The sequence below is a fragment of the Panicum virgatum genome, chromosome 3N, assembly GCF_016808335.1.
Source record: "Panicum virgatum strain AP13 chromosome 3N, P.virgatum_v5, whole genome shotgun sequence".
Taxonomy (NCBI): domain Eukaryota; kingdom Viridiplantae; phylum Streptophyta; class Magnoliopsida; order Poales; family Poaceae; genus Panicum; species Panicum virgatum.
In genome coordinates this window covers 23,828,563-23,898,463 of record NC_053147.1, presented here as the reverse complement: position 1 = coordinate 23,898,463, position 69,901 = coordinate 23,828,563, and the positions used below count along the sequence as shown (strand labels likewise).

Sequence of the window (69,901 nt, the reverse complement as noted above, 5' to 3'; positions counted from 1 at the left end):
CCTACCGAAAGGCTGCCCGAAAAGCCCTGCGACGTCTGCGTGTCGTTTACAAACATCATCTTCAGAGGACTCCTATGAGATTTTTCCCGCCTACTGAAGGAAGAGGACGCTCATGGATTGCCCGAATGAGAGGACTTGGAAGGGAAAAAGAAGAACTAGAAGATACGGTCTCCCACCTATCCATCTACCTCACCGGCTTGGACCAACTCTACCGCGAACAGGCGGCACAACTAAAATACCAAATCTGCCGGGCAGAAAAGGCAATCCAAGAGATGGAGTCACAACAGATAAGAGCCATACGAGCAGAAAACTCCCTAGCCGCTCTCCAAACCCAATGGCAAAACTATGAGGCGCTCAGGACAGAAGCTGGGTTGTTAGAAGAAGAACCCGAAGAAACCCACTGGGATAAAGGTACTTAGACCGAAGATGAGGTGTTGGAGCAGTGTCTTCCACCTAAGAAGCGCCCTATCCAGATCGAGGAAGAGTCCCCATGATAGAAGAGTAGCACACCTAGACTAGAGCCTCTATCCTAATAATCATGTATCCATGGAAAATGTACCCCCTCCTTGTTGTATTAATAAGGACCATCTATTTTCTTTGTACCCAAGTATCTGTGCAAAGCTTGTTCACCCTATTTTTGTTTTCAGATGGCTGAGAAAGGATGGACCCAGGGCATTTGCCAAGCTGCACCTGGCTTCCCCAGTCTTTTGATCAATGCCCTGGAGAGTCTAGGTGTTTCGGAATGTCCAAGGTACTACAGCAGGGAGTACGAGCACCATGGTACCCTCCGCTGTAGGGTGATCCTGGTCATCACCAAAAGTGACCGCTACCCCGACATCCAGCCATGGCGAGTGACCGCCACGGGGTTTAGGTACCAAGACACCTATCCCTTGGTCGTCAGGAAGGCGCTCCGTTATCTGTGCCGGATTATTGAGGGACACCTCGCCCCCCACACCGATGAGGTTCTTTCCTCCGGCCGTCAGAACCCCAGTTTGGGAGGCTCGCATGAGAAGCCTAGAACGGTGCCGCCATGAAGAGGACCCCATGTACCAAGTGGCTACTTACCTAGCCTCCTTGGATCAACTCTTTGATGAGCAAGCCAGCATCCTGAGGGAGCAGACCCATCGGGCCGAGCAAGCAGAGCTCGCGGTAAGAATGCATCAGATCCGGGTGGTCCAAGCCGAGGCAAGAGCCGCAGCCGCGGTTAGTAGTGAAGCAGTTATCCAGGAGAGCCTCAGGCAGGCCCGGGACCGGCGTATGCAAGAATGGACCAGAAGTGGAACGCCAGTCCCGGCAATTGGGGAAACCCATGTCCTACTCGGGACACCCATCATAGGATGGGGACTACTTTTGGGGACCCCACAAGCCCCAACTGAGAACCCTAAAGGGCCTAATGCCGCCGTTGATGGAGAAGCTGTTGAGCAACCCCTAGAAAACGGAGACCTAGTGAACGGCGAGCAATAATTGCTCATTCTCCTGGAGGCACACTCCGTCCTAGAAGAAGGCCTGCCCCACGAGTAGCAGGTCCCGAAGCCATCCTAGAAAAAGCCCTCCCTACCCCTTTGGCTTAAGTTGTACCCTTAATTGTGGCCTTTGTACCCGGGTGTGTAGTACGCATTTTGGCCTTGCCCCAGTGTTGTACCCCCTTGTAGTAATGAAGTTGTTTGTGCTTGTTGTGTGTTTGTTGTTAGTCGGTGTGCTTTTCGGTAGGAGGTGGATTCTACCTTTTCAAAAATATGAACTAAATAACTTAAACATCACTTAATCCTAATCCCAACCTCACAAAGACTCTACCCAATCTACAGATGTCTTCCCGACGTGGTTCAAGAGCCTCCCATAGTCGGACCTCTGCAGCCCCTAGCGCAGGAGGACCGCAAAATGAACACGGACAGGACCCTGTTCAGAGAGAGCAGGAGGTAAACCAGCAAGGAGGAGGAAACCAAGGAGAAGCGCCACTGCCACCACCTCCACCTTTCGGGGACCTGGCAAAGGCGATATGTAATCAAACCCTCATACTGGAAGCCCTGGCCAATGCCCTCGTCAATAAGCGGCCACGAGAGCAGACCATAAATGACAAGCTGTCAGCTTTCCTAAGAACCAAGCCACCCACCTTTGCCAGATCCAGCAACTCTTTGGAGGCAGATGACTGGCTGCATGTGATTCAGAGGAAGCTCGAGCCATTCGAGTGCCAAGACCGAGACAAGGTTCTTCTGGCAGCTCACCGGAACTGCCTTAGCTTGGTGGGATAATTACTATGCCGCTACCGAAGATGCCTCCACCATCACTTGAAATGAATTTGTGAAGGAGTTCCGCCGCTACCATATCCCCACAGCCACCATGAAGCGCAAGGCGGATGAGTTCCGCGAACTGCAGCAAGGGACCATGTCAGTGGAAGGGTACACCTACCAGTTCATGGAGCTTGCCCGCTTTGCACCAGAGGAAGTGGATAAGGATGAAAAGAAGTAAGACATGTTCAAGAAGGGATTGAGCCCAGAACTCCGGACCTTGCTTACCCCTTAGATATACCCGAACTTCAATACTCTGATGAACATGGACATTCCCACAGAAAGGGCCAAAGCTGAAGAAAGGAAAGAAAACAAGCGTAAGTTCCTGTAAAGCAAGGCCCGCCAGTAGGACCATTTCCAGAAACCAAGAAGCTCCAGCTATACTGCACCAAGATCTCAGTCCCTAATGCAGTATAGGACCCAGTCCCAAGTGACAGGACCCCAAGCCCCTAACACACAGTTCAGGAGCCAGAACGCCATGAAGGCCCCGCAGAGCAATGCCAGCCAAGTCACCACCAACAACAACAATGCTAGGGCCTGTTTCAACTGCCGTGAGACAGGGCATTACATTGCCAACTGCCCATATGCCAAAAACAAGCGTGCTGCATCAACCTTCTCCAACTCGGTGAATAGGCCTAGGCCACCAATGTTCGGAGCCAACCGTGTCCCCGTCAGTAGCAACAATAAGGGCAACAACAGTAGCCAACAGCCTTATGGACGAGCCCGCGTGTTATCGCCAGAATTTGACCAGGATTGGTAGGCCAAATGTCAGAAGAAGCCCACGGTAAAGGAGTCCACTTAGCCAGGCTTATATCATAAGTTTGGCCAAATGCAATGATAATTGGGCACTCGAAGGTCAAGCTGAGATGGGGTCACGGGCCTAATCCATGTTGAAGCCTAGTCTATTCGCGAGGCTGGTTCGGACTGCAGGAAGAGGCTGCACAAAAATGAACGCCCAGGCCACATATAGACTCCGTTTTAGATGTTCAAGATATGCATGGAAAGCTAAGGAGATAAGCTTTCCAATACAACTGGAATCACGTCCAGATTCACTAGGAGTCGACGGGAATTGCCGAAACAATAGGACGACCAGAATCTGCCACAACTATACGGCGTGTTTCGGCTGATATTTGGAAGCTTCATGAAGATCTGGGCCGGTGGAGGAAAGAGTCCAGATCATATTATCTAATCTTAGAGTCCTTATTGAGTTGTAATTTATCTCTAGTCTTCGGTTAGGAAAGAGTTTAGGGGTTGCCTTGCACGGCAAGAAGTCTTCGGACTATAAATATGTACCCATATGCTATTGAATAAAGATGACGGCATTCGTTTACACATGGCGGGTGTCTCCACCACAACAAACCTCGGCGCACCGCCACCCCTAATCCTAGGGTTTCAACCAAGTAAGCGCCATGCTGCCCTGATCGCTTCTTGCAATCAGGGCAGCATTGTTCTTGTTTTTACCTTGGTATTACTCGTACTGAAGCGTTTTTGATGGCGAGTAGTACTAGTTATCTTGATGTTCGTAGCATGTCTTTTAGTAGATTCATCATGCTTTCGTTGCTTATTGTCTACGAATATCATGTTATCTTTACGCGATCATGTCTTAATCTCAAGCTAGCTCTCGTTGCATAGAGTTAGTCGCGTAGAGATAACACCCTGCTTCTTTTCTATCTAGTAGATCCGATCTGTTATGGTTGTTCTCATACTCGAGAATTAGCTTAATATCTGCTAGGTTAGGCCTTGCAAACGGGTTGGATGATCCGGTGGCATAGTAGGTGCTTTATCTTGGCCTTGATAGGGATTGTTCCGGGAATCGGCTCTTGCTAGTTCTTAGTCCTCTGTTTTGGGTTTGGGTTTAGTTATCTGTTACGTTCATTAGGCCTAGTCACGTGTAGGATGTTCCGATCTAGCAGTGAAGCTTTACCATCGTAGATTGGATTAGTTAGATTTAATTGAAGCAGTTTCCATAATCACGTGCTTTAATCACTAAAATCAGATACACAGATCTGATCTGACACCGGGACTCGATCGGCTCTTTAAAAACCGAGGCAAGAGTCGTCCCGGGGAGCCGATCCCACGGCTCAGACTAATGTTTACATGAGTTTATGCATGCAAGAAACTGTTCGGAGCACGTCTACACCCTCCTGATCGGGTATAGGTTAGGTGGCACGCCCGGATTTCACACATCCTCCGGGCGCGTGACGGAAATTGCGGGCCGTCGACGAGGGAGCAGTGCCTCTAGCGCCCTAGCAACCTCCCGGCTCTTCGTGTTGCCCGTCGTTACTCGCCGGTGGGTTTCGGTCGACAACACATTCTGGCACGCCCAGTGGGACACTCGGCAACAACATCCACCACAATGATGACTGGAGCTCTAGATCAAGAACCCGCTCCCAAGCCCGTCACATATGAAGAGCTTCCTCCTGAACACAAGAAGAAGTATGATGAGATTAAAGCTCTGCTGGAAGCCGATCACATCGGCTCTTTTGAGAGGACTCGCAACCATGGCATCAAGTGGAAGGGGTTCTCACCAGAAGGCGCTCTGGACAATGTAGATCTATCTGTACCATCTGAAGAACGCACCAGAGCCCTGCGTCAGGAGATGAACTACATGGTGGCCCATGCGCTTCATCGGCACTCTCAGAGCTTGATGAACGAACTCGAGCGCATGGCGCATCGCGTCATCCAGGAGATAATCAAGAACCAGTACTCTCCATCGGGGCCAATCCTGGGGAGTCACACAGAGGAAGCTGCACTGCATTCTAGGCCGCAACTGCCATTTTCATTTGCAGCTCCCAGACCACACAGCTCGCCGATCTACGTCGTCCACAAGATCGGCGGTGATCCTGGAGAAGGCCAGTTCCTCACCGAGCCACCTAAGGAGATTCCGCACGGCTACACGTGCGCCTACATCCCTGACAGCGTCAGTCCAGCACGCTCGGTGCAGATGGTGAGCCCAGGAGCTCCTGGAGCAGACGCAGAAAAACAAGCGTGGCTGGCAAAGTACGCTACTGGGCCGAGTGCTGAGCCATCGGCCCCAGGAGTTCTTAGTGTGGAGCAGGTCAGTGCAATACTCAGAGACCAGTTCGGCATCCTGCCCAAGAGGAAAGCGATCGGCTATTCCAAGCCGTATCCAAGCGACTATGACTTGATCCCACTGCCACCCAAGTATCGGCTTCCTGAGTTCACCAAGTTCAACGGATCAGAGGGAGCCAGCTCCATCGAGCATGTGAGCTGATACTTAACGCAGCTTGGGATGATCTCAGTGTCAGATCCATTGAGGGTCCGGTTCTTCGGCCAATCCCTTACAGGCCCAGCCTTTGGATGGTATGCGTCGCTAGCTCCGGATTCGATTCGGACTTGGAGGCAGCTTGAAGATCAATTCCATACCCAGTACCACTCGGAAGCTGCAGAAGCTGGAATTGCCGACCTTGCCCAAGTCAGGCAGAAGCGAGGAGAGATTGTGTCAGAGTACATACAGCGCTTCAGGGAGGTCAAGAACCGATGCTACTCGTCGCGCATCACAGAGAAGGAGGCAGTCGATCTGGCTGTCCTGGGACTCGCTAAGCCGATCAAGGATGCGGCTTTTCAGTTGGAGTTCACATCTCTGGCGCACCTGTTGCAGAAGCTTACAGCATACGAGCATTACCATCCTGAGCTGTACCAGGACAAGTTCAAGCACCATGTAAACATGGCACAAGCTGAAGAATCTGACGACTCTAGTGAGGAGCAAGAAGTAGCCGTGGCAGAGTGGACCCGGGGGGCAAATCCTGTCCCATGCAAGTGGATCAAGCAGCAGGGGCTTGTGAAGGGCTTCGACTTCGACGTGACCAAAACAGAGCAGATATTCGACCTGCTCCTCAAAGAAAAACAGTTGAAGCTCCCAGAAAATCACAAGCTGCCGACGGCACAAGAGTTGCAGGGAAGGCTATACTGCAAATGGCACCACTCGTTTACTCATGCCACTAGTGAATGCAAGCAGCTGTGTCACCAGATCCAATCGGCTATCGAGCAAGGCCGATTAATCCTGGCTCAGCACACTATGAAGGTGGACACGAAGCCCTTCCCACAAGCTAACGTGGTGGAACTGTCAGACTTCAGGTCCAAGGGCCAGGACTTGGCATTCCAGATCAACATGGTGGGACCTATGCGCCGCCATGACAAGCAGAGGAGAAAGGCCGCTTCTGGCAAGCGGCCACAGAATGAACACAAGTTGGAACAGCAGCATGTGACTGAAGAGCAAGTACGTCACATCCGCAATCAGCTTCCAGCTTCTAATCGGCTTCTGGAGAAATACCAGTACCAGTACCAGCTACGCCGCCGATACGAATCGGAGGAAGACGAGTACGAGCACCGCTCAGGAAGGACATTGGGGAGGCGCCAGGCTATACGCAACCACTGGCATTGCCCGTTCTTCAGGTACTGTTGGAATTCCGGCATGAGCCGATTACCTACTATAGATGATTGCTTGGAGTGCAGGCCTCGAGGACACCAACAGGACAAGACATCGGTGTTCCGGCGTTTGGGGCCCAGAACACGTCTGGATGACCACGTGAGGTGCCCATCCGGGGGTGATTTAGAGCTAGAGAAAGAAGACAGGTACCATCGCCCACGGTGGTGTCCTGACGGGCTCAATCGGTCGCAGAAGCGCAGAGTTCAGCGCTTGCGCAATCTGGAAGAGGCAGAAGCAAAGTATCTTGACGTGCTGAGGAAAGCGCGTCCGGATCTCGCGGAGCAAGTCAGGCGACCGCAGAGGGAAGAGAGGCACCCCCCAAGGAAGGAGTGGCGCCCCAAGCAGACAAAAGCCGATGAGAAGCCATCGGCTGATGTGAACATGGTGTTCGTGCTCCCATCGGAGTTTCGGGCACCCCAACCGGAAGAATCAGCCATTGCGCAGCTGGATCTCGGCCCACAGCCGATCATCTTCGAGAAGCCCAAGGAGAAAAGCTTCAAGCACCTGAAGGGATTGTATCTCAAGGGCTTCATCGATGGTAAGCCTGTGAACAGGAGGTTGGTCGACACTGGCGCTGCAGTCAATCTGATGCCATACTCTGTGCTGCGCCGATTGGGTCGTTCTTCTGCTGATCTGATCAAGACCAATGTGATGCTTAATGACTTCAATGGACAGCCGTCGGAGGCTCAGGGTGTCCTCAATGTGGAGTTGACAGTTGGCCGCAAGACCGTCCCAACCTCGTTCTTCATCGTCAACAGTAAGAGTACGTACACAGTGCTGCTTGGGAGGGATTGGATTCACGCCAATTGGTGTGTTCCTTCCACAATGCACCGGTGTTTGGTTCAATGGGATGGCGACGAAGTGGAGGTGGTCCGTGCAGATGACTCCAGCAAGGTTTCGCTCGCAGACATGAACGCCTGGGACGCGGAAGGACAAGAGCCGATCTCAGGGATTGTGCTGGAAGACTGTGATCGGATCGAAGCGACAAAAAATGGATTGAGGCTGGTCTTATCCACTGGCCTCATAGAATAAACACATTCTAGCACCACTTCATGAATTCTACGGGATCATGCCCTGTAGTGGCCGATCTAAGCGATTGGCCCCAGCTGATGCGATGCCAGAAAAAGAAAGTCAAAAGAAATAGTAGCAGAATAAATTTGCTGCATGGCTAACATCTGAGTCCGGGCCGATAGGCAGATCAGTCCCAAACACAGCCGATTCCAGCAATCGGCGGCAAAACGTCTGAATTCTCTGGTTTATAGTGAATTGGACACGGCCGATTGGAGAGCCGATCTCCTCCAATACATGAAGGATCCAGCTCGAGGGGCATAAGCGGAGATTTGGTGATGAAATATGGAGACCCATATAAAAATTTTCATCCGGATGAAGAACTACCGCCGGTGCTCCTACAGCTTCTTCGCCATCGGCTACCTCCGCTCCTTCGCAGTTCCGGCCATGGACATCGGCTACTTCTGCTCCCATGTGGGCGTGGGAGTGTCTGATACATTAGCCGATCGATCCGGCCAACAGTACTTCTGCATCGTCATCGTCATCGGCTATTCCCGTTCCTGCGACACCATCGACATCGGCGAATTCGGCTCCTACGGGGTCAGGCCATTCGTCACAACAGCCGATAATTGTGATGAGAATGCATTATGGCAAGTACGGACCAGGCGGGATTTTAACCATCGGCTCGTCAACAGCCAATTTGATTGGTAATATTCAAACTCACCATTGCATCATCATACAGTATATGCATTTATCACTTGCACTAGCTTCCTTGTATGTTTAGTAGCTTCTACTTGTGTTTCGTGTATATATTTTGAGGTGTGGATGCTGGTGACCATGTGTGGTTAGGCTCATTTGAATATGTTGAATATCTGATACCGAGCATGACTTTTGTTCTTTTGAAAATCTGAAATATGGTCACCGCTTTACTTGGCTACTAGTATGTATAGGCTGACTTTGCTTTTACTATCTTGTACATGCCTGGTAGCTATATCCTTTTCTTGGAATCATTTATGCAGCTCGAGTCTCAATGCTTATATGATAATCTTATGCTAAATTACATTAAAATCTGAATAATGTCCATGTTGTGCTATAATGAAAAGATCCAGGTGGGTTTGTTTTGTCTCACTGATCTAGTTCGGGACTGCTTGCTATTGCACTTTAGCATGAACTTGGACTAGGCTGTGAATGACCAAAACCTTGCTTTAAACTCCTGATGGTTCAACGGACCTAGGCTTATCATTGGTTGGTAAGAAGTGGCCTGATAAGCAAATAACCCCTGGCACAGAACAAAAGGCTTGTTTGAGTTTCAAATGCAATATGTTTTAACCTGCAAGACCTGAGGGCATGAATAATCAAGCTTATTAAAAGATCCTTGTATCAGAAAGAGCTCACTGGTGTAGGTGCTTGCTGGTTTTTGCTTGTCATGCTTTAATGTACTAGTTGGTTGGGCTAAGTGATGATGCTTTTATTTTGAAAATCCTAAAAATTGATTGCTTATGTTCTAATATAGATATATTCTTTTGAGCTTTTCTATGCGGTGTCTTTATGCTATACCCTCACTGTATATACATGCTAGCACTTGTAAATGCTTTGAGACATACCTGGAAGCTCACACTCACCCTTTGCATGACATAGCATATTTTTGTGGGGGAAGAGATTTTTTGATGTTAGGTCGACTTGCATGACTTTTGCCTAACTAAATATGATCTATCGGCTTTTAACTGATTCACAATGATTTTTGTAGCATCGGTTCGGCAAGTGATTGTTTTGCAGGAGAGGCCGTGTGTGTTGTTGCTGAGCTGATGAAGCATGAGGATGATCCCATATGTCAGCGTCATCCATGGAATATGAAAATTAGGACTGGTCTGCAACAACATTGAGATTGGTCGAGGAAGGCGTGAGGCCGGTTCAAACAATCGGTCACAAAGTCAGTTGGCTAATAGCCGATCAATCGGCTCAGGGGGCAAGACCATCAGTGGCATGAGAAGACAATTTGAGGAGATGATGTTTTTATTTGGTTTACGGTTGGCGCTTAGAAGATTCTATCATATTTGGCCAAACTTGGGGGGCATGTGTTATCGCCAGAATTTGACCAGGATTGGTAGGCCAAATGTCAGAAGAAGCCCACGGTAAAGGAGTCCACTTAGCCAGGCTTATATCATAAGTTTGGCCAAATGCAATGATAATTGGGCACTCGAAGGTCAAGCTGAGATGGGGTCACGGGCCTAATCCATGTTGAAGCCCAGTCTATTCGCGAGGCTAGTTCGGACTGCAGGAAGAGGCTGCACAAAAATGAACGCCCAGGCCACATATGGACTCCGTTTTGGATGTTCTAGATATGCATGGAAAGCTAAGGAGATAAGCTTTCCAATACAACTGGAATCACGTCCAGATTCACTCGGAGTCGACGGGAATTGCCGAAACAATAGGATGACCAGAATCTGCCACAACTATACGGCGTGTTTCGGCTGATATTTGGAAGCTTCATGAAGATCTGGGCCGGTGGAGGAAAGAGTCCAGATCATATTATCTAATCTTAGAGTCCTTATTGAGTTGTAATTTATCTCTAGTCTTCGGTTAGGAAAGAGTTTAGGGGTTGCCTTGCACGGCAAGAAGTCTTCGGACTATAAATATGTACCCATATGCTATTGAATAAAGATGACGGCATTCGTTTACACATGGCGGGTGTCTCCACCACAACAAACCTTGGCGCACCGCCACCCCTAATCCTAGGGTTTCAACCAAGTAAGCGCCATGCTGCCCTGATCGCTTCTTGCGATCAGGGCAGCATTGTTCTTGCTTTTACCTTGGTATTACTCGTACTGAAGTGTTTTTGATGGCGAGTAGTACTAGTTATCTTGATGTTCGTAGCATGTCTTTTAGTAAATTCATCATGCTTTCGTTGCTTATTGTCTACGAATATCATATTATCTTTGCAAGATCATGTCTTAATCTCAAGCTAGCTCTCGTTGCATAGAGTTAGTCGCGTAGAGATAACACCATGCTTCTTTTCTATCTAGTAGATCCGATCTGTTATGGTTGTTCTCATACTCGAGAATTGGCTTAATATCTGCTAGGTTAGGCCTTGCAAACGGGTTGGATGATCCGGTGGCGTAGTAGGTGCTTTATCTTGGCCTTGATAGGGATTGTTCCGGGAATCGGCTCTTGCTAGTTCTTAGGCCTCTGTTTTGGGTTTGGGTTTAGTTATCTGTTACGTTCATTAGGCCTAGTCACGTGTAGGATGTTCCGATCTAGCAGTGAAGCTTTACCATCGTAGATTGGATTAGTTAGATTTAATTGAAGCAGTTTCCATAATCACGTGCTTTAATCACTAAAATCAGATACACAGATCTGATCTGACACCGGGACTCGATCGGCTCTTTAAAAACCGAGGCAAGAGTCGTCCCGGGGAGCCGATCCCACGGCTCGGACTAATGTTTACACGAGTTTATGCATGCAGGTAACTGTTCGGAGCACGTCTACACCCTCCTGATCGGGTATAGGTCAGGTGGCACGCCCGGTTTTCACACATCCTCCGGGCGCGTGACAGAAATTGCGGGCCGTCGACGAGGGAGCAGTGCCTCTAGCGCCCTAGCAACCTCCCGGCTCTTCGTGTTGCCCGTCGCTGCTTGCCGGTGGGTTTCAACCGACAACACTGCGTCAACCACATCAACACGCAGGAGGCTCAGGGTGCACAAGGAGTGGTACTTGGTGAGTTCCTAGTCAGCTCAACTCTGGCAACAGTACTATTTTATTTTGGAGCATCACACTCTTTCATATCGTTAAGCTTCGTGGATAAGCATCAAATGCCTACGGTACTACTAAAAACACCCCTATTAACCCGGACGCCTGGAGGTGACATCAAGTGTCAACTAGGTTGTCTACGGGTAAGGATCAATTTAAGTGGGGTAGAATTCCTAGCAGACTTAGTAGTACTTAAGTCTAAGGGAATAGATGTAATTCTTGGAATGGACTGGTTAAGCCTACACAATGGCCTCATAGGTTGTGTTGACAAGGTAGTACACCTAACCAACTCAGATGGGATGCAAGTGACCTGCCATACTCGGGGAAGTGGAACAGACCCAATGGTTTTCAGTATGGATGTGAAATCCTTAGAAAGAGTTCCAGTTGTGAATGAATACCCTGATGTTTTCCCCGACGAACTCCCTGGAATGCCACCAGACCGGGACATAGAATTCTCCATTGACCTTGTCCCAGGGACCTCTCCCATAGCCAAGAGACCCTATAGGATGCCAGCCCCAGAACTAGCGGAGCTGAAGAAGTAACTAGAGGAATTACAACAAAGTGGTTTTATCAAGCCCAGCTCATCCCCGTGGGGAGCCCCAGTTCTATTTGTCAAGAAGAAGGATGGGAGTATGAGGATGTGTGTAGATTACCGTGCACTGAATGAGGTCACCATCAAGAATAAGTATCCTCTCCCCAGAATTGATGATCTCTTCGATCAGCTAAAAGAAGCCAAGTACTTCTCCAATATTGATCTGAGATCAGGATATCACCAGCTCAAGATTAAGGAAAGTGACATCTCAAAGACAGCTTTTGTCACCCGTTATGGGCAGTTTGAGTTTACTGTGATGTCTTTTGGACTCACTAATGCACCTGCTTATTTCATGAACCTCATGAACAAGGTATTTATGGACGAGTTAGATAAGTTTGTCGTAGTCTTTATTGATGACATACTCATCTACTCCAAAAGTGCTCAAGAGCATGAACAACATTTAAGAGTGGTTTTGGAAAAGATAAGAGCGCATAAGCTATATGCCAAATTCAACAAGTGTGAATTCTGGCTTGAGAAAGTAGATTTCCTTGGTCATATTTTGACCGCAGAGGGAGTAGTAGTTGACCCCGATAAAGTTGAGGCAGTTTCCAATTGGCAGCAGCCAACCAACGTTAGTGAAATCAGAAGCTTTCTTGGATTAGCTGGGTATTATCGAAGATTCATTGAAGAATTTTCCAAGATAGCCCGGCCCATGACAGAATTACTCAGAAAGGATAAGAAATTCATCTGGACAGAGTCATGTGAAAGGAGCTTCCAAGAATTGAAGAAAAGGTTGACGACCGCCCCAGTGCGAACCCTACCGGATATTCATCAGGACTTTGTCGTCTATTGTGATGCATCGCGACAAGAATTAGGATGTGTCCTTATGCAAGATGGGAAAGTAGTTGCATATGCTTCCCATCAGCTCAAGCCTCATGAGCAGAATTATCCAACCCATGACTTGGAATTTGCAGCCGTAGTGCATGCCCTCAAGATTTGGAGGCACTACATGATTGGAAACAAGTGTGAGATATACACGGATCATAAGAGCCTGAAGTATATCTTCACCCAATCAGATCTAAACCTCAGGCAAAGAAGATGGTTAGAGCTGGTCAAGGATTATAATGTGGAAATTCATTACCACCCTGGTAAAGCTAACGTGGTAGCAGATGCATTAAGCTGAAAACCTTGTGGACTGGAGAGAACAAAGCACCGGATTTTCGGATGGACGATAAGGGAACCTTGTGGTATAAAGATAGGATTTGTGTGCCCAAAGAAGGGGACTTCCAGCAAATGATCATGGACGAGGCTCACCAAAATGTATTTGGATTTAAAACAAAAGTATTGGTGGAATGGAATGAAGTCAGACATTGCCCAGTTCGTTGCCCATTGCGACACGTGTCAAAGGATCAAAGCTGAGTATCAGAAGCCAGCAGGATTACTACAACCCCTACCTATTCTAGTTTGGAAATGGGACGAGATAGAAATAGATTTTGTGGTAGAATTGTCCAAGACCCAGAAAGGTTATGATTCCATTTGGGTAATAGTGGACCGGCTCACAAAAGTCGCTCACTTCCTACCCGTATGGACCAACTATGGAGGAGAAAAGCTAGCCCAGCTCTATGTGAATAATATAGTAAAGCTGCATGGTGTGCCTAGTAGAATCATTTCAGATCGAAGGACCCAGTTCACCTCCAAGTTTAGGAAAAGTCTGCATAAGGCCATGGGGACCAAATTGGATTTTAGTTCGGCCTATCACCCGCAGACTGATGGAGAGACTGAGAGGGTGAACCAAATTATGGAGGATATGTTAAGGACATGTGTCCTTACCTATGGTAAAGATTGGGAACAGAGTTTGCCCTATGCAGAGTTCTCATACAACAACAGTTATCAGGCAAGCTTAGGCATGTTGCCATTTGAAGCTCTCTATGGGAGAAAGTGTAGAACCCCTCTAATGTGGTCAGAAGTAGGAGAGCGTTCATTAGTTGGACCAGCCCTCATAAAGGAAGCAGAAGAAAGAGTAGCAGAAATTCGCGAAAAGTTGAAAGTAGCCCAGTCCAGACAGAAGAGCTACGCGGACAAGAAAAGACGAGAAATAAGTTTCAATCCAGGAGACTTCGTCTATCTCAAGGTTTCACCTATTCGAGGGACCCAGAGGTTTCAAGTACACAGAAAGTTAGCCCCTCGGTACATTGGACTGTACCAAGTGCTAAAGAAAGTCGGAAGAGTAGCCTACCGGCTCCAACTACCAGAAGGAATGTTAGACATACACCCGGTGTTCCATGTCTCACAATTAAGAAGGTGTTTGAGGGTATCCGAGACGGAACACATGCCAGTGGAGGCAATAGATTTGCAGCCAGACCTGCGATACCAGGAAATACCGGTCAAAATTCTGGACACTATCACAAAAAGAACAAGAAACTCAGAAGTACGGATTTGCAGAGTGCAATGGAGCAGACACAGAGTAGAAGAAGCTACGTGGGAATGCGAAGATGCTCTGGAGAAGGAGTTTCCCCATCTCTTTAGGAACCAGCCAAATCTCGAGGACTAGATTCATTTTAAGTGGGGTAGGTTTGTAACATCCGTAAAAATTCACCCAATTAAACTACTCGCTAAAAATTATTTCAAAATCTTTTCGACGCTGAGCTCAATTCATTCCAAATCCTTTTCTATCCGAGATCCTGATTCCCCGAAATCTTTGCCGGCGATGCGTTGTCCTGACACCGGAATCAATCGCCGTCCCCTCCTTGTTTCACCTTTCTTCGTTCCGCGTGCGCGTCGCTTCCCACCAAAGCCGCTCGCAACCGTCGCTGACCGGCCGAACGCCGCAGCTCACGCACGTGGCCGACCGCCGCCATGAATTGCGCCGACGCCTCCCCCTTTTTCTTTTCCCTCTCCCCTTTTCTTTTTCTCCTTCTCCTTTCTTCCTTCTCCTTCCCTCTCTCCTTTCTCCCACGCGCTGCACGAGAAAAGCATCTCGGCGCCGCCCCCCATCAGGGCCACCACTGGCCACCGCCCCCACTTGCACCACTTGCGCGTCCTTCCTCTGCGCCGCCATCACCTCACCGCCGCTACGCGCCACCGCCCTCCCGGCTCACCTCAACACTCACGCCCGCTCCGGTGAGCCACGGTGGAACCGAGCCCGCGCTGCACGCGCAGCACGAGCAGCTCGATGTCGAGCCCCTCCCTGGTACCGCGCCTCCCCCGGACACCACTTGCGCCTGCCACCTGCACGCTGTCACCTCGCCATCGCCTCCACGCCGCTCCGCAATGCCACACTGGCACCCACGCCATTAAAGCCGCCGCAGAGCTTGCCGGCCAGAGAGCTCGCGCGCGCCCCCCTTCTCCCTCGCCCGCTCGGCCTATAAATAGGCCCTCACGCAGCCCCTCGCCACTGCAACCCCCTCCACCACCGCACGCCTCCTCCCCTGCACAGCAGCGCCTCCGCCCGCCGCCCGACGGCCCTCGTGGCCAGGCCGCCTCTCTCCACCTCCGCCCAAGCCGCGGTAGGGAATCGAATCCTCTCACTCTCCACTCTGTTTTCCCCTCCCCCATGCCCGCCGCCGTGGCCCAAGGGCCGCCGGCCAGGCGCCGCCGTACGTCCCCCTCCTCTGTTTCGGTCATGAGGAAGAAGAAGGGCAATTTGCCCTGAGCCCCCTCCTCCTTTTCCTTTTTATTTAAGAACCCCCCCCCCCTTTTCTCTAATCATTTGCAAAGAAGCCCCCCTCTTTTATTTCGTTAGAGAATTAGTCCCTCCACCCTATAAAAATAACTCCAGATAGGCCCCTGCCCCTTTCCAGAGTACTCCAGATATTTCCAGAAATTATAATCAAGTCCTTCCACCCTCAAAACTATTTATAAAGAGGCCCCTAAACCCCGGTCTAGCCCCTAAAGGCCCCTTCGACCCGTCATTTCATGCGCCAAAAATCCTCCGATTACTCCGAAACTTTACCACGCCATTTCTAACATAATTTTGGCCGTGCCATTAGAAAACCACCCAAAAATATTATTCCTACCTCCATATCATAATTTCTTCTGATTCCTACCTTCATTTCTTTTTCTTTATTGTGTGCTTGTTTGTGTGCGCCGTAGATCACGGTGTGAATGAGGGAGAACCCATCGAGGAGTTTGCCAAGCAGCATCGTGAGCCGGAGTATGCAGGAGAGTACCGCGACCCGGAGCTCGAGTACCCGTACCGCTAGCAGGAGCTCCCGGAAGGTTTCGAAGACGGCAAGTTCAATCTGATCCTTTGATGCATATTTTGTCCCAGTTTTATAAACACAACCTATTGGCCTGTTTTACAAAACTGCATATGCTTTAACTGCTAAAAACATAGTTGGATAGCCACCCCTTGATTTGTTATGATCATTCCTTGACCACCTAGATTAATGTCTAAATATGATTTGTTCTATTTGGATGTTAATCGCTGCTAGAATGCTTAGGACCTTGAAATTACAACACATCAAATATGGTACAACTTGTTTTATAAAAGGAAAATGTGTGAGTGTGTGGAAAGGGAGAATGTAAAATTTTTGGAAACTAAAAGAAAGATGAGTTTAGATGAGATGGATGGCACTTCTGTGTGAATTGCCAAAAGGTGTGCTCGTACCTATGTGGTTGAGCAAGGTTGGGAGATATCCATCTTGTCACAATTAAGGACCGAGTTGATGTGTCATCTTGCCTAACTCAACTATCGTGCAAACCACTCGACCGTTGTATGTGGCAACGGCTCAGCATAAACCCCACTAGTTAGTCTGATAGCCATCAGGAGAGCTGAGAGCAACGGGTGATCAAGGAGAAGGGATAAGATCGCGATGACTTATGCCCCGGTTAAACCTCGGTGAAAGGTCAATGACCCCTTGGTGGATCCTGTGTTGGCTAGTCAGGTCTAGCTAAGGTGGGTAATGGCTTTGTTGGGATCTGCACCGACACTAAGGTGACCGTGCTGTGGTACCCCACTTGTGGGTAAAGTTGTACACCTCTGCAGAGTCAAAACCTATTCGAATAGCTGTGCCCATAGTACTGGGCGAGTTATGGTTTAGTCACACAACTAGTACTCTTCTGGAAATGAATGGGTTGGCGTGAGTTGTTTTGGAAAAGTATCCGACAGCTGTGCCGTGTGCTACGGCGGATGAGGAGTCCGGTAGCAATTTAAAACTTGGATTCTTTGTATAGGATCAACTCCACTCAGTTGCTAAAGATTTGCTTTAAGAAAAACACGGTTTCAAAATAAACCCCTGCATAAAAGTTAGCTTTCCGCAAATTAAACCTTAGCCTTATCCTTGATTTACCCTGTGCATATATTCTGTTTATACCCCTCCTCCGTGGGTGCGGTTGGACTTGCTGAGTACGTTTGTACTCACCCTTGCTTCATTTTTACAGAGGAAGATTCAGACTTTATTCCCGAGGATGTTGAGTAGGGATTCCGTTCTGCACCCAACATTGCCTGTGGTTAGGGTCACCCGCAGAAAGCTTTGTATGGCGCAAGACTCTGATGACCTCGTCGTGATTCACGTCCTTGTTTGGGTTTTAGTTGTTGTCCTCGCGATAGTGGCGCTTCATTGCCCATTACCACGTAGAATTGTATGGTGATGTACCATCTGATATAATAAATGTGTTATCAGCCTCCTAGGACTGATATTTGTATCACATTTGAGTCACTTTTTATGAGGGGACACTTCATATGTTTAGTTTTTCGATGCTGAAAATGTTGTGGAGGATGAGGAAGAAATGCAGAGCGTCAAGGTCGAGCAAGCTCCATATGCTGGTGGCATGAACGCTGGTGGCATGAACAAAGATGTAGAATCAAGAATGGAGAATTTGACCAAGGTTGTGAGGCTATTGGTAGTGTTGGTTGTTGCTTTATGTGGTCTGGTTGTTGGTTATGTGCTCAAGTAGATGAAGGTGATGGTTGTAGCTTTTGATTGTGCTAGGTAGATGACAGCTCATACATGAGCTCCTGAAATGAACTATCTTTTGGTGAATGTTGAATGCATGAGCTCCTGATAGGTCTTAGATGAGCTTATGTTTCTGGCAATGTAAATGGTGTGGTTAATGATCAATGCAGAACTATCTTGAGCATGAAATCATGAGTTAAAATAAAGGTGCAGTGACAATCAATGAATTTGAACCATTATGGTCGAGCTAAACTTGGGCAAATGTTTTAGGCCCTTACAATACAATACATTGTTTCTTAGCATCATGGCAGAATAAAACATGGGCAGTTGTCCATGGCCCCTTTACATCAGTCTTAACTGGTACTCTAGAACGTATTGTTCCAATACAACTGGACAAAATAAACTTCCCAAAATGGATCTGGCCATTACATCAATGCAAAATAAGATTGGCCATCACAGTTGACATCTTCATGGGTTCTTGGAATTCTTGATTGGTGATACCTTTTTAATCTTGGAGGCTAGCTGCTTCCTTTTTGGTGTCATCTTCTTTGGAACCTGGATCTCCAAAGGTTCTGGAACATCTATCTCCACCATCTGGATATCGGCTTCTGTAATTGTGTCATCTTCTAATGCAAGTTTTCTGCACAGTTGGACATCATCAATAATGGTGTCATGTAATGTTTAAAGGAAAGGTATGAGATAAGTAATACTACCTCTTAGTTGTTGTTGATGCTTCTTCTCTTACTGCTTCTGCTGCTTCTATTGTTGCTGCTGCTTCTCTTCCTACTGCTAGTGCTTCCCTTGCTACTGCTGCTCTAGTTCATGGAGTCCAGGGACTTGCACATACAAACTAAACTTCAGCATCATTGACTTTTTTTCTTTTTCCTAGTATGTTGTTTATGTACAGCCGGTGCTGCTTTTACTTCAGCAGGGGTAGGTGGTTCAGCTGGTACAATAGGTGCTTCATCTACAGCAGGTGCTGCTGCTTCTGCTTGTACAGGTGCAGCTAGTTCAGATGTTGCAATTTTCTTGGTCCTTTTTCTGGCAGGTTCAGCTCCATCCTTGGCCTTCTTTTTTCCAGGCTTTGCTGCATTCTTCTTGGTCCTCTTTCTTTTTTTGGTGCCAGTCAGGGCACATCTCCAGCTTCCTTTTATGTGCTCTTTCTCTCCACAATTATCACATTTGACCTGCCTTTTAACCTTGCCAGTCATCTCAAGAGATGAAGTTATTCTGTTTTCCCTCTATCCACCAACTCCTCTCTTTTTGACAATTGGTGGATAAAGCTTGAAATCCTTCGGGACTTGGGGCCATTGGCTCCTGTCAGTAATGTTTGGCCATCCAAGTTCATATGCTTGTCTCAGTCTTTGCACAGAATGAGCTATATCCACATATTTCTCATAGTCAGGCTGCCTTTCAGTAGTGATAACAGCCAAAACATGAGGGCAAGGTTTACTAGTAACCTGACATTGCCTACAGGTGCAACTCTGTTCATTGAGATAAACAACATGCCTTCTGACTTCCACATCTTTGTATATCTCAGTCACCTCAGCTTGATCTGGCATGCCCTTGGTGACCTTCAAATGACCTATGCCTTTCGAAGAAGCATTCAACTTATGGATGACAGCAGGGAGGATGACTTCAGGAAGAGCTCTAGAAATCATTCTTCTCTTCTCAAACATTATCACACCCCTCTCTCTGATTGCATCCACCGTACAGTACAGTGGCAGGTCCTTGAATTCCTTTATCCATGAATTCCACGACTTAGCCAAATTGTTGTTAATGTAATCACATTTGATGTCAATTGAGAATTTTGACCTGGCCCATAGCATTTTGTGATGCTCTTGTATCCATGGGCCAACTCTAGGGTTGCATGCAAGTACCTTATCCATAAAATACTTGTGCTTCCCAGGGGCATAGGCCCTAGTTGCTGGCCACATTTTTGCAGCATAAACATCTCCAGAGAACTGTTTCTTCATGTTCTCCATCAAGATGGCAATGGGGCGGGGCGGGGTGGGTACAGGCTTCCCATCCCTGCCCCAATCCCCGAGCCATAATCCCCGCCCCGGCCCCGAAAGCTTAATCGGGGAAAATATGTGCCCCGTCCCCGGCCCCGTGGATTCCCCGAATCCCATCGGGGCCCCGTGGGGATTTCACATAACAGTAAAATATAGCTTTTTACAACCATTTCAAACCATCAGTACACACATGTTACATTTTAGTACAAGGATATATAGATCAGAAGTTCACCTACAATCTCAGTACACATGCGTTAATTTTCATCACTTAACTACCTGTATATGAGTCACCAACCAGCAGCCTAAAATGACATGCGGACACCACAATTCTGGTTGGCTGGTCGCAAAAATGAATGGTGGAGGGTGCTTGATGCAGGCTCCTTCCCATGGATGAAAATGAAGCAGCTTCTTGCCCTTCGCCCAAACAGCCCTCGCCATTGTACTTGACTACTTGCCTCCAGCACTCCCACTAACGCACGCCAGGAACATGAGGATGCATGGTGAAAGGGAGCCATAAACCATCAAGAGCAAATCGAGAGAAGAGAGAAAGAGTGGGTGTGGCGGCGGCTGTTCTCATGCGAGAGTGAGGGGAAAATAGAATTAGGGTTACAATTGTTGTTGTGCGAGTTTATATATGCCTGCGGGGGCTAGTAGGCTCTATTGGGCTGTGTTGCTGCTACTGGGCCGAATATGATGAACTTCATTTCAGATCCCCATGGAGCCTCATGGGGAAAAATCAATCCCCTTCCCCGCCCCGTTAAGAACTCGGGTCCCCGCCACGTTATCCCCACGTGGCCAAATTGGTCCCCATCATCCCTGCCCCGTTCGGGTCGGGTCTCCGCGGGGATCCGCCCCCACGGGAAAAATTGCCACCCTGGGTTCTCCATCAGATGTCTGAAACACTCCCTAAGTTCTGCCAAGGAAAAACTTGCTTGTGCACCTTCCAAGCCCTTGCAAGCATCAGTACATATGGCCAATTGTGGAAGAACTCCTATGGCCTTTCTTAACTGTTCCATGAACCAAATCTAATTCTTCTTTGACTCAAAAAATTTAAAAGCCAGAGGGAACATCCAGTTGTGGCCATCAAGTGCTACTGCTGCAGGCATGTGACCATTCCACTAACCATTGAGAGCAATGGAATCTATACTAATGTATGGCATGCAGCCTCCTAAAAAAACCATCTATACTACCACTGAAAGCATAAAAGAATCTTGAAAAATGAACCTGATCACCATTTCTCACTGTGTCAATCTCAACAACACTGCCAGGAGACCTTAATTCAATCTCTAGCTTCAACCTATACAACCAATCAAATGAATCATTCCCGTTCCCAAATAATTTGTTAGCTACCATCTATCTATCATACCACAGTCATATAATTAATCTTTATTTTGTACTTGTCCTCCAGTATCTCCTTGATATCCTTAGCTCCCAGACCAGGTTTTTTCTTCAACAGAGGAATAGCCCTTTGAGCTACCCAGGCTTGACTTGCCATTGTACCCAACACTCTGCTCCTTGAGGCACAGTTGTGAGTGTTATTTTTTATTTGGACCTGCAAAGGATAACAATATTAGGTTAGATATTGCAACAACCACAAGTTAGGAAATGCAAAATCTGCTTGGTAAATATACCCTGACACAACCATCATCTTGAGTCCTAGCTCTAATAATCCATGGGCAACCAGCTGCCATGCAGAAGCCCCTGAACCTTTTCTTATCAGATTTCTCAGTCCCAAGATCAAACTCATATAATATAGCATGTTGTTTCACTACCAATCTGAACTCAGGCACAATAGGATAAATTGTCCCAACACTCATGGCTGGATTGTTCTTGTCCCAATGAAGCATTGGCTCTGAAGGATCATTGTCATTGATATGGATGCCTGCCTCATTCATATCTTGCTGCACTCCTGGAGGGATATCTGGAATGGATGAAGTAGACCTAGCTGCTTCTTCTGCTCTGTCATCTGCAGCTTTGAAACCCATAGCCTCAAACACTACATCCTCAGCAACTAGAGCATGAATTTCACCATCTTGGTCACCCTTAGGGATGATTGTCAGAGTACTCCAGTCCACAACAAACTCTGCCTGATGAGAATCATCTTGGGATGTGAATGTGTCATCTGCACCTTCTACATAATAAGGACCATCTACAGCACTTGTCACACCAGATGTGCCTACTGACCTAGTACTAGTGTTCATCTTCCGGTAGCCTAGCTTATCAACTACTTCAACCACTATGTTAGCCTGTCTCTCACCCAATCTAGACTTAATCATCTTCTCAAAGTGCTCATCTTTCCTTGGCCTCCATTCAGCAGCATTGTCAGTATCAACAGACCAGACTGCCAAAGTTTGACCGGGACCCCAAATTATCTTACTGCTCATATCATGCATAAAATCCTCAAATTTGTAGCCATTGTTAACATCAATTCGCAAGTCATGCCATTGCTCATTCATGTCTAACAACCCATAATCTAGATTGGCCTTAAATTTTTTGCACTTAACAACTAGTCTAAAGCACTGCCAGGATCAATCCCGGCACAATGATGGACAACAAAAAAAATTGTACAGTTAGAATTTTACACAAGTCGACTACACTAGCCGTGAGCACCAAAAACAGTCAGGGATGAGCAAAAGACTTACCAAGCGGGGGCACTCACTGGGCTCCATCGCGAATCCTGTGAACTCCACCAAACCTTCATTCAAACACAAAGCAAATCTAGTTTATTCTAAAACCCGATCTACCCGAGCATACCTCCCCAAACTCCGACCATGAAATGAGTGAGGGAATCAACAGATCCTACCTTTGCTCTTAGCTGCTCTGATGCGGTGATGAACTGTCGCGCATCCGCCACCAACGCAGCCGCCGACAGCTAGGGTTCCATGGAGCTCGAGGGAGGGAGGGGTCAATGGGGAGGAAGACTGTAACTGGGAGCGGGTCGTGGCGTCGGCGCGGGATAAAGGAAGGACTAGGGCACAAGGGTCATTTCACGTGTGCGCTACAAGCTGGCAAGGTGACATGGCTCGATCTGGCCAGCCATGTCGGACAAATTGGAAAAAAAATTGTCAAATGAGCAGGTGTAAAAAAATTAACTTCATTTGGAAGGATGGCAAATGAGCAGGTGCAAACCGTAAGGATGGCAAATAGTTAAATACCCCGCCACATGCGTGAAGGTCCATGTTTCACCAAACAATTTTGAAATCAGTTTCAGGTTCATTAGAGAAGCTGCTTCTGGAGCCGTTATAGGAGAAGCTCAAGCTATACCAAATGGGACCTATATATTCTGGCTAGTTTATGAAATTGTGAAATGAAACTTTGCATCAAGGGCTTTCATTTGCAAAGTCAAATATACTTATATAACATGAGATTCTATAAAATCGTGCAATGAAATCCTGCGTTGGGAAAGAGCATCTTCAATAGGCTCTCTAAAAAGACCTGACTCTGTAAATTTTTTTAGAAAAAAACCCAAAAAGTAGAATCCAACAGAATCTACAGATGGATCGCCTCGCCATCCGGCTCAAGATAACCCGCCGCCGCATCTCGCTGGCTCCGCCCCTTCGCCTCACCACCGTGCCTTGCTGGCGTCGCCCCTTCGCCAGAGAGGAATGGAGGCTGTGAAGGATAAAGAAGTGGAAAGGAAGGGAATGACGCGTGGGACCCATGTGTCAGTGTGTGTTGGAGGCGGAGAATTGAAGGAGTTGTTGTGACTTGAAGAGTGAGAAATATAGTCTGTTGGAGTAAGAGCACCTCCAACAGTCACGCTATCCTAGATGAGATCACTAAAAAAAGCAAAAGTCTGCTAACATCCCCTTCCAATAGCCTCGATATCTACCTCCGCCCGCCATCGTACTCGGTATCCAAAGCCGCTCACTCGTCAAAAAACCTGAGCGACTCCACTCGCCATCTTGCTTGGCACGTCAGTCCCCACCCTCCTGCGGCCTCGTGCCATCAATTTCGCGCGCTATCGCACTGCTGCCACCCTTGCGCTCCGGTCAGACCTGATCACGGGCCACCCGATCCGATAAACCAAACCCAACCCGCCCGAAAAAAACCCAACCCGACCCAACCCGACCAAGTAATGGGTCGGGTACGGGCCGAAATATTTGTTCCGAAACTCAAAAAAAACCGATCCAACCCGAAAATTACACACAAAATTCGAGCCAACTCGACCCGACCCGAACTCGACCCGACCCGACCATGTTATGGGTTGGGCATGGGCCAACAATTTTTGACCCGAAACCCGAAGTGACCCGACCCGAACCGGTAGATGATCAGGTCTAGCTCTGGCCATCCCACCGTGAAGTGACCGCGCCGCCTCCGTCGGGCCGCCATCCCACCCTCGAGCCCTTGCCCCATCCCATGACGCCTGCATCCTCCCATCGTCTTGCGCTGGAGAGAAAGACAGGGAGGGTAGGTCGGGGCGGGAGCGTCGGAGGCCGGCACGTCGGAGGGTGGTGCGAGGACGGCTAGGGTGGTGAGGTGTGGGCGCAGGAGGTGGGGCGGCGGGAAGCAGAGGTAGAGAGGAAGAAATAGGTGGGGAGGAAGAAGATAAGGAGTATGACACGTGGGGTCCACCAGCATTGTAACAAATGGAGAGTTCAGTTTTAAAGAATCTTTGGTTTATCTGTGAGTTCAGGAAGCTTCTTCTTTTAGCTAGCCTCTTAATTTCTAAATTTAGCTAGCATTATTGCTACTCTTTTGAAGATGCTCTACCAATGCATTATGAAGAGGATTTTTTTAGAGAGTCAAATAGAGAGTTTAAAATAACTACTCTTCAGGAGATGCTCATTTGGCAGAGTACCAAAGAAACAACAATTAATTGCTGATAATGGCAACCTTTTTAAGAGTGAATCAGTAATTACAACCTAAAATACGTGGTGACTAGCCGCGGAAATTAATCCGATTGTCATTATTAACCAAACCAACCTGGAACTCTCTCAAGCTTCTTATAAATCGTCCAGCCTGTTCCGTTCTCTCCTCTTCTTCCCGATTCCAAAGCCGCTCTCGCCCCCAGAAATAAAGCAGCTCCTCCCGGGGGCGGCGAACAACTCCCCATCGCCAAAACCCTAGCCCCGATCCGATCGAGGAGCGCTGCTTCCTTCCCATGGCGGGCACCGCTAGCCAGGCGAGCCTCCTGCTCCAGAAGCAGCTCAAAGGTACGGATCCGAACGGCTCGCTGTTCTCTCCTCCTTTATCGCCCCGATTCGCCGCGATCGGCTCCTGATCTCTTGCGTCTTGTTTGTTAATTGTTGCAGATCTCGCGAAGAACCCCGTGGATGGGTTCTCTGCCGGGCTGGTGGATGATAGCAACGTCTTCGAGTGGCAGGTCACCATCATCGGCCCGCCTGACACCCTATAGTGAGTTCGAATGTTGCCAGCCCTCTAATCACTGCACGATTGCCCTTGCGGATATAGATTGCATGCTTGATGGGTGTGCATAGTTGACACCGGTTCCGATTGTCTGGTTTGCCCTCTAATCTGTATAGGAATTTCGTGTTACTCATCTGCAGCCTGTATCGATGAATTGTGGTGTAGTCAAGCTGATTCGGTGTTCTGATGCCAATTGTTTGGTTTCCATGGTGTATGCTGTGGGAATTCTATGTTGTCGTGTTGAACCACAGCCTGTATTGATGAATTGTGGTTTAACTGAGCAGATTCTGTGCTTTGATGCTGATGTAGGCTTATTGCCTCACTATGTAATTTACTTGAATGGAGCAGATAATCTTGTTGTCAAAAAAAAGAACAGATTTAGTTAGCTTATGATATGCAGTAAGAAATTGATTTGTTTAGAGTTCAGGTGCAGACATGGATGGAATGTAGGATTAGTAAGGCTCATAAGTGATGCACATTTGAGTTAATTGTAAAGGAATACCAATTGCTTCTATCTTAACTACTCTGCTAGACCATATCAAAAGGGACATATCATATTAATCAGAAATTTTGTGACCTCCCTTTATTGTTCATTAGATCTTGGGAGGTACGAGGCTGTTTGCTTTGCAGCCTATGTTTGCTAATGGTGTTGACCAAATTTGGCTGAGCAGGCTCCTATGTTTTGGCAAGATTCTCCACCCACTTGCTTACCATAGTTACTTTCTTGCAAATGTTTGGGCAACCTGTGGCTATCAAATTTTTGGCAAGGTTTTGTGGGGTCAAATTTAGGACCACACCAAGCATACCTTTTATGGTTTCGTCATCAGATATAATGGTGCCTGGAAAAGTTTAGGAACTATGTATATGTTTTGAAAAATAATGTTTGCTAAAATATTGTACCTCCTTTTCTGTAGAGAAGAAAAAGGTTCTTTCAGATTTTGAAATCATTATTTGTCAACCAAACATAGGGTTCAACCCATGAGGCCCAAATAGAATTTTTGCAGACATTCTTCCTTTCTCCCAGTTTACGCAACAATGATGAAACAAAATTCTTGCTACTGCTAGCTTGTGTGAATTTCAAAAATAAAGGTATGCGTGTGTGTGTCACACATGTGCGTGTATGTGCAAGCGCACATGTGTCTTTTTATGCGTGCGCGTGCTTGTGTGGTTTTCTCTCTTATCTGATGGTTTATGCATGCTGTGAATTTTTGCATGTTCGTGAAAAAAAGTTCCTGTGTTTTCATCTAAGGGTAAGCTTTTATTTTTTGCAGTGACGGAGGCTACTTCAATGCAATAATGACCTTCCCTCAGAATTATCCCAACAGCCCGCCATCTGTGAGATTTACTTCTGAGATGTGGCATCCAAATGGTGAGCTCATTGCTAGTTGACTGATATTCATGTCTATGATTTGATCATGTCTTCTGACAATGCATTATTTTGAATTGTCAGTTTATCCTGATGGGCGTGTGTGCATTTCTATTCTTCATCCACCTGGTGAAGATCCCAATGGCTATGAACTTGCAAGTGAACGGTGGACACCAGTGCACACGGTAGGCTTCTTATAAGGCAACATAATGTTTCTCCTGCTATTTACTTTTACAGGGCAGGGTTTTTTCTGTGTGATCCTTTTATATAATGTTAAACTCAATCAATTAACCCTGCATTGTGTGGTGCGTGCCTGAGTGTCTGGGTGTGTTGCGCGCGCGCGTGTGTGTGGAGTGTGTGTGTCTTGGTGACGTTCTGGTTAATGTAGTGTGTTCAGGTGTAATTTTGTTGGACCTCTTTTCTTTCTGCAGGCAATGATCCATAGTTCTGTTGCCTTTTCTAATTTATTGTGCTTTTGTAACATGCAGGTTGAAAGTATAGTTCTGAGCATCATTTCGATGCTCTCTAGTCCAAATGATGAGTCTCCAGCGAACATTGAAGCAGCTGTAAGTGCACTCGACATTATTCTCTTTGCATAAGAAAAGGAACTGCGAAATTAACTTTGTTTTTATGCTTCCAATGCAACGGTAAAAGCATCACCCTCGTATCTGATTTCCAATTGCAAGAGTCAATTTCTCGATTGATGAATACATTATTTTAATAATCTGTCATTCAACACGCCCCTTGAGAAATTATCTGCATATTCATCCAGTGAATATTCATTGAGATCATTTTCTTCTTCTTGAGCTAAGGATTGGAACATAGCACGTCTGCTGTTATTGGGCAGTGAACTGCCAAATGAGCTTTGCTCTTGTTTACATTTGAATTTTTCTTGCAGAAGGATTGGAGAGAAAAGAGGGATGAGTTCAAGAAAAAGGTTAGGCACATTGTTCGCAAATCTCAGGAAATGCTCTGAAAGAGAATCATCTGGGGAGTAACGAATGCTGCAACCGGTGCTGTGTCTCACCATCAATCACCCAGCGCCCGCATTTCGGCTTCTCCCCTGTATATTTTCCATTCAGTGTCATTAGTATGGTGGTGTTGGTCTCTTTGTCAGAGAAACTCGGGAATGTTGCTTATCCTTAAAATTTGATTGTATTATGTGGCACGGGGTGTTGGTCTGGACAATGTTTGAACATGCTGCCACCTAATCATAATTTTCGTGATGAACATCATAAAAAAGAAGTCACAGTTGCCTAATGCATCTTAGTTGACTTTTCTAGGTCTGATAGATTTAGTTATGGATGTGTTCTATCCACTATCTTAATGTCTGTGTGAATGATGCATTTAGTTTGCTTCCGGATGCGTTCTATCCACTGAATGATACATAACCTGGGTATGCCCTGTGTAAGCAAAAGCGAGTTGCTAAAATGTTTCTTGGGTAATCAGCACAATTTTGGTCCGTGTGATGTGCCTGGCAATCTCTTCTTCCATGTCTCTGAAGAAGCTCCTTCGGCTGAGGTTTCTTAGGATTCGGGTTGGACGGAGAGAGAGTACTGATGGATCATCAAATAGAGAGGCTGCTCAAAATTTGAAGACGGGCTGAAATTGTCCGAGCCTGGTAGACCCTCGCAAAAATCGTCCAGCGATCTACTACATTAGCAAATCATCCTATGAGCACACCTCCAGATGCCTACGCAATGTCTTGTGAGGAAGAACAACTCCAGCAGGGTTCTATTTGGATGACTAAATTCACATTTTAGTTATTTTGCTCAATTTTTTATCTCCAGTAGGATCTCTACTTGGGTGACTAAAATAAAGGGTGACTAAATTTCATCTCCCACCCTCTCAATTTGGTCACTCTCTACTTAGGCTACCAAAAGTAGGGCCTACTATTTTTTTCTTTTAGTCTATTTAATCGGTGTTGCTGGAGTTGAGACTATATTTTAGATGACTAAACTTGAGAAGTGAGTGACAAATTTAATCACTCCACTGGAGTTGCTCTAAGTTGAGGTGCCAATTGCCGACAAACTAGGAGTGTAGTCACAACTCACAAACCCATCACATTCTTCTGGATGCCATATGTCATGGTACATTCTTTCACTTTGCCACGTACAAACAAGCTAATACTGTGAGGTAATAAGAGGCCGAGACTCAGTTGCTGAAGTGCAGAACATTTCAGCCAGCAAACTGCCGCCTCACTTGTGGTGGCAGGCTGGCAGCACTGCATAGCAACGCCAGCGTCAAATATTATCCCCCTTGTTTAGTTCGCTTCAAAATTCTAAAACTTTACAAGATTCCCCATCACATCGAATCTTTAAACGCATGCATGAAGTATTAAATGTAGCGAAATAAAATAATTAATTACACATTTTGTCTGTAATTTGCGAGACGAATCTTTTGAGTATAGTTAACTCATAATGGAACAATAATTATCAAATACAACTTTTACGCATCTAAACAAAGGCTATGTCAAGGAAACATAATTTTACAAGGGAGACTATGCATCTTCCAAAGACTTCTTATAAAACGTCGACCTAACATTTTATAAGAAGTCTTTGGGTAAGTGGCTTAATAACAAGCCAGTGGGAGACTATGCAAGATGGCACTCACACAGGAGGATGCCCTATGCATTTAGAACCCAAATTGCAATTTACTCAGAGGTGACAGAGAAACTGAAGGGAACCGAGGAACCCGAATGTCGCGTCGCTCCCGATGCTCCCAAACCCTAGCCGCCGCCCCTTCGATCTTCCTCCCCTCCGCCGCGCCGCCGCCCGAACGGGCTGCCTGGAAGCTCGGGCGGTCCGTGGTGAAGGCGGCGGCGTAGCTCCTTCCCCCTCTCCTCCGGTGGTTCGGCGCGGGCGCGGCCACCTCGTCCTTCGGTTGTAGCTCGCCGGTGCGGCGCTTCGCGGCGGCGGCGGCGGCGACGGGAGGCCACGGATCCGACGTCGCTCCGGTCGGACCCGGTGGCCGTGCGGCGGGGGCGCGCGCCTGTGTGTGGAGGGCGGCGGGCGGCACTAGGTGTTGGCCGCGGTGGCTGGCGCGGACTGGGGCACGAGGTGCTGCTGGCGGCGGGTGGCTCTACGTAGCTGGCAGCTGGGCGCCGGGGGCTGGCCGCGGCTGGCAGGTGGCCGGCCGGGGCTGTTGGCGGCGGGCGGGCTGGCAGGTGGCCAACCGGGGCTGTTGGCGGTAGGTGGCTGCAGCTGGTTGCGACCTGCTGCGACCGGTTGTGGCCGGGGCCGGGGCCGGGGCCGTGGCCATGGTGGGCCGTGGCTGGTGGCCGCATCCGGGTGCCACCGTTTCTATCGGATATGGGTCATGGCGGCCCGATGATGGTGGAGTCGGGGGCGTGTTGCGCGCAGGCGACGGGTGCTGAGGTGAGGAGGTGGTGCTCTTCTTCTCCCCTCTGATGGCGATATTGGCCCGGCGTCGCCTTGGTGGTGGGACTGGGGGCCGGCTGGTGCTTGCTGGTGGTGCCATGGTGGTGCTTCGAGCTTTATCGGGCCTCTTCCGATTGAGGTGTTGCGGAGGAGAGGGGGGGCAACCTACTACCTAGTCCAAGTGTGTGCGACAGGCAGGGTGCTGAGTCGGGCTAAAGCCTTCACTGACGTTCTTGTCGGTGGCGATGGTGGCGGTGCTCTTGTGACGCCATTCTTCCTGCTGGGGGCACCATTGTGATGCACCGTGTCCTGCTGCACAGGCTCCTCTAGGGTGAAAAGCCTGTCCATTTATGGACGTGCGATGGCGGCGCCATTGGCGTCGTTCCCTCCTTGGAGGCGCCGCATCTAGAGACCCGCTTTGGCTACGCAGTGGTGGTGGTTGGTTGGTGGTGTTGCTTGTGCGCAACGGCAGAGGAAGCGCGCGTGGTCCGTGCTGGCAGGGAGGTGCAGAGGGCCCATGGGTGTTGGAGGCCTTGAGTTGGCGCGCATGGTGCGGTGGTGACTCGGTGACGGATGGACGGAGGGGTCACTCTCATAGTGGTTTTCAGATATCTGAGCCCTTGGCAGAGTATTGCGTGGCGATGGGAGAGGCGAGGTCCCCACGCAGAGTGGCCAGGATCAGTGGTTTTCATCGGTGCTGCGACGTGAGTGTTCTTCTGAAGCTCCACTCGAACAGGGGGATCGACGATCGTGTGTGTGCAACTTGAGGGGGATAGTCCCATGGTGGAGGAGTTCGGGCTGCCGCTCGGGCCTGCAGCAGGCCGCGGCATTTGGCGTGGCACAACGTTGGTGACGATGGCGCAGTTCGCGGGTGGCTTCTTTTGGCTCCTCTCCTAGGTTGTGGCGGTGTAGTGTTTTGTTGTGTGCATTGTTTGCGTGTGTTGTTTGTGTGGTAGGGGTGTTCGCTTCGGTGCGTTATGTACGAATGCTTCTTCTTCTTATATGATGTGGCAGTGCTCCTACCTTTTATTCAAAAAAAAATACTCAGAGGAACCGGCCCAAGTTGATCCCGCCTAATAGAGTCATCATCCATTGATCAACTCAATTAGAAAAGACCAGCACCGGTAGTCCTTGAAACGTGTCATGAGCACTGCCCAGGATTTAAATACACTCCACTCGCACAACAGCAATACCATTACAGAGGCATATCCAACACGAGTTTACATTACAAAAGAGGTTCAAGGTTTAGTACATCAAGTCTTCAAAGTTTGCAGCGAAAAGTCTACTAAAAGCGCACTCCATACATAACACAAAATAGAAGGTTAACATTATATGCCGATAGTATCCTTCTCATAGCCACCGGCCATCTACTCCTCACCCGCACCTCCGTTGACGGGGTAGAAGTACCCAAAGACGGCCTCCGACTGTGTGTCACCTGCAACAACTTGAACGATCGCACCATGAGTACAAAGGGTACTAGCAGGACTTATCCGATATGGGTATATACTTGCCCGACCTCAAGGAGAATGCATTTGGTTAGTAGCAAGGATTGGTCAAGGTTTATAATTTTTGCATAAAAAGCATCAAACTTTGATCAAGTTATAATAAGTAAAAGACAAGTATATATATATGATCTCTATATCATTCATCAATACAATAACATAAGTAAAATGATCATGTATAACTTGAGATCAATCTTCCATGAACTCCATCACGAGACTCTACATTGGAGTGAACCTCAAAGAGCGTGCTCACTGTCCGAGAGCGCGGCTATTGCAATAGATTAAAGACCCTGTAGGGTGTACAACTTTCCCCACACGAGGGCAAGACCAATGACCATACCCGCGGCCAAGGATAAGTGTTAATTCATGCCCCCAACCTTTCACACAAACACAACCGGCTATGAGCGAATGGTCGGGAAGGACAAGTGCACCGGAACCGCCGATCACACTCCATGACTCGCACCGAATCCGATCAAGGCAAGGTGTGACTCATGCTAATTGGCTTATCGTCCCATTACTAAGCATGTGGTTTGTACGGGAAAGTGCTCAAGAGACCGGCGACCAAAGAGACGGTCCTTAATCAACTCAAGCAAAACTAACCATTTGGGCTCCTCTCCCAACATGGCCCTACCATTCTTGCTCAAGTCTGATTCATAATTCATAGTTGCTCACAATTTATTCATCAATAACTAAGAATGTAAAATTAATCAAACATCCTATAACTCGCAAGCGGTGGTACTCTTGCCACCTCTCATCTTCTACCAAAGCTTAGCATGGCTAACCATATAATTTGTGATACCTAAACAAGCGTACTCACCTAGAGGTTGGTGTTCTAAACAAGGTTGGTAATGCATCAAATAGATTCTAAGCAAACATTAATAAGTATAGTAACTCATGCACAAACACGACATTATACTTCATTGATCCAAAATAGGGATAAAAGTATGCTTAGGTGCCTGCCTTGGGTCACAAAGGAAGCGTCGTCTCCCACGGTCTCCGACTCGTGCTCACACTCCTCTTGATCCGGCGTCATGGTCTCTACACGAGTGCAATGATGCTTGATAAGTAAGAATGATTGCAATGCGATGCATATGGTATGAGAAAGCATGATTTATTAGTCCAAAATCATGATAAAAGAGGCTAGGTATATAATACATATATGGTTCAACTATAAGTAAAAGTATGGGGATTAAACAACTACCAAGAGACCTTAGTTTAGGGGTTTCCAGACACTCCGGACATAAGCTCAGATACTCCGGACATGCAAAACCCGGATACTCCAGGTTTCGGCCCGGATACTCCAGGCACAGCTACAGTAACCTCGGATACTCTGAGTTTCAGCCCGTAGACTCTGGCAGCTCAACATGTGAACACTAGAAAATCCATTGCCGGCGATTCCGACCTCGGTTTGGGGTGAGGTTTGTTTCTAAAGGTTCATAGGAATGTGGGGAGTCTATTTTGATAGCTAAATCCAACATGCATTTGGGTGTGAGAGCTCTAGGCCATCAATGGTGAAAGGGGCTCTAATGGCTCCAACCTAGGGCAATGGGGATAGATCGGGGAAGGGGATGAGCTTACCGGCGACAAGTGCAACACCGCAAGGTCCTTAAGATGGTGGGAGGGCTTGGTGAAGCTCGAGCTCGTCCTTCTTGCTTGAAGCTTGAGGAAGAGGAAGGAGAGGGAGAAGTTTGGGGAAGCTCCTAGCTCCAAGGAAGAAGATGAAGCCGAGGTGGTGCAGCTCGCTGGCGTCGTGCTCCGGAGATCCTCCGGTGAAGCTCCGGCAAGGTGGGGGCTTCAATGGTGAAGGATGGGTGAGAGCTCATCCATGGACAAGAGTAGAGAGAGAGTTGGAGAGAGTGAGGGAGTGAGAGAGAGTGGACAGGGGAGGGTGCGGGTGTATCTGGGGCTTGGGCTGACATGTGGGGCCCGTGAGGGTGATGTGGCATCTATATGCTGTGAGTTTGACATGTTCCCGCTACAATAATCTCGGATACTCCGAATTTCAGCCCAACCCGGAGGTTCCGGATTGAAATCCGGACTTTCCGGAAATAAAACCCAACCCATGTTGAAGTTATTTGATGATGCACATGATGACATGATTTATACTGAAATTTGTTTAGGGGTGTTACACTCATTCATTCACTCACGACATATTTTGAAGTATGTGTAAAATTTGACAATTCTTATCATGTAACATTTTTTTCAACATTTTTAATGATAGTCCAAAAATATGCAATATGTTTGCTCATAGACTATGCTCTTTAAATACCAGGGAGATGACAGAAACAAAAACATAGGATTGTGACGGCATGGTTTTGTAATTAGGAATTCCTAAGACCAAAAAAATCAATCCAAATATTTCAAATCAATTTGTTTCATCTTCATTTTCCAAAGCTATAATATGGTTTTCCTGAATACAAACACTTCCAAACTAAATAAAAGTATTATTTTTGCAAGGAAAAAATAGCAACTAAAGAGCCTGCTTGTTTGGTTGAGGCCCTCTTCGTGCCTGCCCACAGCTGCCCTCGCTGTTGCATGCCTACCCTTTTGAACCGATGCGCCATTGCTTTTGTGTACTATGAGCTTTTGCGGGTGTAACGAACATGGCCCCATTTAGGCCATTTCGAGTGATTTTGGTGATCGTATGACAATGCAATCAATGGGACTGACAAGTTTGCAAGATCTTATTTGTACGATTCTTTAGGTCCCTTGGATAGAGTCCAAGCAATATCCGAGACGTCCAATGCACCGTCGAGACGAGGTGTCCAACCCACCATAGAGATATCCAACCAAATGACCGCTGCGACGAGTTGGACAAGTGCAACAAAGAAATAGGAAAATCTCAGTAGGTTCGGATAATCCGACGCCCCTACGGTCGGACTATCCGACCAATGCACTCGGTTAATCCGACGGGATGGAAGAAGGGTCGGACAAATGACCGGAGCATTCTTCAGAGAAGGTTGTTTCATGGAGCTCAGAATCCCTTCAGGGACGGATAATCCGACGCTAGGAAATTCAATGTCGGACTAAAGGCCGGACTATTCTCCAGAGAGCTTGTTTTCTCGAGATGGAAAATATCCTTCAGGGTCGGATGATCTGACATGGTGATTTCGGAGCGTCGGACTAATGGGCAGTAGCAATGATCAGTGACTGTTGTTTGGAATTCAAATTTGGCAATTGCACCGGATGATCCGACCTGTGATTCAGAACACGTCGGACTAATAGGTCGGAAATGACGTCAGCAAAAGTTGCAAAGGGTAAAGGCTACCAGGGGAATCTCAGTGGGGTCGGATGATCCGACGCCCTGGACAGTGAACACGTCAGATTATCCGACGCCCTACACAGAAAAAGAATCAACGGCTACAAACGGCTACTTCATGTTTGTGGGCTATATATATGGCTTCCCCCGACCATTTTGGAGTTGCTGGAGTTTAGAGAGATCCTAGACACATTGAAGAACATCTCCAAGCCAACCAAAAAAGAAAATTGATCACATCTTTAGGTTTAGTACTAGTTTAGCTCTTGAGTGAGTGAGTGAGTAAGGTTATGTGCCTTGTGCTTTGGTTCTAGGAGAGAACCACCTTATGTACTCGGTGTACCGGCTCCTTGGAGTATTGGTGGCTCGCCGGCAACGTCATCGACCCTCCGATTTGGTGTGGAACAGCGACGACATCTTTGTGCGGGGCACGTGGAGACCCCCACCCTTCTTGGTGAAGCTTCTTAGTGGAACCCGGGGCCAAGGTGACCGTGATTAAGTTTACGGAAGAGACTTGGTGGATGAGAAACAATACTCTTTGTGAGTGCTTCAACAACATGGATGTAGGTGTGCCTTTGTGGCTAACCGAACCACGGGATAAATCTTTGTGTCAAAGAGTTTGTTTTCTCTCATCCCTCCTTTAAACTTCCGCATTTACTTATTGCAATCTTTGTGTGCCTTTACCTTCTAGAGTAGAATCTTGATCGGATTGGCTATAGGTTGCATAATTTTTTTGGGATGAGGGTTTTCACACTAGATAAACCATAGTTGCACATCTAGATAGTATGATCTAGTTATGTTTTGTGCAATTTAGTTGGAGCTTGAGGTTAAGAATTTTAGTTTGCCTAATTCACCCCTCTCCCTCTTAGGCTACGAGCACCTGATTCCTTTCAGCGGGGTAGCGGGATAGTGCCATTGTAAGTTTGTAACCCCTTCTTTTCAAAAAAAAAAAGTTTGTAACCCTCTATATGGCTTTCGCTCACTAGTCACTATTGACGCCCTTGTATGGCTAACCTAGGATTTTCATTTTAATGATTTAGGGGAGAAAATAGAAGGGACTTCAGTTGTGAGGATCTCGAGAGGGACACTAATGCAAAGTAGCAAGTGGTGGGCTGGGATCTGCGTGCTAGATATTGATGGATTAAGTGGAGCAGGGAGTTCATGAATGGACCTCGATGCCTATTGGTTGTTTTTGTTAGGGAGGAGTGGGCATGTGTCGTAGTTTTGGCTCAAATAATAACTTACAAATAAGCAATATGGATTGGAATTATACTAATGCATACACCTACAATATACTTGATTTTTAGCAAAAGAGGAACACCTAAGCATCCATACATGATTGGCTCCTGTTCCAGTCAAACTTTGCAATCTTGGAAAAAAAATGCCTCATGAGAAGAGTTACACCACGGACAAGGTGGCAAGGAGATGGTGTGGGGGTGAGCTATATGGACTGCAATAATGTCAAAAGTCGAGAACATTATCATAGAGGGTTCATATACCTTGGAGTAGATTCAGTTCACTCGTCCTAGCAAGAGATTCTAGCCAGATAGAAAACTCCTTGTGTCCCCAAATTTAAAAGATCCTAGGATTTTTAGGACAATTTAAGGATAGAAAAAAATTAACATGTACCCCTTATTAAAGATCAATGCACATGTTTTGATGGGCTCCAAGGTAGAGCACATAGTTATTAAGATTATTGTTATTAGTTCCCTCCAATTCTTAATATTTGGAGATAAATTTCAAATAGTATGATACTACTTTATATTTCAAGATAGAGGAATATTTATGGTGATGAAAAATGATTTCTAAGAGCAAGTATTATAGTGGGCTACAAGAAGGCCGAATTCTAAGTAGAGGAGAGAGAAGAGAATAGAGAAAGAAAAAATTAGGTGTTTTCCTCACCGCCGACTGAAGCAGACGTCTCGCTGTCTAATCATGGGCCCAGATAAAGCAGAGCGGCAGCATGCAGACGGCAGCAGGCGCTGCAGCGGGCGCATGGCCGCGCATGCAGCCGGCTTGGCCGGCTGCGTTATTGCTCTTGCTCTAAGAGCAGGGCTAGTAAAGATGCCGACGAGCGGGCGTTTCGTGCTCCAGGTCACCAAGATGCAGTAGTGGGCCCAGCATCATCAATGTTTTTTTTGTTGTAGCATAAGCGTGAACCAATGGGAATCCTGGGAGCTCTCATGCGCCTGCTTCCGCCGGTGATTGGCGAGTCGCTCGCCTCCTCTCTTTTTTTTCTCTCTCTGCCAGCGAAGCTTTTTGCTGATGTGTACTATAAATCGCCGGCCTACACAACATCATAATACTTGCTCTAAGCTACGGCGATGAGCGATGGCATCGAACCATTACTGCAAATGTTACGCCCATACTACTTTCTAGGAGTACCTTGCTTTCATTTGTGGACCTCTGCCTTCGTTTCCCTGCTCCACCGGTAGAGGACCTCTCAGCTTGGCTAGGGACGTACTCCCTCCTTCCCGTTTGTTAGGCGTATGAGCAAAATTAACTTTTCTATAAATATAGGGCGCACCCGTCGCTCAGCAGCTCTTTACCTCGGTAAGCCACGTAATTAAGCCCCTTGCCAGGCAAATGGCGCGCGTGGTTGGGTGAGAGAAAGTTTGCTGCGGAGGAAGTTTAATTAGCGGTTAAACAGAGACGAGATTCAAGGGGCTGCATGCCTTCATGCAAACGGGAGTAAATGCTCCTTGGTCTCTGGAGTAGGAGGTTATCCGCCCTACAAATGTGGAAGGAGGGAGTAAAAACAAAAGGATAAAATGAAAGAATTGGGGCCCACCCTGCCTTCTCTCGGGCGCCCAAAAATTCCGCTGACAGCCTTAACGGCCCCTGGATCCGCGACCTACCACTTCTGCCCATTCAGCCTCCTCCACGTGTCTCAAGGGGCAACGTTGATCCTTCCAACGTTCTTGATCCCATGCCATGTCAGCGATCCGCGCCCTCCCCGTCCCAGCCAATCACGAGCCACCGCGCTCTTCTATAAATACGAACCCGATTCCCCGCCGCATCATTACGCTACCAGCCCAACCACCCCGCCGACCCGACCGTCTCTTCCAGTCTCCTCGCGAGTTTCCCTCAACCTCCCGTCCTCTTCGATCCGTGCGCCATGGCGCCCAAGGCGGAGAAGAAGCCGGCCGAGAAGAAGCCCGCGGAGGAGAAGGCCGAGAAGGCCCCCAAGGCGGAGAAGAAGCCCAAGGCCGAGAAGCGGCTGCCGGCGTCCAAGGAGGGCGGCGACAAGAAGGGCAAGAAGAAGGCCAAGAAGAGCGTCGAGACCTACAAGATCTACATCTTCAAGGTGCTAAAGCAGGTGCACCCGGACATCGGCATCTCCTCCAAGGCCATGTCGATTATGAACTCGTTCATCAACGACATCTTCGAGAAGCTCGCGCAGGAGGCTGCGCGCCTCGCCAGGTACAACAAGAAGCCCACCATCACGTCGCGCGAGATCCAGACCTCGGTCCGCCTCGTCCTCCCCGGCGAGCTCGCGAAGCACGCCGTCTCCGAGGGCACCAAGGCCGTCACCAAGTTCACCTCCTCCTAGATTGCTAGATGATGCGCCCCCTTTGACCTTGTCTGTTCTTCGCCTCTTTCCCCTAGTTAGGGGTCGAGGATTAGTTTGTAATTGATGATGCTGGTTTACGAAACGATGAAATGAATTGGCAATGCCACGTTTGGTATCTGAATATCTTGTCACTGTAATAAGCTCGCAGTTGGTAATATTGATAATACTCTGCAATTCTCGTTCTCAATTTATTGCTCGCAAATTGCAATGTAAGCACAATTCTTCTCTTTCAAAAATAAAAATATCGTTCTCAATCCCGATCATGGTTTGGAACGAACAACCAAAAAGAAACGAGAATTTGTTATTTGTAATCGTATCGGTATCAGTTTTGGATATCGTCTTCTTTGTCAGCGGCGGTGTCTTGCGGATTGGCGAACTCCGGCAGGCTGCCAGGGAGGTCGGAGCCGTAGACGTGCCCCATCTTGGTCCGCTTCGTCTCGAGGTACTTCTGGTTCTCCTTGGTGATCGGGGACATCACCGGCACCCTCCCCACCACGGCGAGGCCGTAGCCCTTGAGCCCGATGAACTTGGCCGGGTTGTTGGTCATCAGCCGCATCGTGCGCACGCCGATGTCACGGAGTATCTGGAACAGACATTTGGATCGAAAACGCTTCAATTTTCAGCACACCAACCAATATCCCCCCTAACCTGACGAAATGAGTCACGAAGAATTCTTGTGGATCGATCGCATGTTAATGGGAGTGCTATGGGTAACCTGGGCGCCGATGCCGTACTCGCGCGCGTCGACGGCGAGGCCGAGCTCGACGTTCGCCTCGACGGTGTCGTGCCCCTCGTCCTGCAGGTTGTAGGCGCGGAGCTTCTGGCCCAGGCCAATGCCGCGGCCCTCGTGGCCGCGGAGGTACACGAGCACGCCACGGCCAGCCTTCTCGATGAGCTCCAGCGCCAGGTCCAGCTGGTTGCCGCAGTCGCAGCGGGCAGAGCCGAGGATGTCGCCCGTCAGGCATTCCGAGTGCACCCTCACGAGGACGTCTTCACCGTTGCCGATATCACCCTGCGAACATGAGGCGTTGCAGAACGCTGAGATCACCAGAGACAATTCTTCCCAGTCTCACTCAACATCCTGGAAGACGGAGACGTAACTGAACTGAATCGCATTACCTTCACAACAGCAATGTGCTCAGTTCCATCGAGCTTGGATTGGTAGCAGTAAGCCCGGAAGAGGCCCCATTTCGTTGGCAAGCGAGACACCGCAATCAGCTCCACCAGCTTCTCCCGCTTTCTTCTATACCTAAATCAAACCAATTGTTTTGTCGAAACCTTCAGAAATGATAGTTGTTGCAACCTGGAAGCTGGAACTATGCTAAGACAAAACCAATACATTTAGTTTTCAAGTATCTGTTTGCTCTTGGAGAGTTATGCAAGCAGTACAATCAAAAGCAGAACAAAGGAAGCTAGGTTCAGAAAGGATTCACCTTAAGATATACTAACCGGATGAGATCAGTGATTGAAACAATCGGTATATCGTGTTCCATAGCCATCTGTTGCAGGACCGTTATGCCTGCCATTGAACCATCCTTTGGGTCCATGACCGTGGACAGGACAGATACAGGACGCAAACCCGCCAATGCGACAAGATCAACTGATGCTTCTGTATGCCCAGCTCTTTTCAGCACGCCTCCATTTCGGTATTTGAGGGGGAATATATGGCCCGGTCGTCTGAGATCACTGGGCTTTGAATCAGGGGAGGCTAGAGTAAGGATGGTTTTTGCTCTATCTGCAGCGGAGACACCAGTAGCTATACCCACTCTGGCATCCTGAACAGAATTAAAACAACCTTAAAGTTTGGCCCAAATGAACAAGGAATTTCGGATTCTGAATTTTCTAATGTTGCAAAGCCTAAGATCTTTACCACTGTTACTGTGGCAGCAGCAGTTGAAATGTCTTCGATCTCTGTGATTGGGGACATCATAGGAATCATCAATCTTGTTAAATCCTCTTCTTTTATGCCTACTGAGATAATTCCAGAACCATTCCTGATCATGAATGCAATTGACTCCGGGTTCACTAGAGTGGCTGCCATGACAAGATCCCCTTCGTTATCACCGTTTTCATCATCTACAGCAATGACAAACTGGAGAAGAATGAATAGTTAACTCTACAGCTAAATTCAACTGTACTATGGGAACATTACTAATGCAACTATCACATTATGCTTTTAAGGTCCTGTCCTGAATTTTCAACCGAGTCTTATCAGTTTTAGATAAAATGGATTTGGTCTATGGAAACAGCAGAGTTTTTTCACTGTGGGAATGAACCGATAGCACAACGTGGTGTTTATAACTGAAAGAATGGGCAATTCCATCTATTCTGTCTAGTTAAGTTGTACAATTCATGAATCATGCTTGAGGAACTACTAATATATTTTTAGGAATCATATTGTCTACAGTACATAAGGAATATGAATGGAACAATGCCCATGAATGCTCAGGAATATTTTTAAGATGTCCAGTTAGCCTTGATCATGCATGCCCCATGACAATGCCTATGAATGGAACAAAATACAGAGAAGATAGTACAGACTGAAACTCTGAATATAATGCCACAGAATATAGGTTCCGCGCACAAGATGGCAAGATCAGACCAAAACCATGATAGAAAATAAAGTGAGAATGCAATATAGAGATAAAAATGTACCAATGTGTAAGGAGGGGTAATCCTAGTATAGTCATTCACATACCTTTCCTTCACGCAAAGCATTTATCACCTGGTCTATTGAAGAGAAACCATCGGTAGGTTTGTCCGGGTCACCCTCTGCATCACTCACGAAGAAATCTCCTGTTTCCTGCGTGATTTCCGCACCAACAGTTCGAAAAGAAGCACCTGATGCATTGAGTCCTTGGAAAATAGGTCCATTATTGCTTTTGTTAAATGGTTGATTTACTTGCCCTGAACCACCAAGTTCATCACCAAGAGCATAGCACCTTAATTTTAAGCATTCCTTTCTTATGACTGCAAATCCTATACTGTTGAGACCACTAAAGCCTTGCTGAAACCTGAAAGAAGATCAGGTGAGCTGACAAACTGAAAAAAGATATAAAATTATGAACACAGACAAACTATGGTCCTTGGAAACTTCCAAAGACCTTTTGCACAGACAAATTAAGTGTGAAAATCATACCTTGTGTTAACAAAATTATGAGATGTCAAGTGAGAGCTCAGGAGGACACAGTCCATTTGGTGATCCCAGACTTCCAGTTTACTACTCCTCACAGCTCCGAAATTTCTTTGGTTTATATATCTTTATCCCTGTGCAGTGTCACAACACCTCTCAGCCTATCACTTTGACTTATCTGCTCATGCAGATAAAGGAAGGAAAATCCCAAATGTGGAGGAAAACTGACCACATATTTCTGAGCTGCAAGATAGCAGCATCTGTCTGAAACACATCGCACACTCCAGGTGATGCCAAGATATCACCCTTTGAATGCCTTTTGTTGTCGGTCAAATGTAATATAAGTTGGGCATGACAATGACAGGCAAACCATATTTTTGCAGATCTCATCTTTTGGATGGTTTCACAAGATAATGGCACTCCTTTCAGGTCAATTTCCATCGAAATCAGATTTGCCAATTCCCTTGTTTTTGAGTCGGTAAATACCGACCACATTGCAAAATGTAACAATTTCATCAGTTACAGACTTACAGTAGAGTAGTAGACCATCAGAAAGTCTCGGTAAATACCCACCACATTGACACTTCCCTTTTTTTTTTCTTAAGGATCTAGATGCTTAAGCAACATGTGAGACTGAGAGTTTCCTGAATTAGAAAGTGTCTGCATTTGCACTGAAACGTAGCTGAATGATCCCTAGAACAAATCAGGCACCCGGCCGGCTGCGAACCTGCAAACCAATCGCCTTCAGATCCTTTTTGCTCGCCGTTTCTTCTCGGAGGCATGGTCGCGCTCGCAGGCAGCACGCCGGCCAAGAGTTAGCCTGCCCAAATGAAGCAAGGGCGAGGCCAAGGGCAGGAATAAGCATTCGGCCTAAGAGAGGAACGGCACGGTGGTGGCCGCCGCGGCAAGGGTACGGCCGTACGGGGGTCTTGGCCGGCGGCGGTGAGGTCGGGAGCCGTCCGGTCTCCTTGGCTAGGCATGTTGGGGATTGGAAAACGGAAACGCCTTGATGGAATGATGGCTTTGAGAGCAGGCCATATTCAGGCCCTGATTAGTTCCCAAAATTTTTCTAACAGTACCCGTCATATCGAATCTTCGGACACATGCATGAAATATTAAATGCAATTGAAAAAATAACTAATTACACAGTTCAACTGTAAATGACGAGACGAATCTTTTAAACCTAATTAGTCCATGATTGGATATTAATTGCTAAATAACAACGAAAGTACTATAGTACCAAAATCCAAAAAAAATCGCGAACTAAACACACCCTCGAACCGTAAATGCTAATGCAGCAGGATTACTCCCATCTAGTAATGAAAATAAAAAACACGATGACTTCAGTATTAGGAATTCTTAATGCAAAATACAAGCTTCTCCTGCGTATTTAGAAGAAAAAAAAATCTGCGATTTGAATTGTGTGATAATTCTACATCAAGGTGACAAAAACGTCAGTAAATCAGCAATCATCCATCACATGAACAAGTGTGTCTGTGACTCTGCCCTGCCGATGATTAGTAATCTGACATTGATCCCTTGCAAAATTATATGACAACCGCGTGATCCGGACTCAGAGAACAGCGTCATCAGGTTCAGTGTGGCTACCGGAATGCAGCAATTGAACAAGCAGCTCAGGGCCTTCAGATTGATTGATTAGTGTTTTAGACTCGCAACATATCTTATAAACAATCACGAAATGCAGAGCAACTGAAATAAACATAAAACGCAGTAATCTGCTAGTATTATATTCAGTTGCTCGTTGATTCAGCAAAGCCTTCACCATTGCATCAGCTGCAAGATCCCTTGACAATTCACAATGACTTTCTTTAAGATCCACAATGACCGTTTGCATTTCACATGCCGGTGACAAGTTACACCTAAGCTGAGCTGAGTCGAAATTTTCTCAGGCTCGTTTCTTCCTGCTCCCCTTTCGCAGCTTCGACTTGCGTTGCTTGAACACATGCATGTACAGCTTCAGCCACAGGAACGGATAGCACACCAGCACGCCCTGTTGAACCGCCAGGAGCATATCAGAAACAAGAACTAGCTGAATATTTTGTTAGGAAACAATCAAACGGTCGAACAGAACGCAGTACTAACTCAACATGTTTCAGATTCACAGAGCCGACGTACCACTAGAAATGAATGGTAGCTCATGGAGAACTTCTTGAAGAAACCTAAGTAGAGGTTCCTCTTCTTCACAAATGGGAGGGCTTGGTACATAGTCCACACTGCAAGGATAACAAGAACAAGCTTAGTTTAACTGCAGTCAAGAGTGACACTGTTGTAGGAAGATCTTTTGAGCTTACTTTCTCCTGGTCCGACCCCAATTGGATACAGCGGGATGAAAGCAGTGTACCTACAGGGAGTAGATTTTCCTTTTTATAATTAGAAAGATGTCATGCAGTCCTTTCAAAAATGATAAATACTTCTGCCAATCAGTTGTGTTCACCTTGTGGATTTGTTTACAAGGTAACCACATGTAAAATACAACAGCATATAAACTGGAACCAAAATGAACTGCCATAGAAATGTGACATTGAGATTGTCATGGGATGGAACCTGAGATAAGTCAGCCAAGATGGACAAACTTTTAAGGTAGTCAGAGCATAGTGGGAGTAGCGGATGACCTGTATCATAAAACATGAAGCAGATTGTACTTGGTTAAAGGAAATCTAACATAAAAGATGCAACTTGATGAGCACATATTTTGTAGAATTTGAACATAAGGTATCTCAAATAGGATATACAGATCCAAGTACCTACACAGACCTATGCAATACGGTACATTCACATACACGACAGGTTGCAAATTCATGGTTGACTGTCAAGAGTTTCTCCATGGTGCATGTATATACATTTTTAGTTATGACACATTTAATTCAAACCTATTTGCTATAACTTTTCAGTATCGTTTACCTCCTGAACGATAATATTAATGTAATATTTATTCCTCAATATGTAATCACCAGTTAATAGTGTCATTCATCTTGACACAAACAAACTACTTAATCTTATCAGATAAGCTAATACACTACAATTCAATATCCATACTAATAGTTCTGAACCTAGTGTGGAATTAACTCCACAGACATGCATAATAAATATAAACTAGCCTATCAATAAAACCACAACAAACATAGGGGTACCAAGAATAACACATCACAAATAGAGATTAACCATTACTGCATATTGCAAAATATTTTCCAAGGTAAATCGTTATTGCAGGACATTGCCTCCCATCTCAATCCAAATAATAGTGCGCAATAGATGGACATAGGATGGAAAAGGAATATTAAAAGGCCATACATTCGCACCTCAGATATGCTCCAAGCCATAAACGTTATGAACACAGACGGACTGCTCTGAACCTGCAGTTGCGAAACGTGAACCGAAGTTCAGATAAGCTCCCAGGTGATGAAACCAAGCAAAGTTGAAGCCCTCTGATCGTTTATAAGGCCATCGAACGATCTCACCTCGGGGATTTGCCGAACAACAGCGAGAACGAAGTGAGTCCTCCCACCCCACTGCAAAAATGCAAGAAGCGGCGCTGTGGGCACCAATCCTGCATCAAAACGGCACCAGTCCATCGTCAATTCAAACAACAAGCATCACAATAGAAGAAATTTAGTAAAAAAAAGTGAGAGAGGCTTAAAACAATTCATTTCACCGATCGTGGCGTGAACCGTTTCAAGAATCGCGCAGGTCTGCAGGACGCCTTTGAACCAGAAGAAAAGAGAGTATCAGACCCCGCAGGTAATTCAGATGAGGCAGCAGAGAACGGGAGGGAAGGAGGAGGGGAGGGTACAGATGAGGTCGCCGGAGACCGCGTACGCGGAGTGGACGGAGACGGGAGAGGCGAGGCAGGGCAGGAGGCGGAGGAGGGCGACGAACCTGAATCCACCGAGGAAACGAAAAGAAACATTACTAGTGGAAGCAACGGCCGCCGGCCGGTCGTCGCTGGTTGCAAGTGGGCGGTGGCTACCATCCGAGCGCTTGGAGGGAGTTGTAGCAGACGAGGTAGAGCTTCGAAGGGCGAGCCATTGCTGCCGGCCTGCCGCAGTGTGCCGCCGCCGGACGCCCAGCGGCGGCTGCCCGTGTCACTTTGTGGCTGTGGTTTCGACACCGCCGAGGCGTGGAAAAAGTCTACGTAAACCCCAACTACTGGGTCGGACCACATTCCCAATTAAAAAGCCGAATATTTAACTCCTCAACTTTGTAAAACCATTCAGTTAATCCCCTCATCTGGTTTTGTCGAGTGGCTTCGCACACGTAGCATGTTGTTAATCCACTCGGCTGATTTTGCCAAGTGGTTTAGCTGGATAGAAACACTAAGGCCTCGTTCGGCAGCCCTGTTTTCAAGCTAGATCTGTTTTCAGTCGAGGTCTGGATTAAATGATTCCATCTGGTTTCGCTCAAACCCATCTGATCATAGATTCCTGGTTAGGAATCAAACCTGCTGCTTAATTGTCTGTTCGGCAGATTTTATCACAAAGCCAGGAATCACTCAAAACTAGATGCATTTTTTTGCTGGAAAGATAAACATAGTATAATCCTGAAGAAGCACTTATGCACGTCCAGTTTAACACAGTCCATCGTCCAGTTTAACACAGTCCATCACATATTACAAGTTCTCGATCTTGTTATGGTGCACTTTATGGACAGTACAAGAAACTCTAATAAATAAAGAAAAACCACATATACTACGCTCCTCCTCAGCTTATCCAAGTGATGCTCTTGTACCTACATCAAATAAAATACATTAGAACTCAGAATCATCAGGTTCTTGAATCATCAGGTTGCTTTAATAGTTCTAGTGGAGTAACTCTACATGTCAGCAATTAGCCTATCTGATGCTATTTCTACATCTGAACATAGTTTATATGGACCAACTCCTGGATGGTTTGAGATGGGCACTACCAATTAAAAACACCATGCAACCAATGCCTCACAGGCCAGCAATGAAAACCTCTGTCCAACTCAAACCAGTGCGGGAGGGATCTACAAGTAAAAAAGAGTTGACAGAAAGGAGCATTTTAGATTAGAGAACCACAATAATTTGTTAAGCTCCTGCTATGATACTAATCCTCAGCTATCATAACTACAAGAAGCCAAGTAATAAAAAGAGGACTATAAAAACATGCGGGCATTAGTTACAATATATTTTGTCATTGTAATTGCAAGCGCAAATTAAAGTCACTGCTTCACAGGGGCTAAACACTTGACAGAACTACAGCACAAAAGAGATGATTTCTAAGGACTACACCTCGAAATAGGATAAAATGACCCATTGGGGTAAAATGAAATGGTGCATATTATTATTAAACGATAAGCAATAATCTATTAGGTTTTGTAGAAATATTATAACTGATCCAAGAACTGACAAATCACCATTTCTTGTTAATAAAGCAGGGAGCAAATTAAACATCTCAAAGCCTTCAAGTTCAACCCATATTCATGACAGCGGACATGACCTAGAGAACAAATTAAAGAAATATAAGCAGATATATAGTACTAGTAACTATTAGTTTTTGTGGTTTCGTACACCTTAACGAGCATGTACCAGACATGAGCAACAGAATTTGCTTAGAATGGAAATAATTAAATCTGAAATTGGATATGATAAAAGAGAACTGCTCGCTTTTGCAGTTTATTGATATCAATCTCCAAGGGCATTCGTTTCAGAATGACAGTATTCTTGAGTATACTGAAAAGACCATAAAGAAGTAAAGAACAGGTATGATTAATTTCTAATTTTTATACATTCAATTCATCTCCGAGACTATCTTTGTGAATTTTAGATATAAGAGAACCGGCATGGTCTGTGGGCGCGGCGATGGGAGAGGGGTGAAAGAGAGAAAGAGGAAAAATCAAAATAGGTGGAGAACGCATCACAACCAGTTCATATTACGATCCGATGGTGATATGTTAGCATCACCCCCGGTCATCACCGCTAGGTCCATTTGGAACCATTTGTGATAGACTATCACTGCAGGTTCGAATCAAATCGGTGGTGATGGGATGTTTGTGATGATGTATTCTGTAGTAGTGTTGGTTATACCACAGATCCTATACTTGACTTTGGGAATTGACCTCACAAGCCACTCGACATACAATGGCTCATAATCGGCAATGCAAGCAAATTTGGAGAAGCTAAAGACAGGTCATTGCCTTGATTTTGTCCCCACTTGTTTGTGGCCTTACCAAGGACATAACGGCATGGACATCCCGATATGAATATAGAGATATTATTGTAGACATTTACTTCACTTGCAGCAATGTTATCACTCTTAAAATTCATAATAAATTCCATATTGTTAGTTCAAATCAATATACATCATATGGCATATAACTTTTTTTGCGAAACATATATAGCACATAAGTTGACCCCATGCAAACTAGTTGGCGGAAAGCAACTGCAAACATTCACATGAATTGCTATTCATATTTCCTGAAGGATTTTATTCTTTGAAATTCAAAAAAACACAAAATTAAATGGTGAACCTAACCTGGCATACAATTATATCTTAAAGTAGTTTGGAGATGTATGATGTAACATGGATTTAGAAATAAAATTGTCACATTGCCTAACGTTGTAGTATAACCTGTTTAGTCAGATCCTATTTATAATGGATCTAAAAGTAAAATAGCATGTCGTGTTTCAAACTTTATACTGTGACTCATACAGATGGATCTAAAAGTGAACAGTAACTTTGGGATACAGTTTCACCCTAAATCATGGATCCAGACCATCGATGCAAAATGTGATGGAGGCCATCTCCCCTGGACAAAATCTCTTTGTGCATTCGCATGACCGTCTCATGTTCCACGCAGAGGCAGACGCAGCGCTGGAGCACACAGGCTGCTGAGGAAGGGCTCTCTCTTGCATGCCCTGCTGCGCAGCGCTTTCATAGCACACCCAAAGAAACCCGTCCTGGAAAACACTTTATTTTTTCGGGGGCACAACATCTCAGCACCTCCAGTCTTCGAGTCCTCGTTGTGCCTTTCTTGATCTCCTCGGCGTCCATGGCTCCTGTGCGGGGTGCCAAGAAGAGGAAGCGGCCGGAGAAGCCCGTGCCGGCGCCGGCTCCAAGGTTGCCGCTGCCGCCGCTGCCGGACGGCAGCGATTGGTGGGGCGCCTTCTATCGCAGGGTTGCAGGTCGCCTCTCCTATCCCTCCCCTCCATCCTTGGCTGCTTCGCTGTGCTCTTTAGAGTTTAACCATGTCCGCCTACTTGCTCCTTTTGTTGCGATAAGCTTGATCACCGTCGCATGTAGAAAGTATCTAGTTCTGGGTAATGCGCGCGAGCCTCAAAAGATTGAGATAGTTCGGGGGTGGATCTGGAAGGAGTTGGAATTGCAGCCTGTGAGCGTCGATGTGTAGCTTAATCGATTGATTGCGCGAGATGGGCTTTGAGGATGCCGGTGCGTAGGGGCTTGACGCATTGGAGTGGTGCGTTGTGGATTGAGAGCTTGGAACCGTGGCTGCTGACGCGATTGCTCGTGGCTTTTGTAGCATCCTTTCAGTAGAGCATATTTTGGGAATTTAGCGTTTGGTTTCCATTTCTTGCTGTTTGGTCATGTTTGTTCTCGAATCCAGATCTGTAAACCTACCGCAATCACAATTTGAGCAGAAGCTGAATTTAGGCAGCGGCGGTTTTGCGCACTTGTGTTAATTCGATCCAGAACCAGCTGCAGTGAAAGGCTGAAAGCTGATTCTCGATCCGGCAACCGACGATTTATACAACAATGCCTTGAAATTTTTCCTTTCCGAAACGGAGTGTTATGTTCCTTAAGCGTAGAGGGGGAAGGAACATCTGCATCCCGTAATTCTTAGATTTTGATGGACTGCTGACTGGACATTCCAACAGTGATTTTGCGGTTTTGAAACTGTATCAGTATTTCTGTGCTATTGTGAAAATTTGAAGATGTTTCATGACTTATGAGTAGGCTCTCGCAATTAGACGGTGTTTTTTTTTACAGGAAGAAGTCAGTTGTAAATATTAGTGTATGATTGCTACTTGTGGTATGTTATTGCTTTTGCTAAAGTTTGAGTATGAATTTTCATGTGGCAATTTCGGAGTCAACTAGTGTGGTTTATACAAGCAACGAGAGCTCGAGTTCTCTAGTATTATCACGAGCATTGTTCTTGAAAAATGTGCAGTTACTTGGCATCAGTCACAAGAACTTTGGAACTTGGTGTGTTGTGACTTGTGAGTGGATCTCCAACAAACGGGCTTCTATGGAGAATTGTAATGCAATCTGATAGTTTCAAGATCCTCTTGCACTATTCATTGGAATATGTCCTCAGTGTTTGGTGTGACATAGTCAAGTTCAGAGGTCAATTGCAGCAGCCAGTGTCCTTTATTTTTGAAGGAAATTATTGGAGACCACAATCTTTTATTTTTCTAAAATATGCAGGAGCTAAGAATCCCTACTACATCTTGCACAACTATTCCACAGATGTTAGATCTTATCTCGAATCGTAAGCTGATACTAATCAGTGGGAGCTGAGAATCCCTACTACACCCTGCACAGCTATTTGCTGATTCATTGTTCAAATTTTTTTTGGAAGATATGCCAGGCGTTAGTAGGGTCATTTAGATGTTAAAATTAAATGGCCTCATTTACAAAATCTGAGCCTGAAACTCAAAATTCAATGTTCTGTTGAGTGAATATGTGAAGGGTTAAACCTAAAACTATATCCTCAATTCTTTTGCTCCAAGGCATGCATATCCCCTGCATTTTCTTGGGCATAATTATGAAAAGAAATTATAACCTCAAATTCATACACTTATCTGGATATGTATGTTATGGTTAACAATTTATCTGCCTTAAACATTTGGTTTCGTTGGACAATGCTGCACACATCTATGCTATATTGTTTGCAAAGGGTTACATTTTAGATTGCTTAATAGTTACATAGCCATTATCATCTGTGTCACTCTAGTTGTAAAAGCATGTTGTTCCTAGCATTTTCTGATAGATGTCATTTTATCTAAATTTTAAAGTATTTGCCTTCCGTAGATAGAGCCCTCATGTTCCTGATGCATAACATATATTATGTATTGGCCTTGTAACAACACTACATCATCTTTTTTTTTTCTGTTGTTGCCACAGGACATTCCTCTTTCCCAAGAGAATATCAGACCATAGAGTCTGTCCTCAAGATGTCAAGAAAGACCTTCGACTATATCTGCTCGCTTGTCAAGAAGGATCTGACAACAAAGACATATGGTTTCAGAAACTTCAGGTTTGGTGACAAGACGATACTGGACGTGGAGGACCAGGTCGCAGTGGCTCTGATGAGACTGACAACAGGGGAGTCACTGCAGAACATAGGAATATGGTTTGGCATGAATCACTCAGCAATCTCGAACATCACATGGCGGTTCATTGAGTCCATGGAGGAACGCGCCATCTGTCACCTGAAGTGGTCGAGCCCTGAGGAGATGGCAACCATCAAGGCGAGATTCGAGAAGATTTATGGCCTCCCAAACTGCTGCGGTGCCATTGACACCACTCACATTCTCATGTGTTCCTCAGCTCAGCCCAACAGCAAGGTCTGGCTGGACAATGAGAACAAAAACAGCATGGTGCTGCAGGCTGTTGTCGACACTGACATGAGGTTCAGAGACATCGTCAGTGGCTGGCCTGGGAGCTTGGATGACTCGTGCATCCTGCGCACTTCAGGCTTGTATAGGCTGTGCGAGAAAGGCATCAGGCTGGACGGGCAAATGGAGCTTCCTGGAGGTTCCACGGTCAGGGAATATATCGTTGGAGACTCAAGCTATCCTCTACTTCCCTGGCTGATGACCCCATACCAAGGACAGGGTCTCCCAGCGGCCAAGGCGGAATTCAACAAGAGGCACACGGCAGCAACGAAGGTAGTGCAGACCGCATTGGCGACGCTCAAGGGGAGGTGGCGGGTCATCCAGGGAGAGCTGTGGAGGCCTGACAAGCACCGGCTGCCGAGGATCATCTTCGTCTGCTGCTTGATCACCAACATCATTATCGACATGGAAGGCACTCCAAGCAAAGAGATGCTGGTTTCGGGCAATCATGACCATGGCTACAAGCAGCAGTTCAGCAACGTCGCAGATGACAATGCAGCCAAGCAGAGAGATGACCTGTCTCATCATGTCACCGCCGGCGAGTAGACAACGTGAGCTCGCAGTTATTTTCTGTGCTTTTTTGCACCCCATTTATATAGAACGATGGATACAAAATTGTAAGTTGAATTTTGGCAGAATCCGATAATGCTGGTCTCGGCAAGACGGTACAAATGTACAATGTTGAAGATTGTAGCCCAAATTCGTTTAGATAGGTAGGGCATGCCAAGTTATCTCCATAAGCAAGCCATTTTTCAGTTGTCAAATAGCAAAAGGTTAAACTAAACGACCAGGAACTGAACCAGCCATAATTGGAGCAATCACGTTACACAAACTTCGAAGGCTTGCAAAACTGAACGGCCAGAGAATGTTACCATTTTACACATCAATAGACTTAAGAAAATTTCATTCTCAAATGCTAAAAGAATGTATTATATCCTTAAACATAACTATAGGATGATACACCATCTTCACCCCCCAAATAGAAAGCAATAACATCACATAAGAGACTTTGCCAAGTGCTCTCTTGCTTGCGTTAGGGCATTGAGTAAGGTCTGCACGAAAAAGTGATAGATGGTAAGTTAAATGCAACCAGTTTACTTCAGTTCAAAACTAAAGTGGATGCAGCTGCAGACTACCTGCTCAGCGGATGAAGCACTCTCCAATCCATGACCTGTCACCTTCTCAGCTATCTCTCTCCCTTCTGTTTCAAGAACAATCCTGTGCAGCCATTCAAGAAAATTAAGTATAGTAATGGAGCATATATTACAAGCTGGTTACAGTTTGCTCTGTTATCCATATCGCTAAGCTTGACACCAATTAGGGACTCACTTAAATATTACAGATGGTATTGAGGTTATCTAAGTCTCATTGAGGTAGAGAACAAGGGTGTGGTAGCTGCAGTCAAGGATTCAAAACCTAACTCCTTAAAAATCAAATATACACAATTCGTTATGTTCATACTCAGATTTGTTCCATTTCAAAACAATGGAGACAAAATGTGTGTTTTTCACAAAAAGCCATTGTTTCACGTATCAAATTGTCCACCCAGTACCCCACTAGAGGCATGGTTGGGGTACATAACACCAGACTACTAAATCTTTTTATCCAGTGAATGCAACCATTTATGATAATGAGGTCTAATATAATTATATTGCCATGGCTCCACTCCAAAAATGAAAGATTGGGGAGATGACATTCAGATGATTTCAGAGCAATGGAATGATAATAAATGTACACAATACAAGGAAGAAAAGAATAGAACCCTAAATATCCTGTAAAGGCTTTACCCTCCATCAACAATTTCATCAAGACATAATAGGATCAGGTCCAAATTCTCGAGTGCTGTTCTTTTGTCAACCATGTTTCTGAAACCACCAAAATTGGAGACACATCCATACGCAATCAGCATTAAAATGTATCAGAACAAACAGTGGTTGAAAAGCTAAACTTTAATAGAGAGAAAACAACTTGAGAAGTCGGTCAACAGCATCAGAGAAACCCTGAAGAACTGATGCTAAAATAAGCTCATTCTCCTCTTCTCCTCCAGTAACAAAAAAGTGTAGGTCTTGGATGAACTTATATACCACAATTTGACCGTCAAACATTACAATCTCAGCTGTTAAAGAGGAACAAACACAGATATTAAATACTTGAAGCAGACAGAAAATTTCAGGCAGTCACATCTACATGTTTAAGGAGAAATTAAAGCCAATCAGATGAAGAGTTGGCCCAAGCTCATGTTCAGATTGATTCTGAGTGGGAGCTGTATAAAATCAGCGCTCCTATTGAGGTTAATTCAAGATACAAGGGAGAACATGACAAATATATAGATGAATAGTATTATGGTTTGCAATTTGGTACACAAGCTGTGTGCCTGTGTGAGAGAAACAATCGATAATATGATTGACAATAAAATGGCATAGCCACCACTGGCTAATGAGTAAAAATCTGCTGAGCAAAAATAATCTGAAAACCAGAGTGGTGTATTTTAACATTGGAGAAGTGGCTCTACCCCCCCTCAGGATGTACAACACATCCCCATGAATGAAGAAAGTCATATTCCCTTGTAGTAATTAACTATGGCAATTGGCGATCAGTCAATCACAAATATATTAAGCCTCACCAGCACCGGAACATATGGAATGGATTCTAACAGATACACACATCAGATTCATGAGTTCGTAATGAGATTCATGACTCATGAGTTCATTACGAGATAATAAGAAGCACATGCTTTGGAACTACAAGCTAACACAGTAAGACCTCCTGTATAAGAGAGATTCAGATGCAAATTACCTTCCGTTCCAGCATTCGCTTTCTGGGTTTTCGCGAAGACAGACTTCTCGAAGGCCAGCTTCGCGGACAGCGTGGGCCAGTCATCGCTGTAGTACTTCACGGCGACGCGCTTTCCCTCGGAGTCCAGCAAGAGGATGTTCTTCACCGACGGGCAGGTCTCCTGCACCAGCGAAGGCCCAACCCAATTACCACAACGACCAACAAATCGAGGCCACCACCACAATCCGCAGATCCCACCGCGCTTGCAGCAAAATGAGAAGGAATAACCGAATATGGTGGCACGAGAGAGGAGAGAACGAGGTGGCACGCCACAGAGGCCAGATCTCGGAGGGACGGATCGGGGCAGATCATGAGCGGCAGCGCCGCGAGCGCGCGGTGTGGAGCGAGAGAGATAGAGGAGGAGGCCGAGGGCAGGGGTTAGGGTCGCCTACCATGGCGAGAGGCTGACGAGCTCGCTGCGGGGCGCCGGGGAGGGGAGCGGAGGGGACGGTGGTCGCGGTAGCCGGCGGTAGCACAGCGCGGACAGGGTCACAGGGAAGACGCCGTTCCGTTCCAGAGAGAGTAGGGAGTGCCTATGCAGCTTCCGGAAGTTACAAAAGGCACACATGGCACGGCCCATCATGCCATTTATCCCGCACAATAAAGCCCAAATCACATATTGCTAACGCACCAGGAGAGCACAGACAGTGCGTAATACAACAAAAGCAACGATGTTGCATCACTAATCCTTATCATCAGCAAAGGGAGAATCGACATGTGATAATCCTTTGTTTTTTGTTTCTTATGTTTTTGTTTTGTTTTTCTATTCTAACTCTTGTACTACCAGATTCAACATCTGTGTCAAATCAATTCAACATTTGTGAAAACTACTTCAATACTTTGAAACAATTAATTCAACATTTACTCAAAAAATGTTGAAATAGAATATTACAAATGTTGGAACGACATGTTGAAAATATTGAACTACTATATTGAAATGTCGAAAAGTAAAAAATAAAAATTTTAAATAAAATATTGGATCTTATTTTATTCGATTAATTCCAATAGATAAGGTGGTTCAAACGGATTTCAAATTGGATGCATGATTTAAGAGGAAAGATCATTTGAAGATTGACGTCCGTTTACTATCCCATCCCTCTCCCTCCTATAGTATTGTGACACCTGTCCCTTCTGCACATGTTCGTGCCCATCTGCTCTGCTGTGATGCGCAGTCTGCCTACTCATATATAATCTCACACGTCTGATTTATGTTGTACGAATCTCAAACAGTGAAAGATATGTAGATTTAAATCTTCTGAAAGATGGATATGATTTCCGGAACTAGAAGGCTAGGTTGTTGGGCTTGTCAGGATGGGCCGACATGCAGTTTGGGCCTAGTTTCGATGATTCCACGGCCACCACCTGGCAGTGTGTCACGCCAGAGGAGTGACAACACCGTGATCGCTTATAGTTGGCACCAGAAGTGCATGTAACGGACGAGATGGCCACTTGCGTGTGGCGTGCGTGAGAGTGTGGGCCCAAGTGGCAGAGTTTGTTACCGGTAGATATATGACATCTATTGTAAGAAATAGAATACATGTTTTGTTATCTGAAAAATAACAGCGAACGGGATCAAAGAGGGTCTTCCTCCTCCCCAAGCTACCTCGTATCTGATCTGCTCTGTTCGATCTCACGTCGCCGGCTCGCCGACGGCAACGGGTGTGACAGGTGATATCAGAGACGGTGATCCTCGACACTGGGTGCACGGCTTCATCGCGGGCTCCTGCGTTTCGCCGCGGCGTGCTGCAGTCTGGTGGTTTCCTCTACTCCTCGAGTTCGGATCCTTTTCTTCCTCGATCTCTGAATGTTTTCCCCCGATCTGATTCCCTCTCCCCGGTCAGGATCGCTTCATCGGCGTCCTAACCTCGCCTCGTCGATGGTCCTTCCGATCGCGACGTCCTCGCCCCGCCCACCGTGTTCAATCGCCGGCGGCCACCGCAAATCGCCGGTTAGCCGTTTCCGGCTCCGTCGCCCACACACTGCTCGTTCGCGCCGCTTAGGTTCTAGTTGGAGGGGAATTGTGCTGTTCTCTGTCACGGATTGGTGATTTCGCGCTCCGTTCGGTCCTCTGCTTCTTCTCGAATTTCCTTGCTCCGGTCAATCACGGCGCCTCCCAAACCATCGGTGCAGACAGCGTTTATCCTTGACACCATGGCTGAGTACAATCGCAGAGAGGACAAACACTGGGAACAGATTCGTTCGAGTTTGGATCTCTTGTTCGCTCGTGTTAGCGCCATTGGATCTTCCCAACAAGAGCTCCGTGATAAGATGATTCGCACTTCTGAGATGATGGATCAGTATGCCAAGGAGCAGCACATCTTAGCCCAATAAGTGGAAGCCACTGGTCAGGCAGTTGCCCGCTTAACGCTCGACATGATGTCTGACAGTGACACTGATGATCACACTGTGCTTTCAGCAACCAGACTTCCTCAGCGCCAACCCCGACCTCCGCCTGTGGGTGAACCTTCTGAAAGTGCATCTAGGCCCCTAATTGATTTTGGTGATTTTTGACAATCACAATTTGGAGATACGATGTTTTGAAGAAAGTGTGTGCAGGAATAACATGAGAAAAACAAGAAGAAGATGAAAGAAAGGTCCCTAATTTCAAAATTAGTATGGTGGATTCAATCGGGATTTAATTTTAATTTTCGGTTTGAATTTGAGTATAGGATTCACCGTACTATCAAGCGGGACGCATTTGAATGAATTTTAGGTTATTTAAATGCTTCATTTGTGATGACATTTTTTAGAGAAAACAATCACAAAGCACTTCACAGCACAAGTTTCAGCACAAGGTCGGATGATCCGGCCAAACAGTGCCCGGAGGTTCGGAGTAAGTCCGGATGATTCGGCCCAAGGCCGGATGATCCGGACCTGGTGATTTGTGGGCGTCCAGAAGAGGCCCAGGCCGAATGATCCGGCCCTACACCGGATGATCCGGACCTGGGAATTTCAGTGTGTGTTTAGCCTATTATGTCACAACCCCGGATGATCCGAGGTTACCCCGGATGATCCGGGCGGGCTCCTCCAGAAAACACACAACGGTCACTTTCGGGGGTGGGAGTATATATACCCCTTCACCTCCTTTATTCTCTCTCTCTCTCTCCCTCCCTCCCCGACCAACCTCGACTCCAAAACATTAAATCCTCCACTTCCCTCCATCCTAGAGCTTGATTCTTGCAAGGAAATACCTAGGGATTGAGTGGAAGTGAGATTCGAAGTGTGATTTGAGAGCACTCCGTGAGCTAGCACTTGTTCATCTCAAGAAACATTCGAAGTAACCTTGATTCGTCGATTAGCGTTCATTACTCTTGGAGCTTTGCTCCTAGATGGTTAGAGGTATCGGTGAGCTTCCATTCCTTTGTGGTTGAGCCGCCGGAAGTTTGTATTACCCGTCCTTTGTGGACCTTTGCTAGTGAGCACCTCAATCCTCCTAAGTAGTTGATTGAGTGAGGGAAAGGGTTAAAGGGCAACCCTGCTCTTTGTGAGCACCTCAACGGAGACGTAGCTCCTTTATGGAGTGAACTTCGGGATAAATCTTGTGTCCATTCCTTTTATTATTGCATTTATTGTTCTTGAGCTAATATTCACTTGATCTACTTGTTAGTAGTATTCCTCTTGTTCTAAAGTGTTTCACAGGCTTGGTTACTTTATTTGTCAACTTTGTATTCAAAGGTATTCGTCAAAAGCTAAGTAAATTTCAAATCTCTTGCAAGATTCCTTTCTGTAGTCGGATCATTCGACCTTGTGCCGGATCATCCGGACCTGAGAAGGACCGGATCATTCGACCTAGGGCCGGATTATCCGAACCTGATACTTTTCTGCCAAGATTTTCAGGAAATTTTTAAACAGGCCTATTCACCCCCCTCTAGGCCTAGTGTCGATCCTTTCAATTAGTATCAGAGCCTAATCTCTTGATTAAGGTTTAACCGCTAATGGAAAAACACTATGGCCGATGAGACTTCCGCAAGTGGTGGTGCTCCCTCCGCATATGAAGTCAATGATAGTGACTTCGAAGTTAGCGATATTGAAGGTGAAATGACTGAGCAAGAACAGGCAATCAAGCGAAAAAAAGATCAAGAAGAAGATGAGTGAAAGGGTTAAAAAGAAGGCTCTAGCTCTTTTCAATGAAAGGATGAAGAAGAAAAGTGAGAAGAAGGATCAACAAGGATTTCACTCTATGTCTCATACATATGATAGCTCAAATTTCCAATCCTCCAACCTCTCGTTCTCTACCGTCACAATGGGCAAACCTCCTTATTTTGATGGAACCGATTATGCATGTTGGAGTGATGACATGCAAGTGCATTTGTATGGTCTTAAACCACACCTTTGAACCATTATGTGTGTTGGTGTGCCTCAACTTAGAGAATACGAAGTGGTCACTCCGGTACATGAGCATGATTTGTTTCGCAATGCCCAAGCCGTGAGAGTCATCAAAAGTTCTCTTTGCACAATGGAATACAACAAAGTTAGAGGAATGATACGTGCAAAAGAGATTTGGGAAACTCTCCAAATGTCACATGAAGGCAATGATGAAGTTAAAGAAGGAAAGATGGATCTTCTTCAAGGAGAGTTGGAATCATTTGTAATGAAGAAGGATGAAACCCTTCAACAAATGCATGATAGACTTACTCTCCTAGTTACCGAGATTAGAACTCTTGGTAGCAAAGATTGGGATGATTTCAAGGTCACTAAGAAGATGCTTAGAGCATATGCACCCAAAAATTCAATGTTAGCAACCATCATTAGAGGCAAAGAATCATATAGAAAGATGAAGCCAATCAACTTGTTGAATGAATTGCAATTTCATGAGATGAATGATCTAGATGTGGCCAAGTCAATTGGTCAAGATGAAGTCAAGACTATTGCTCTCAAGGCCGAACCTAGCAAGACAGTTGAAACAAGTGAGAAGCCGTCAAAGCAAAAGAAGAAAGTTGAGTCAAGTGATGGAGATAGCACCGATGAAGAAATGGCAATGATGGTGAGAAACTTCAAAAAGTTTATGAAGAAAAGAAATTTCAAGAGAGGGACAAAATAAAGAACATGCTACAAGTGTGGTGCAAAGGATCACTTCATAGCAGATTTTCCTCAAAGTGACAATGATGAAAGTTAAGACAAGAAGCACAAAGGCAAGAGCAAGGACAAGAGTTATGACAAAGAAAAGAGGTATAAAGAGAAGAGCCAAGAGTACAAGAAGAAGCATGGAAAGACTCATGTTCGTGAAGAATGGGAGTCTAGTGATGACTCCGACAATGAGGGCACGACATCTCTTGCCTTGCTCTCTACATCTTCAACACCAAAGCTCTTCAACAACCCCTCCGATGATGAAGATGAAGGCCCTATGTGCCTCATGGCAAAAGGGACTAAGGTATCAAACTATACCAACTCTCCATCCTCTCCTACCTCCACATCTAGTGAAGTAGAAAATGATTTAGAGGAAGAGGAAGCCCAACTCAAGGAAAACATGATAAAAAAAGTTTGGCAAATTTGGTTATAAACAAATTAAGAAACTTATGGAGAAATTAGAGAAAAAGAAAGAGATTCTTAGAGAGAAAGAAGAATTGCTCATCCTTGAGAAGGAGAGAAACCTTGCTCTAGAAGAATATTTAGCCAAGGAAAAGGATAAGGTTGAGAAATTGGCAATGGACTTGTCTCTTGCCAATGACTCAAATGTGAGGATGTCAAAGTATCATGCCTTGGCAAATGATTCACTAGCTAGGCTAAAGAATGCTCATAGTGAACTTCAAGAGAGGCATTCACTCCTTGAAGTTATTTACAAAAATCTTGAAGTGAACTATAGCACTCTTTGGAAGAAAACCAAGTCTAATTCTAAAGCTACTCTTGACTCTAATGCCTCCACTAGCAAAGGGTGCTTGAAATGTCATAATCCTAATATAAATGTTTGTGTTACTAATCTTACTAAGCTAGAAGAAGCAATCAAGGCCAAAGATGCTCAAATTTACAAGTTGAACATGCTAGTTGGAAAGGGAAACCTTAAGCCAAAGTGTGATTTCGAGTCACACCCGGCTTATAGCACGGCTCAAAGGTTTCCAAGCATTTATGATGGACTTGGCTACACAAGAGGAAACAATACAAATAGTTCTAAGATTGTGAATGGCAAGTCCATCTCTCTATGGAAAAAAGGCGCAAATCTTGGTGACTTGATGAACATGGCTCACCGTGGCACAAAGATGAGTGTTGACCAAGGCAAGAACAAGATTGAGAACACAACGAAGGTCAACTCAAGCAACAAGAATGTGCCACCTCCCACATCACGCAACTACTCACCGTGGTGATCCAAAATGGGAAGATGGTGGTCAAGTACGTTGGTGCTCACACAAGAAAGTTGAGGAGTGTGTGGGTGCTCAAGATGGCTTATACTAACCTTCAAGGACCCAAACTTGTTTGGGTACCTAAATCTTGAGCCTCACTTTGTTTTGTAGGCATACTCCTCCGGTGGAAGCGCATGGTTGATTGATAGTGGTTGTTCAAATCATATGACCGGGGAGAAGGACTTGTTCACTTCTTTAGAAACAGATGATATACCCAAAGAAACTATTGTCTTTGGAGACAATAGCAAAGGAGAAGTGATCGGTTTAGGTAAAATTGCTCTTGCTCATAATAATTCAATTAATGATGTTTATTGGGTTGAAAAGTTCGGATACAATTTGTTGTCCATCTCACAACTTTGTTTGATGGGCTACAATTGTCTCTTTACTAACGAGGGTGTGACTGTTACTAGAAGGGAGGATTCCTCTATTGTTTTTACGGGTCTTTTAAAGGGCAAAGTGTATCTTGTTGATTTCTCTAAGGAGAAAATTGAGCCCAAGACTTGTTTAGTGGCAAAATCCGACTTGGGTTGGCTTTGGCATCGCCGACTAGCCCATGTTGGCATGAGGAACTTGGTCAAACTTCAAAAGGGCAGGCACATCCTAGGACTAACCAATGTTGTGTTTGAGAAAAATAGGTTGTGTAGTGCATGTCAAGCCGGGAAACAAGTTGGTGCTCCACATCCTCCCAAGAACATCTTGATATCATCAAGACCATTGAAGCTTCTACACATGGATCTCTTCGGGCCAATCACCTATATTAGTATTGGCGGTAACAAATATGGTCTTGTTATAGTTGATGATTTTTCTCGTTTCACTTGGGTATTCTTTGTGCATGATAAAAGCGAAGTACAAGAAATTGTCAAGAAATTCATTAGAAGAGCTCAAAATGAATTTGAGTTGAGAATCAAGAATGTTAGAAGTGACAATGGCTCGGAATTCCGAAACACCAATGTTGAAGAATATCTTGATGAAGAAGGAATCAAACATGAGTTCTCCGCTCCATATACACCACAACAAAATGACATTGTGGAGAGGAAGAATAGGACTTTGATTGAAGCCGCAAGAATCATGCTTGATGAGTACAAGACTTCGGATATCTTTTGGGCCGAAACAATCAATACGGCGTGTCATGCCATCAATCGTCTCTACATCCACAAGTATTTGAGCAAGGAAACAATCAATACGGCGTGTCATGCCATCAATCGTCTCTACATCCACAAGTATTTGAGCAAGACACCCTACGAAATAATCACCGCTAACAAGGCTAAGGTGCAATACTTTAGAGTTTTTGGTTGCAAATATTACATACTTAACAAGAAAGCCAAAAGCTCAAAGTTTGCACCAAAGGTTGATGAAGGTTTTCTACTTGGTTATGGTACTAATGAACATGCATATCGTGTTTTCAACAAAACCACCGGTGTTGTTGAGACCACAGTAGATGTGAAATTTGATGAATCCAACGGCTCTCAAGTAGAGCAAGTTGATATGAACCTTGTAGATGATGAAAAATCTCCAAATCTATCAATCATGAGGATGGGCTTAGGTGAAGTAAGGCCACGAGAAGAAAGAAGAAATACTACGATTGAAGCAAGAAATGACGACCCATCATCATCCACTAGAGTTGAACCATCAAGCTCTCAAGTCCCTCAAGATCAAAGTCAAGATCATGGTGACGATAATGATCATAGCATGGATCAAAGGGGAGCTCAAGGTGAAGAAACTCAAGGAGAAGCACCTCAAGTTGAAAGAGATGATGATGGTGAACCTATTCAACCACAACGCCAAGTGTCTCATCCAAGAGTAAATCAAAGTGTGCAACGGGATCATCCCATTGACAATATTCTTTAGAGTATCCGAAGAGGGGTAACTACTTGTTCTCGTTTAGCAAGTTTTTGTGAACATTACTCGTTTGTTTCCTCTTTGGAACCTCTTATGGTAGATGAAGCACTTGGAGATCCGGATTGGGTAATGGCTATGCAAGAAGAGTTGAACAATTTCACAAGAAATGAAATTTGGGAATTAGTGCCAAGACCCAAGCAAAATGTCATTGGAACCAAGTGGGTTTTCCGGAACAAGCAAGATGAACACAGCTTTGTCACAAGAAACAAGGCTAGATTGGTTGCTCAAGGTTTTACTCAAATTGAAGGATTGGATTTTGGTGAAACCTATGCTCCGGTGGCTAGGTTTGAATCAATTCGGATATTGCTAGCCTATGCTGCTCATCATGATTTCAAGTTATATCAAATGGATGTCAAGAGTGCTTTCTTGAATGGACCACTCTCCGAGCTAGTCTATGTAGAGCAACCCCCGGGCTTTGAAGACCCCAAGCATCCCGACTACATGTTCAAGCTCCATAAGGCGCTCTATGGGCTTAAGCAAGCTCCTAGAGCATGGTATGAATGTCTTAGAGAATTTCTTCTTAAGAACGGCTTTGTAATGGGCAAAGCCGATTCTACTCTCTTTACTCAAAAAGTAGATAAAGACCTTTTTGTATGTCAAATTTATGTTGATGACATTATCTTTGGTTCTACTAATGAAAAGTTTTGTGAAGAATTTAGTAAGATCATGACCAAGAGATTCGAGATGTCCATGATGGGTGAATTGAAGTTCTTTCTTGGTTTTCAAATCAAGCAAATGAAGGAAGGGACTTTCATATGTCAAACTAAATATACACATGATATGCTCAAAAAGTTTGACATGGCCGATGCTAAACCTATCAAGACTCCCATGGCCGTGAATGGACATCTTGATCTAAATGAAGATGGAAAATGCGTGGATCAAAAGGTATATGGCTCTATGATCGGCTTTTTGCTTTATCTTTGTGCATCTAGACCGGATATTATGCTTAGTGTGTGCATGTGTGCAAGATTTCAAGCTAATCTTAAGGAATGTCATTTGGTAGCTGTTAAAAGAATCTTGAGATATTTAGTTTTAACTCCAAACCATGGCTTGTGGTATCCCAAGGGCTCCACTTTTGATCTACTTGGCTATTCCGATTCGGATTATGCCGGTTGCAAAGTTGATCGAAAAAGTACAACGGGGACTTGCCAATTTCTTGGTCGGTCCTTGGTGTCTTGGAGCTCTAAGAAACAAAATTCTGTTGCGCTATCCAACGCCGAGGCCGAGTATGTTGCAGCCGGTGCTTGTTGTGCTCAACTACTTTGGATGAGGCAAACCTTGAGTGACTTTAGTTGTGAGTACAAAAAGATACTTCTCTTGTGTGACAATGAGAGTGCCATAAAACTAGCCAACAACCCCGTCCAACACTCAAGAACCAAGCACATTGACATAAGACATCACTTCCTAAGAGACCACGAAACCAAAGGAGATATCGTTTTGAGTCATGTGAGTACCGATAAGCAACTAGCCGATATCTTCACAAAGCCCCTCGATGAGCAAAGGTTTTGTTTTCTTAGAAGTGAGCTAAATATCTTGGATTCTCGTAACTTGGCTTGACATGTTGCACATATCTTGTATTGATGCCTAGACTAGAGAAAAACATGTTATTTGTGTGAGTTTTTCTAAAACTTTTGATGTTGTGATCGTTGGATCACTCCTTGACTCAAATGATCATTGTTATGTATTATTGATTGTGCCTGATCAGTTTGAGTTAAGGCTCTTATATGTCCATACATTATTCTCTAAATCATCAGATCAAGAATCTCTTCTCAAATCTATCTTGGTTGGGCAAAACATTCTGGGAAAACCTGGATGATCCGGACCTATGCCGGATCATCCGGCCAAAACTTTCTGCGCCAAACCGGATGATCCGGCCCTGCCCCAGATCATCCGGCCCTCATCGCCCCAAACCTTCTGGTCAAGTCCGGATGATCCGGCCTTACACCGGATCATCCGGCCCGGACAGTCGCCCTATATAATGGGCCGGCGGCGGGGTAAACCCTAACCTCCTCATTTTCTCCCCGCCGCCCCCACTTTGCTCCTCAAAACTGCGCTCGACGATTTGGGATTTCGACCAAGGATTTGTCAAGCTACATTGTTCCTTTGATTCCCTCCGCTTCGGAAGATCCGGACCCCTCCGGAACTCCTTCGATTCACGCGGGAAACTCAAAGGTATTTGATTCAAAATCCTCTTGTCCCGATCTCTCAATGTAGGAAGTTCTAGGGGATTTCCTCCGGTGAATCATCTCATATATCTATCTAGAGGTCATGCCTAGAGTTTCATAAGTTTTTTTTGGTCAAATCCTCGGATTCATGGATGTGGTGTTCATCCCGAGCCTAGCCCGGATGATCCGGCCTATGCCCGGATGATCCGGACCTGGACAGGTCCGGATGATCCGGTGCATACCCGGATGATCCGGCTACGCCCAGGGATGAACTATCACTTCTTTGAATCTTTCAATTCCTATCCATCATATCCTAAATTTTGGTTAAATATCTTGTGTACTAGATGGTGAAAACCAAAGTGAGCAAGAAGAAGGGTCCTCCCACCGACTCAGATAGTGATGAATCTTATATGGAGAGCTCTGATGAGCAAATTCAAGCCAGGCCACAAAGCACTAAGAAGGGTGCATCCAAAAGGAATGTCAGAAGCCGTGGCTCAGAAAATCCACCAAGGAGAGGCAGAGGTACTTCTAGGGGCAATCTAGCTCTGCTCTTGCTGATCCCTTGCCAGACATTGATAATTCACATCTTGAGAGTGTCATGACTAATGTTCAACGCCCAACTCGTCACTGTCGCCATCCTCCTATGGTGAACTACAAGAAAGGTGGAAATTATGTTGAGCACTTGAGATATAGTGAGGATCCAGCTGAGGTTGAGCGTATCTTCCGTGGTGGTTCTCGCTTTTGGTTTCCTCATCAAGCCGACTGGTATGAGTCAGTCATTATTACCATGAAGCATATCACCACAGAAATGAAATGGATTGACTGGAATCATCTGAAGGAGTTTGCTTCACCTCTTAAGGAAGTTGTAGATGGTGTGTATGACCGCTGTCAGTAGATGGACTTGACTGAGATCATGAGCTTCTCTTGTGATTGGAATGAGGAAGTGGTGGCCCAATTCTATGCCATACTTCATATTAGTGAATGTGGAAGAATCTTTCAGTTTCTGATTGGAGGAAAGAAGTTCACATACACCATGGCTCAGTTTAGCTTCATGTTTGGTCACGGTGGAGATCAAGTTGAGTATGGTGGCGACTATATCGTGAATCATGATGCGTCAAAGGTGGATTTGCATACAGGTAATGAGCTTGATGCCTCCAGAATGTATTTCATGTATGATAGAGCCTATGGTGATATCGTGCTTGGGCAAGTGAAGGGCCTCACTCCATTTTATAGATTGCTCAACACTTTGTTCCGTTTCACTCTCACTCCTAGAGGGGGTGACTCGGATAACATATCACATAGGGCCAAGAACTTGCTAGTACAGATGGCCCCTAGGAAGCGCAAGTTTGCTGTCATGGAGTTCATTTGGAATGAGATCATCACTTGTGCATCAGATCCTTCCAGTGCATGTCATTATGCTCCATACATATTCCACATGAATGTGACTCATCTCAATATTGTGGCCAACACCTCACATGTGTGATTTGAGAGCACTCCGTGAGCTAGCACTTGTTTATCTCAAGAAACATTCGAAGCAACCTTGATTCATCGATTCGCGTTCATTACTCTTGGAGCTTTGCTCCTAGACGGTTAGAGGTGCTGGTGAGCTTCCATTCCTTTGTGGTTGAGCCGCCGGAAGCTTGTATTACCCGTCCTTTGTGGACCTTTGCTAGTGAGCACCTTAATCCTTCTAAGTGGTTGATTGAGTGAGGGAAAGGGTTAAAGGGCAACCCTGCTCTTTGTGAGCACCTCAACGGAGACGTAGCTCCTTTGTGGTGTGAACTTCGGGATAAATCTTGTGTCCATTCCTTTTATTATTGCATTTATTGTTCTTGAGCTAATATTCACTTGATCTACTTGTTAGTAGTATTCCTCTTGTTCTAAAGTGTTTCATAGGCTTGGTTACTTTATTTGTCAAATTTGTATTCAAAGGGATTCGTCAAAAGCTAAGTAAATTTCAAATCTTGTGTAAGATTCCTTTCTCTAGTTGGATCATCCGACCCTGTGCCGGATCATCCGGACCTGAGAAGGACCGGATCATCCACCCTAGGGCCGGATCATTCGAACCTGATACTTTTCTGCCAAGATTTTCAGGAAATTTTTAAACAGGCCTATTCATCCCCCGCCCTCTAGGCCTAGTGTCGATCCTTTCACCTTCTCATCGTTGCGCCACTCACGGTGTTCCACGCCCGAGTCGCGAGGGAGGGTCCCTTCCCAGATCAGTTGTGCCGAAGCTGCAATTTCCTTTGTTCACCGGTGAAAACCCCAAAATCTGGCATGATAAGTGTGTCAATTATTTTCGCATCTCCAACATCGAAGAATCCATGTGGGTCACAGCTGCTGCACTACACTTCGACAAGAAGGCTGCAAAATGGTTGCAAGTATACAAGAAGACCAAGCCCAATGCTACTTGGATAGAATTTGCAGATGCTGTGGAATAGCAGTTTGGTCAGTATGAATATCGAGAGGCCATGGACGATTTGTTGGAATTGAAACAATGTGGTTCAGTGGAGGAGTATGCAGCTCAGTTTGAGGAACTTTACTACCAGATTAATATGTACCACAGTGTCTATGATCCAATCTTTTTCATTGCTCAATTCATCAATGGGTTGAAGTTTGATATCCGGTTAGCTGTTCAGACTCAAGTTCCACCTACTTTACACTGTGCCATAATGTTGGCCAAGCTTCAGGAATGAGCCCTAGATAAAGGGAAGGACAAGTTTCAGAAAACCCAACACACTCCTAAGCTGCAGACAAACAACTCCAAACCACCCACTCAGCCCAGCACATTGTGGAGGGAAAGGCAGAAGAGAGACTATTGCAAGGCCAATGACCTCTACTACTGGTGCAGTGACAATATTATCCAGCTCATGCAGCAATTTGCCCCAAACGACCCAAAGCTCAGGTGAATGCCCTTTCTCTGAATTCTTTGGATGTTGAGCTGTCTAAGCACATATTAGCCTAGCTAGACTTAGAAGATGCCCTAGCACAAGATTTTTGTCAATTATCCTTAAATGTCTTAGCTGGGACAGATCAAGGATAGACCATGAAAATATCAGCACTAGTGGGCAACAAAGCCATGCTCATTTAAATAGACAGTGGGAGCTCTCACAGCTTTGTCAGCTCAACTTTTCTACAGACAGTGGGACTTGTCCCTGTTCCATCAGCTCCACAACAAGTTCAGTTAGCCAATGGTGCCACACTAGTCACTAACACCATGGTCCCAGATCTGAAATGGTGGTCCAATGGACACACCCTAGACACTGATATGAAAGTACTTGATATCACCACTTATGATGCAATTTTGGGGTATGACTGGTTGAGTTCTCACAGTCCTATGACATGCCATTGGGAAAACAAAACCATTGAGTTTCTGGATCAAGGGAACAAGATTAGATTAGTTGGCCATCAGACTCACCAACCTACCATTCATCAGATGTCTCTGCATACTCTACACAAATGGATCAAGGGTAATGCAGTTTGGGCTATGGCAGTGGTGGACACTTTTTCTCAGGATTCTCTTTCTCCTCCTCCTGATCAAGTACAACAGCTTATATCCCAGTACCAAGATGTCTTTCAGACCCTAAAACCCCTCCACCACAGAGATTCTATGATCACCAGATCCCTTTATTGCCTGGCACAATACCTATTAATTCCAGACCTTACAGATACTCCCCACTTCACAAAATTGAATTTGAACGTCAAGTCAAGGAACTGTTGGAAGCAGGTCTGATTGTTCCCAGCACAAGCCCATTTGCTTCTCCAGTTTGTTTGGTCCAAAAAAAAGATGGCACGTGGAGATTTTGTGTTGATTACCGAAAGCTTAATGCTGCCACTGTCAAGAACAGGTTTCCCATGCCAGTGATTGAGGAAACTTTTGAAGTACTTGTTGGTGCCACATTTTTCACCAAACTTGACATGAGATCAGGATATCATCAGGTACATATGAATATTCAGGATGAGCACAAAACAGCCTTCAAAACACATCATGGACACTTTCAATTTAGAGTCATGCCTTTTGGCCTCACCAACGCCCCAGCCACTTTCCAGTGTCTCATGAATGATATTTTGGGACCTTTTTTGCGTCAGTTTGTATTAGTGTTCCTAGATGACATTTTAATTTACAGTCCCACCTTGGATCTTCATGTCAGTCATATCCAACAAGTGTTGCAGAAGCTGAGAGACCATAACATTTTCCTCAAGGCCAGCAAGTGCTCTTTTGCTCAGGAAACACTAGAATATCTTGGCCATCTCATTTCTGCAGCAGGGTTGGCTACAAATTCCTCTAAAACTGAAGCCATGGTGAATTTGCCCATTCCACAGACAGTCATTGAGTTGAGAGCCTTTTTGGGCCTCACAGGTTACTATAGACGATTTGTCAAGAATTATGGCATTTTGGCTCACCCTCTAACACAGTTGCTCAGGAAGAAAATGTTTCAGTGGTCACCTCAAGCACAACAGGCATTTGACAACTTGAAGCAAGCCATGAGCACAACTCCTGTATTGGCCCTTCCCAACTTCTCTCAACCCTTTACAGTAGAAACAGATGCTTGTGATGATGGAATAGGAGCTGTTCTCTTGCAAAATGGACATCCTATTACTTTTCTCAGCAAAGCCTTGAGTCGGCCACATAGATCCCTGTCCATTTATGAAAAGGAGTTCCTTGCTCTGATTATGGCTGTGGAAAGATGGAGACCTTATCTACAATTGCAAGAGTTCATCATCAAGACTGACCACAAAAGTCTCTCCTATTTGTCAGAACAGAACCTCCACTCTGAGATGCAAAGAAAGGCTATGACTAGATTAATGGGCTTGAAATTCAAAATCATTTACAGACAAGGCAAAGAAAATATTGTGGCTGATTCATTGTCTAGAGTGGGACACCTTATGGCTTTACAGGCAGTGGCCTCCATTCAGCCAGCATGGGTTCAGGAGGTCATCAACTCCTATGCAACAGATCCTAAGGCTCAAGAGTTGCTCACCAAACTTGCTGTCCAATCTCCTGATGAAAATGGCTTTCTACTACACCAGGGCATCATTAGACATCAAGGCAAAGTGTGGATTAGGGATAACTCTACTTTACAAACCAGACTGATTGCAGCACTGCATTCTTCTCCAATTGGTGGTCATTCAGGCACCAATGCCACTTATCACAGACTGAAGAATTTTTTTTCCTGGAAGGGTATGAAACAAGATGTGGATAGTTTTCTGAAACAGTGTGTGGTCTGTCAGCAAGCCAAACATGTTAACACTTTACCTTCTGGTCTTCTTGCACCTATGCCTATCCCTGAGGGAGCCTGGCAACAGATTTCTATGGACTTCATAGAAGGTTTACCACTGTCTCACAACTTTAGTGCCATCCTGGTAGTAGTTGATCATTTTATCAAGTATGCCCACTTTGTTCATCTTAAACATCCTTTCACAGCTACTCAGATTGCTCAAGTGGTGTTTGACAACATAGTGAAACTTCATGGATTACCCACAGCCATTGTGACTGACAGAGACATAATTTTTGCCAGTGCCTTTTGGAAAGAGC

The 69,901-nt window shown here is 45.7% G+C and overlaps 6 protein-coding genes across 8 annotated transcripts; 3 read left to right on the top strand and 3 right to left on the bottom strand.

Moving 5' to 3' along the window:
* The first annotated feature begins 24,815 nt into the window (after positions 1–24,815).
* On the top strand, positions 24,816–27,934 carry LOC120665243 (ubiquitin-conjugating enzyme E2 7). Its single transcript, XM_039944741.1, has 6 exons — positions 24,816–25,090; positions 25,190–25,292; positions 26,576–26,673; positions 26,755–26,855; positions 27,159–27,236; positions 27,569–27,934. The coding sequence occupies exons 1-6, from the start codon at positions 25,039–25,041 to the stop codon at positions 27,644–27,646; spliced, it is 510 nt and encodes a 169-aa protein (XP_039800675.1). The 5' UTR covers positions 24,816–25,038; the 3' UTR covers positions 27,647–27,934.
* Positions 27,935–37,823: 9,889 nt separating this feature from the next.
* On the top strand, positions 37,824–38,556 carry LOC120665242 (histone H2B.11-like). Its single transcript, XM_039944740.1, has one exon. It carries the CDS (start codon positions 37,927–37,929, stop codon positions 38,359–38,361), a length of 435 nt encoding a protein of 144 aa, XP_039800674.1. The 5' UTR covers positions 37,824–37,926; the 3' UTR covers positions 38,362–38,556.
* On the bottom strand, positions 38,535–41,671 carry LOC120665241 (probable monofunctional riboflavin biosynthesis protein RIBA 3, chloroplastic). Of its 2 annotated transcripts, none has more exons than XM_039944737.1 (7): positions 41,522–41,671; positions 41,081–41,396; positions 40,253–40,474; positions 39,832–40,157; positions 39,502–39,631; positions 39,098–39,394; positions 38,535–38,965 (listed from the first exon to the last, which is right to left on the bottom strand). In XM_039944737.1, exons 1-7 carry the CDS (start codon positions 41,575–41,577, stop codon positions 38,705–38,707), a joined length of 1,608 nt encoding a protein of 535 aa, XP_039800671.1. In that variant the 5' UTR covers positions 41,578–41,671; the 3' UTR covers positions 38,535–38,704. The 2 variants fall into 2 exon arrangements, with proteins under 2 accessions (XP_039800671.1, XP_039800672.1); XM_039944738.1 differs by having other exon boundaries at positions 40,253–40,458; positions 41,522–41,606.
* A 1,500-nt stretch (positions 41,672–43,171) lies between these two features.
* Positions 43,172–45,713, bottom strand: LOC120665239 (very-long-chain (3R)-3-hydroxyacyl-CoA dehydratase 2). 2 transcript variants are annotated; one of them, XM_039944736.1, is made up of 9 exons: positions 45,504–45,673; positions 45,327–45,412; positions 45,189–45,236; positions 44,995–45,083; positions 44,836–44,889; positions 44,081–44,148; positions 43,828–43,877; positions 43,652–43,749; positions 43,172–43,526 (listed from the first exon to the last, which is right to left on the bottom strand). In XM_039944736.1, exons 1-9 carry the CDS (start codon positions 45,560–45,562, stop codon positions 43,422–43,424), a joined length of 657 nt encoding a protein of 218 aa, XP_039800670.1. In that variant the 5' UTR covers positions 45,563–45,673; the 3' UTR covers positions 43,172–43,421. The 2 variants fall into 2 exon arrangements, with proteins under 2 accessions (XP_039800670.1, XP_039800669.1); XM_039944735.1 differs by lacking the exon at positions 45,327–45,412 and having other exon boundaries at positions 45,413–45,713.
* Positions 45,714–48,366: 2,653 nt separating this feature from the next.
* LOC120665237 (protein ALP1-like) lies at positions 48,367–51,839 on the top strand. The gene is made up of 2 exons (XM_039944733.1): positions 48,367–48,677; positions 50,638–51,839. Exons 1-2 carry the CDS (start codon positions 48,545–48,547, stop codon positions 51,675–51,677), a joined length of 1,173 nt encoding a protein of 390 aa, XP_039800667.1. The 5' UTR covers positions 48,367–48,544; the 3' UTR covers positions 51,678–51,839.
* Positions 51,840–51,905: 66 nt separating this feature from the next.
* Positions 51,906–54,530, bottom strand: LOC120665238 (coatomer subunit zeta-1-like). Its single transcript, XM_039944734.1, has 6 exons — positions 54,359–54,530; positions 53,928–54,087; positions 53,100–53,247; positions 52,919–52,996; positions 52,268–52,349; positions 51,906–52,183 (listed from the first exon to the last, which is right to left on the bottom strand). Exons 1-6 carry the CDS (start codon positions 54,359–54,361, stop codon positions 52,127–52,129), a joined length of 528 nt encoding a protein of 175 aa, XP_039800668.1. The 5' UTR covers positions 54,362–54,530; the 3' UTR covers positions 51,906–52,126.
* Positions 54,531–69,901: the final 15,371 nt, after the last annotated feature.

Excerpts from the sequence above, each read along its gene's own strand:
- LOC120665241 (XM_039944737.1), bottom strand. The coding sequence starts at position 41,577 with ATGGACTGTGTCCTCCTGAGCTCTCACTTGACATCTCATAATTTTGTT. Across the intron at positions 41,397-41,521 it reads CATAATTTTGTTAACACAAG|GTTTCAGCAAGGCTTTAGTG; the intron begins GTATGATTTTCA and ends ATCTTCTTTCAG. Across the intron at positions 40,475-41,080 it reads ATGCTTTGCGTGAAGGAAAG|TTTGTCATTGCTGTAGATGA; the intron begins GTATGTGAATGA and ends ATTCTTCTCCAG.
- LOC120665238 (XM_039944734.1), bottom strand. Across the intron at positions 53,248-53,927 it reads AGCGAATGCTGGAACGGAAG|CTGAGATTGTAATGTTTGAC; the intron begins GTAATTTGCATC and ends CCTCTTTAACAG. Across the intron at positions 52,350-52,918 it reads GATGAAATTGTTGATGGAGG|GATTGTTCTTGAAACAGAAG; the intron begins GTAAAGCCTTTA and ends ATGGCTGCACAG.
- LOC120665239 (XM_039944735.1), bottom strand. The coding sequence starts at position 45,698 with ATGTGGTCCGACCCAGTAGTTGGGGTTTACGTAGACTTTTTCCACGCC. Across the intron at positions 45,237-45,412 it reads CGTTTCCTCGGTGGATTCAG|GCGTCCTGCAGACCTGCGCG; the intron begins GTTCGTCGCCCT and ends TCTGGTTCAAAG. Across the intron at positions 44,149-44,835 it reads TGGCTTGGAGCATATCTGAG|GTCATCCGCTACTCCCACTA; the intron begins GTGCGAATGTAT and ends TTTATGATACAG.
- LOC120665243 (XM_039944741.1), top strand. The coding sequence starts at position 25,039 with ATGGCGGGCACCGCTAGCCAGGCGAGCCTCCTGCTCCAGAAGCAGCTC. Across the intron at positions 26,856-27,158 it reads GGTGGACACCAGTGCACACG|GTTGAAAGTATAGTTCTGAG; the intron begins GTAGGCTTCTTA and ends TGTAACATGCAG. Across the intron at positions 27,237-27,568 it reads CAGCGAACATTGAAGCAGCT|AAGGATTGGAGAGAAAAGAG; the intron begins GTAAGTGCACTC and ends TTTTTCTTGCAG.
- LOC120665242 (XM_039944740.1), top strand. The coding sequence starts at position 37,927 with ATGGCGCCCAAGGCGGAGAAGAAGCCGGCCGAGAAGAAGCCCGCGGAG.
- LOC120665237 (XM_039944733.1), top strand. The coding sequence starts at position 48,545 with ATGGCTCCTGTGCGGGGTGCCAAGAAGAGGAAGCGGCCGGAGAAGCCC. Across the intron at positions 48,678-50,637 it reads CTTCTATCGCAGGGTTGCAG|GACATTCCTCTTTCCCAAGA; the intron begins GTCGCCTCTCCT and ends TTGTTGCCACAG.